The sequence below is a fragment of the Heloderma suspectum genome, chromosome 4 (assembly GCF_057233095.1).
Source record: "Heloderma suspectum isolate Gila_16-S chromosome 4, 16-S_ref, whole genome shotgun sequence".
Lineage (NCBI taxonomy): Eukaryota > Metazoa > Chordata > Lepidosauria > Squamata > Helodermatidae > Heloderma > Heloderma suspectum.
In genome coordinates this window covers 122373215-122445303 of record NC_139461.1, presented here as the reverse complement: position 1 = coordinate 122445303, position 72089 = coordinate 122373215, and the positions used below count along the sequence as shown (strand labels likewise).

The 72089-nt window shown below is 44.6% G+C and overlaps 1 protein-coding gene across 2 annotated transcripts; it reads right to left on the bottom strand.

Annotated features, from left to right (window-relative positions):
- Positions 1–44128: 44128 nt before the first annotated feature.
- On the bottom strand, positions 44129–60280 carry LOC146347378 (uncharacterized). Of its 2 annotated transcripts, XM_084848136.1 has the most exons (5): positions 60169–60280; positions 58310–58419; positions 48149–48290; positions 45053–45106; positions 44227–44472 (listed from the first exon to the last, which is right to left on the bottom strand). In XM_084848136.1, the coding sequence occupies exons 1-5, from the start codon at positions 60253–60255 to the stop codon at positions 44461–44463; spliced, it is 405 nt and encodes a 134-aa protein (XP_084704262.1). In that variant the 5' UTR covers positions 60256–60280; the 3' UTR covers positions 44227–44460. The 2 variants fall into 2 exon arrangements, with proteins under 2 accessions (XP_084704263.1, XP_084704262.1); XM_084848137.1 differs by lacking the exon at positions 45053–45106 and having other exon boundaries at positions 44129–44472.
- Positions 60281–72089: the final 11809 nt, after the last annotated feature.

The window sequence follows — 72089 nt, the reverse complement described above, 5'->3', positions numbered from 1 at the left end:
TGGCCGGTTCCGCTCCATGGAGAGTCCGCAGAGCTGCCAGCCAGGGCCGCCCACTCCGTCCGCTGCCGGGCTGCGGCCGAAAATGGCGGCTGCTGTAGCAGCCACCATTTGCATCCCTGCATTAGCCGTGATAGGCTACATATATATTTACATAGCCTATCATGAAAAAGAGCAGTGATGCAAATGGAGTAGCGGCTGCCATTTGCATCTCTGCTCTTTGCCATGATAGGCTATGTAAATACTTATGTAGCTATCAAGGCTAACACAGGGAGGGAAATGGCAGCCACAGACCGGGGCAGCCATCCATGGCCGCAAACCAGGGGCAGCGGAGGAACCAGACTGCAACGCCAGGTAAGATCTGTCCCGAGCAAGTTTTGTGGGGTGGCGGGGGGAGGAATTGCTCCATTCCACCACGGACTCCGGGCAGGGGCTGGATTCTTTAGAATCCGGCCTCACTGGAGTCCGTGGAAGAATTCTCTAACATCCCTAGTTAGGTGTCATTAGTATACCGGTGACACACTGCATCCAACATTGTCACATGATGAGAAGACATTTTATATGACTGGGGATGATCGAGTCCCATGATGGATCCTTTTCTCTTGCTTCTGTGCACATGGGGAAATTCGTGGCACCTTCTTCTACTGCATCCACTGTTGGCAGCCTTCCTGATTAATGGCATGTGTAGAGGTGAGACTAGATCACCTCCTTATTATTTAACCTTCTTTATTTCAATGTATAACCCATACTACTTCTTGGGGAATCATTTTCACTTGTGATGGTCAAAACTTTCTGAACTTGCCCTTGAACTCAGATCAACATTGGAGGCTCTCCAGCCTCTCCTTTGCTTTGTGACTTTTCAATATCCAATCCCTCTCTGTGTCCATAGTACTCTGTGTCCCTCTATATCCCTTGATACAGGTTGTCCTTGTTCATGGCACCTAAACTTTGAAGTCTGCTTCTCTTTCTCCCTGCTCAACTTTTGGCTGGCCACAATGATTTGGCTCTTTTAACAAGTTTTCAAGCTTTATTCTGGAAGCTGAACTCTTGGTAATTGTATGTGTTTAATCTGTATTTTTGTTGTTATTGTTGGCATGTGGCTTTTGCTTGATTTAGTTGATGTTGTGGTTTTTTCTGCTGTTAGCTGCCTTCAGAATCTATATGACTAAAAAGCAGAAGTATTTTTAGTGAGAAAAAACTATGATTATACCCAGGAATTATAGCACTGTGTGTTATATTTTGGAGCAATGATGGAGCAATTATTCTCCAATAATTTTAATGATGGCATTTGCAAAATCAGCCAAGCCTGCCTTCTTAAGAGTGCCCTCCATCCCTCAAATAACAATGAAGCCATGGAGAGGTACATTCTTGGAAGCTGTTACATAAGCATTCTTAAGTCCTGTGCATCTCTCCATAGTTGTAGCAATTCAGACAGACATATATCCTATGCCAATGGAGGAGTGATTCGGTAAAGATTCAACTGGATATCATTCACTTCCTACTCCTCTCAAATAATAAATAAACTTTATGGATTTCAGTTGAAACTCTTCTCACTCCATGCTATTCTAAGAGACTGTATAGACTATCTCAGTGTTAACAGATATTTTATCCATATTTTTAATCTTCTTATCAGCAGACACAGAGCCAGAGAGTCTTTCTGGAAAGCTTACACAAGCCTCCCAAAGAGATTCTCAGAAACACCTCTTCCCTATTTAGTCTGTTCTCTCTCTCATATATATATATATTCTCTCATATATATATATATATATATATATATAGAGAGAGAGAGAGAGAGAGAGAGAGAGAGAGAGAACATTTATTTATTTATTTATATAAAATCTCCCCCCCCCCCAGTACTTATCTATTTGATCTATTTGTGTGTGTGGAAATTAATAAATATCCATTACTAGCTTTACCTGCTGATAATAGTCTGGAACATTAATTAATCCCCCCCCCCCAACACTTGTTCATAGAGAAGTCAAGCCAGGATGAGTCTAAAATGCACCCTGTTTATATGTTCTTAGTAAAGGTGCTTGTTTATTTATTACATTGATGGAGGAAGCCCCCTCCGTTTCCATGAAGTTTGTGCTTCTGGAACATTTTTTCTGTTTTGGACTAGTTGTCGTATTAGCAACTCGGGAACCAGAATGCATAAGTTTGATTTGATTTAGAGTACTACTATGGCAATATTTCTTGTCAAGGTCAACGTGACAGAGAACTTTGCACCCGTTAGTTTCTGAGATCTATATTGGGATGAAATCCCCAGGGTTTTTTTTTTTTTTCTAAACCAAAATGACTTGAAAGGAAATGTACTATTTCCCTTCCTTTCTTGTTTGGTTCATTAATGCTTCCTTTAAAGATGGTAAGATGGTAATTAGTTATAAAATGTCTTTTTAGAAATATCTGTTGAAATGCCACTCATTCCTGGGCAGAGATCTGAAGGTTTTAAATACTGTCCAGGCTCCCCACCAAGATCCTGTGCTAAGCTGAAAAGGTAGACTGAATTTAATAAAAAAGAAAGTAAACAAAAGTTTCAGCCACTGTAAAAGATGCTTGAAGCTTGATAATAAAGACAGCAGGCTTATCTCTTGCCTTTTCTTCAGAAATGAAGTGTTGGACAGTTTCCCGTTGATTAATTCTCTAAATCTTTCACCGTCATGTTCAATCTTGCTGTAACCTTTGCTAGCATTTCCATCACTCTTTCAAGTGGGTAGCTCAGTTCCTGACAGCACTAATGTCATTTCCATTGTGAACACACATACACACACACACACAAGTTCTGGAAACCTTCTGGACACTCTAATGTGGAATTTTCATTGTTCAGTTCATGAGCCAAGTTCATCATCCCTTACAACTTTGTTAATATAAAGACTTCCAACAACACTAACACTGGTTCTACTGTGGACACACAAACAAAATGGGTGGGTTGAGGGTGGAAATCCTCCAGACACTCTAATGCAAAATTGTCATTTTCAGTTCATGAGGTCACATAATCTCTTCTAAATTTGTTAATATATCCTCCTTCCGTCTCGCTCTGTGTGTGTGTGTGTGTGTGTGTGTGTGTGTGTGAATATAAAGACTGCCTAGTTGATCTCTACTTCTGTTTTCCACCAACCAAGGAACCTGTCTGGTTCACACAGGATAGAAAAGGTTTTGAGTTAACAGCTGGATTTTATGTTTTAAAAAATGGAGGACCTACAATTCTCCACTCCTCTTCAGTGGTCCTAGGGGCACTAAAAGCATCACAACACCTCATGCAGTCCAACTTGAATGTCTGAAAACCCTCCTTCTCCATATCATCAAAACACTCTGACTGTGAAGACATCCACTCAGCCTTTCCCTCACTTCTTATTCCCTAACCCCCCACCAACCTGCTTTTTCTAAGATTTTGCCTGATCAAGAACTCTTGAGATCTCAAAAGTTTACACATTCTTTGTGATCTGTGAGTTGGTCTAAGAAAGATATTACATTATATAGATTTCAGAATTCTTGTCATTTTTCACCCCTGAGGGAACTATAATGACCTCTAGCTGATGCACTAAAAGGTGGTTGTTGTATTTTTTATGATGAGTTGTACTTATGACACATCTGTGTACAATATCATTACATTTCACATGCTGGATTGCTGTGTTGAAAAGAATGGTATGTTTTCTTCTTCTTCTTCTTCTTCTTCTTCTTCTTCTTCTTCTTCTTCTTCTTCTTCTTCTTCACTGTAGCACCATATTCTCATGTGGCTTCAGTGGGCATGTACAGACCAGAGACATACACTTCTGAATAACCCCTATGCTATGAATGTATCAATATATTTATTACATCAGTATCCCACCTTTCCCTCCAAGGTGCTCAAGCCAGCATAAGTAGTTCTTCTTCCCCCTTCCATTTCATTCTCACAACAACCCTGTGAGTTGGTGACTGGCCCAAGGTCACTCAATGAGCTTCACAAGTGAGGATTTGAACCTCAGTCTCCCTGCTGCACCATATTGTTCCTTATCTTATCTTATCTTATCTTATCTTATCTTATCTTATCTATTGATTTGCCACCCAACTGACTAATGCCCTTGGGGCTGTTTTAAATATCAGGGGAGGCTAGTGGCTCCAATTTTGGTGGGGCAGAGCTTCCCTTCTGGGTTTTACTTACAACCAGCCAAAAGTCTAAAGGTGCTATCCAAGGTGCTGAACCCATTTTGGGGGTAGAGTTCAGCACCAAGGATAGCTCCTTTAGACTTTTGCCTAGTTTTAACTAAAAGCCCCCCATCATGGATCACTGCCTTGTTGTGACGAAGGGGCTTGCATAACTCAGTGAAGCCATAAGCTATGCAGTGCAGGGCCACCCAAAATGGACAGGTCATGGTGGAGAGTTCTGCCAAAATGTGGTCCACTGGAGAAGGAAATGGCTACCCACTCCAGTATTCTTGCCAAGAAAACCCCATGGAACATATCACAAGGCTAAAAGATATGACACCCGAAGATAAGCCCCTCAGGTCAGAAGGTGTCCAATATACTCCTGTTGAAGAGCAGAGGGCATTTCCAAGTAGCACCAGAAAGAGTGAAGCAGCTGGGCCAAAGCCAAAAGGACACTCAGCTGTGGATGTGTCTGGTGGTGAAAAGAAAATCTGATGCTGTAAAGAACAATATTGTTTAGGAACATGGAATGTAAGATCAATGAATCAAGGTAAGCTGGAGGTGGTCAAACTCAAACATGAGATGGCAAGATTGAACATCGACATCTTGGGAATCAGTGAACTAAAATGGACAGGCATGGGCGAATTTAATTCAGGTGACCGTTATATCTACTACTGTGGGCAAGAATCCCTTAGACGAAATGGAGTAGCACTCATAGTTAAAGTCAATAAAAGGGTGGGAAAAGCAGTACTGGGGTACAATCTCAAAAATGATAGAATGATCTCAGTACAAATCCAAGGCAAACCATTCAACATCACAGTAATTCAAGTCTATGCCCCAACCACTGAGGCCGAAGAAGCTGACGTTGATTGGTTCTATGAAGACCAAGACCTGCAACACCTTCTAGAACTAACACCAAAAAAAGATGTCCTTTTCATCATAGGGGATTGGAATGCAAAAGTAGGAAGACCAGAAATCACCGGGATAACAGGCAAGCATGGTCTTGGTGTACAAAATGAAGCAGGACAAAAGCTAATAGAGTTTTGCCAAGAGAACACGCTAATCATAGCAAGCACTCTTTTCCAACAGCACAAGAGGCGACTGTACACATGGACATCACCAGATGGTCAATATCAAAATCAGATTGATTATGTCCTTTGCAGCCAAAGATGGAGAAGCTCTATACAGTCAGTAAAAACAAGACCTGGACCTGACTGTGGCTCAGATCACTTCTTCTTGCAAAATTTTGGCTTAAATTGAAGAACGTAGGGAAAACCACTAAACCATTCAGGTATGACCTCAATCATATCCCTTATGAATATACAGTGGAGGTGAGGAATAGATTTATGGGATTAGACCTGATAGACAGAGTGCCTGAGGAACTATGGACGGAGGTCCATAACATTGTTCAGGATGCAGCAAATCAATCCATCCCAAAGAAAACAAAATGCAAGAAAGCAAAGTGGCTGTCTGATGAGGCTTTACAAGTAGCTGAGGAAAGAAGGGAAGTGAAAAGCAAGGGGGAAAGGGGAAGATATATCCACCTGAAGGCAGAGTTCCAGAGAACAGCAAGGAGAGACAAGACGGCCCTCTTAAATGAACAATGCAAAGAAATCAAGGAAAACAACAGAATGGGAAAGACTAGAGATCTTTTTAAGAAAATTGGAGGTATCAAGGGAATGTTTTGTGCAAAGACGGGCATGATAAAGGACAAAGAAGGCAGGGACCTAAAAGAAGCAGATGAAATTAAGAAGAGGTGGCAAGAATACACAGAAGAACTATACAGGAAAGATCTGAATGTCCCTGATACCCATGACAGTGCGGTCACTGAACTTGAGCTGGACATCCTCGAGAGTGAAGTCAAGTGGGCCTTAGGAAGCATTACTAACAACAAAGCTGGTGGAGATGACAGTATAATTTCCAGCTGAGCTATTTAAAATCCTAAAAGATGATCCTGTTAAAGTGCTGCACTCAATATGCCAACAAATTTGGAACACTCAACAGTGGCCACAAGACTGGAAAAGGTCAGTTTACATTCCAATTCCAAAGAAGGGCAATGCCAAAGAGTGTTCAAACTACCGTACAGTTGCTCTCATTTCACATGCCAGCAAGGTTATGCTCAAAATCCCACCAGCTAGGCTTCAGCAGTATGTGAACTGAGAACTACCAGAAGTACAAGCTGGGTTTCAAGGAGGCAGAGGAACTAGAGATCAAATCACCAACATTCGCAGCATCATGGAGAAAGCAAGAGAATTCCAGAAAAAACATCTATTTCTGCTTCATTGACTACGCTAATGCCTTTGATTGTGTTGATCACAAAAAACTGTGGCAAATTCTTAAAGAGATGGGAGTACCAGACCACCTTACCTGTCTCCTGAGAAACCTGTACGATGGTCAAGAAGCAACAGTAAGAACCAGTAGGGATGGTGGAGAATTTCTCCCTGAAACTTCGGGGGGCTGAGCGCCAATGTCTTTGGCCCCCCGAACAAGTTTCGGGGAGAAATTCTCCGCACCCCCCTGCCCCCCACAGCCCCCCCCGGGACGGGACTTACCTTTGGCAAATGTCCCTCCCGGCGGCGGGTCCGGCCGGCGGTTCGTCGGGTCTTCGTCCGGGGCGGGAGCGAAGTCGAAAGACCGGCTGCCACCACTGACATTCCAATAAAAGAAAAAAAAAATGCCCCCGTGATAGGCTACGTGACGATTAATGTAGCCTATCACGGCTAGATTTGCAAAGTCAGCCATAATAGGCTACATAAATCGTCACGTAGCCTATCATGGGTGACTTAAAAAAAAAAAGCGCGTACGGATAATGGCGGCCCCCATAGGGAGCCACCATTCACGTTCCTTATTTGGTCGCTGTAGTCTACGTAAAGATTACGTAGACTACGGCGAAAATAAGGGCAACGCTATTTGCATTGCCCTTATTTTCGCCATAGTCTACGTAAAGATTTATGTAGACTACAGCGACCAAATAAGGAACGTGAATGGCGGCTCCCTATGGTGGCCGCCATTTGTGTACGCGCTTTTTTTTTTTTTAAAGTCACCCGTGATAGGCTACGTGACGATTTACGTAGCCTATCACGGCTGACTTTGCAGATCTAGCCATGATAGACTACGTTAATCATCACGTAGCCTATCACGGGTTTTTTTTTTTTTTACTTTTAATTTTAAAAATAAAACATTTACATAGCCTATCACGGTATTTTTTTTTAAATCTAGTTGTGATAGGCTACATAAATGTTTACATAGCCTATCACTTTTTTGTTTTGTTTTTTACAGGAAATAGCGGCAGTGGCAGCCAGTCGGCAGACCGGCCGCCGCCGCCGCACCGCCGCCGGAGCCGCTGCCACCAGGAGGATTCGCCCAAGGCACGGCCCGTCCTGGGGGGGCGGGGGGGCAGACCGTTTCGCCACCGATTTCGGGGGGGCCGAATGTGCTGGCATTCGGCCTCCCCGAGATTCGTGGCGAAATTCTCTGACATTCCTAGTTGATGTCAATAACACATCTCCCCCTTGATAATGGAGAAGGATGGTAACCTTTCTTGGAAAAATGTGGCATCTACCATTAACTGGAACAGCAGGGGTGCCAGGATAGTTTAGGAAATGTTCTATGACTTGGTATTTTCACACTTTTAAAGGTTTATTTTGGAAAGTTAATCTGCATAATTAGTCTTACTCCTTTTGCAGAGAAGCTTTTGTTTAAGTCATGTTAGCCACAGCATGACTGCTTACAATAAAATCAAAGTTTGAAACAAGATAAAGGTCCCCTTTCTTAAAGAAATATAGCCCTCAGACCCACACCATGAACACCAGAATTCATTTGTATATAACAAATAAAGTCGTAGTGGGAAATCTATTAAAATGTGTTTAATCATTCACGTCTTTGATTTAACATCTGTCTAAAACCTAACATCAAAATTGAATAATTTATCATGTAATTGCATAAAAGCCCAAGTAATGTATGACATTAATTAAAAATTAATATAAAATTCAAACGAATAAAGTTTTTAGCAGGCACTGTTTGATTACCCATTCATCAGGGTGGTTAAAGTTACTTTCAGACAAGGAACTTAGCACATGGAAAATAACTACTTGCTGATACATTGCCATACTTTATGTAGTCCTAATGGCTTCTTCAGATAGTTAGCCTCTTAATGCATCATGAGCACTTACCATGTAGTGTCATCACCTACCCAGTTCTTCTTGGCTATGTGGAGACAGGTCTTCATCATCATACGCACTATGGGTTCCCTGGTGGCCTGAGATCATAGTGAGGAGGAGGCTTTCCCAACCCTACATGGGGGCAACTGGGATTGAACCTGTAACTTCTGTATGTAAAGCATACACCCTGCCACTGAGGGTGTATCCCCCTTCTGTCCCCCTCAATAGGACAGAAGTTCTGACATGCTACATGCTACAGAAGAGAAGAACTCAGCACAGGGATATGATTTTGGAAACAGCACTGTGTGTTTTTGTAAAATGTAGTTCCACCCATAGTTCCACCTACAACATTCATGGCAAAGGGAAGGTTTGAATCAGGGTCTTCCTATCACAACTTCACAAATTTTGAAGAGTGTTTTCTCCAAAGCTTTCTACCAGGTAGGCATCAATCAGGCATTCAAAAGCATAGGTTTTCTGATCACATTCAGAGCAGAAAGGGAAGCAGGAAGAAAAAAAACAAGAGGAAACCCAAATGAAGCTGATGGGTACACACTAGTAAAACATAGGGATAACATCTAACTTCATACAAAGAAAAGAACAGCAAGTTATGTGCAGGGGAACATCAAATGAGTAGGCATAGTGGAGAATTCCGTCAAAGATTTCAGTGAGCCCAAATGAACTGGCATTCGGCCCCCCGAAACCCGTGGCAGAACGGCCTCCCACTCCCTGCCACCCCGCGGAATCCCCCCTGGGATGAAGCTTACCTGGGGCAGATGTTCTGGCGGTGGCAGCTCCGGTGGCAGCTCTGGCGACGGCAGCTAGTCTCTCGGCCGGCTGCTGCAGACGCAAATGGCAGCTGCCATAGCGACCGCCATTTGCATCCTGCCAGGCTGCCATGATAGGCTACGAAAGTATTTACGTAGCCTATCATGGCAAAAAGCAGGGGCGTAAATGGCAGCCACTACGCCATTTGCATGGCTGCCTTTGCTGTGATAGGCTACGTAAAATACTTGCGTAGCCTAGGGATGTATGAAAATCACTTACCTTTCGGGGATTATGCTGATGGTGGGGGGGGGAGGCGTTCCATCCCTCCCCCTGGAATCCTCGCCGGGGGGGAGGCGCTCCATTCCTCCCCCCCCCCGGAATCCTGGCCAGCCGGCTGTGCTCCGCAGCAATTCTGCAGAGCCGCCGGCCGGCTCCGCCAGCAGCCGGACATCCGGCCACTGGCTAGCAGGGACGCAAATGGCGGCGGACGTAGCCGCCGCAGTTTGCGTCCCTGCAGTCAGCCATGATAGGCTACGTAAATGTTTACGTAGCCTATCACGGCTGATTAAAAAAAAAAACACGCGCGTCCGCAAATGGTGGCGGCCATGGCCACCGCCATTTGTGTTCCTTATTTTGGCACCTCTTAGGCTATGTAAACATTTATGTAGACTAAGACGGCAAAAATAAGGGGAACGCAAATAGCATAGCGTCTACGTACGCGCATTGTTTTTTTTTAAGTCAGACGTGATAGGCTACGTAAACATTTACATAGCCTATCACAGTGTTTTTTTTTTTAAATCTAGCCATGATAGGCTACGTAAATCTTTATGTAGCCTATCAATTTTTTTGTTTTTTTTAAACCTGGAAATGGCAGTGGCAGCAGCCGGTTGGAAGACCGGCCACTGCAGCTGCCGCCGCCGAACTGCCACCAGAGCCGCCGCCGCCAGGAAGATCCGCCCAAGGTAAGTCCCATCCCAGGGGGTGGGGGGGGTGGCGGGCCGTTCTGCCACCGATTTCAGGGGGCCGAATGCGCTGGCATTAGGCCTTCCCGGGATCCGTGGCGGAACTTTCGTACATCCCTAGCGTAGCCTATCACGGAAAGAGCAGCGGCGCAAACGGCATAGCAGCCACCGTTTGCGCCCCTGGTCTTTGCCGTTATAGGCTATGCGAATACTTACGTAGCCTATCACGGCAGCCTGGCAGGACGCAAATGGCAGCCGCTATGGCGGCCGCCATTTGTGTCCGCAGCAGCCGGCCATGGCCGGAACTCCGGCTGCGGGTGGTCCTGGCCGGTGGCTCCGCAGAGCTGCCACAGAGCAGAGCCGGTACAGGGAGGATTCCGGGGGGAGGGACAAAGCGCCTCCACCCTACCGCAAATCCAAGCTGCGAAAAGGTAAGTGACTTTCATACATCCCTACAAATGAGATCACAATTTGGAAGATATAGAACAAGGCAAGCATGGAACTCTCTGTTGTAATGATCCTCGCTGTTGAAAACTAAAGGCCTTGACATTTCCTAGAGTCAACTTGGCTCTTGAAAAATTCCTAGCAAACATCACTGCAGTAGATGATAGACATGGCAATTTCTGCAGTCCACAAGGATAGTTGTATTTCTTTCTATATAAAATCAGGGCCAAGCTTCAGTTAAATACATAACATGCAGGTTTTTTTTCTGTTTATCTATTTTACTCAAAAGTAAGTGTATGGGGAATTATAGATCAGGACTGAAGTGCTCAGGGAGGGAAAGTTTCACCATAAGCAGCGCAAAATCACCACCTCATGGCAGTTATTAATAGGAAAAAGCTCTGATTGTGCCAATAGAAATGCTACTCCGTTACTACTTTTAGCGCACACACACACACTATGACTTTGGGCACATTCTACTTTTAAAATTCCTCTTAAAGGCAGGTAATTTCTCTTAAAGGCATATAATTTAAATTTGAATGCATATCCAGCCCAGACAGATTGTCTTAAAGAGATTTTAGTAGCTATGGAGAAGAAAAAGTACAAGACTCCCAGTTATAAACAACTGTGACTTTGCATCAGCAGAAAAGATAGGAAATAACTGCAATTAAAACCTCATGAAACAACTTCCAGTCAGAGCCATGTCACCCTGGCAAGCGTCCTGCAGAGGCTGCGGAGGTCGCCTCCTCAAATAGCTTTTAAAAGGTTTTAAAACCTTTTCATCTTCCACTGGAATTAAAAGAGGAAGTTAGAGTATCATCTGGATAAGATCTTGGAAGAACAACTCCTTTTGTGGAGCAGCAGAAGAGCTGGACTCTAAGGTCAGTCATCTACTCAAAGCTGTTTTGAAACTCCTATGTAATTAGGAGACTTCAGAGCTGATGAGCTCCAAAAGTATTTATGGATTAAAAATACCAACAATATCTGAGGACTTGCAAAATCTGTTGAAGTGACTGTTTGTAATTATACTTATTTGCTTTATTTACGGAAGAGGAGGATGGCAGCATCAAGGGGAAGGAAAAAAGCCGCGGGACCACCACCAACTCCCCCAACCCCTCCCTTGGCAAAGGTTTCTAGAGATGCCGGAGATGTACAGGAGTTGCTGGCTGTGATAAAAACTTTGTCTTCTCAATTAGCAGGACAGGCTAAGAGGCTGGATACAATCAAAGATTCTATTACTAACCTTCAAGGGGCGGTGGATCTAATTAATAGCCCTTTGCAAAAGATGGAATTGAAGGTTAATGCTCTCCAAGACCAGGTGTCAGTGCAAGAGACAGCTATGCATGCCTCTCATAATATCCTGTCTAGGGATGTACGAAAGTCACTTACCTTTTCGACAGGGTGATTCGTGGAGGCGCTCTGCACCTCCCCCCGAAATCCTAATCTGGCCGGCTCCACTCTGTGGAGATTCTGTAGAGCCCTCGGCCGGGGCCGCCCGCGGCCGTACATCCGGCCGCTGGGCAGCCTTCCAGGAAAAACAAACAAACCGTGTACACAAATGGTGGCGGCTACGGCAGCCGCCATTTGTGTTCCCTTTTTCCCCAGTGTTTTAGCCTCCATAAATATTTACATAAGCTATTACGGTGAAAAAAAGGGGAATGCAAATAGCGTAGTGGGCGCCATTTGCGTTCCTCCCCCTCCCTGCCGTTGTAGCCTACGTACGTATTTACATAAGCTATTATGGCAAAAAAAGGGGAACACAAATGGCGCCCACTACGCTATTTGTGAACCCCTTTTTTTCACCGTAATAGCGTACATAAATATTTACATAGGCTAAAATGGAGAAAAAAAGGGAACGCAAATGGCAGCCGCCATAGCCGCCGCCATTTGCGTACGCGGTTTATTTTTTTACTTGCCTTGATAGGCTATGTAAGTATTTACGTAGCCTATCATGGCAAAGGTAGCTACGCAAATGGAGTGGTGGCCGCCATTTGAGTCCGCAGCAGCCAGCCAAGAGACCAGCTGCTTTTGCTGCCGCCGCCGCCGGAACATCTGCCCCAGGTAAGCTTCGTCCCGGGGGAGATTCCACGGGGGGGCGGGGGGTGGGAGGCCGTTCCGCCATGGGTTTCGGTGGGCCGAATGCCAGTGCATTCGGCCTCACTGAAATCCGTGGCGGAATTCTCCACCATCCCTAATCCTGTCTGCGAGAATTTCCAAAATGGAGGCATGTACTTGTAGAGTGAACCTGAGTATCCTTTGTATCAAAGAAGTGCCTGCTGATATAAGTCTGTCTAAATTCTTGGATACATTTCTGCATGAGCTACTCACTCTGCCATCTGATTATTTACTCAATATCAAGCATGCATACCGTGTTCCAGGTCCACTTCGTGGCATCAAAGGGACTGCCTATACTGTTATGGTTCAATTTGGAAGAGTTTCTACAAAAAATCATATTTCGCGCTTGGCAAGAGAAGTGGGAGAATTCTTTGGGGGGCCAACATGAGACAAAGTTACGTTATTTCCAGATTACACTAAAGAAATCTCTGACAAAAGAAGGCAATGTGCCAAGGCGAGAAATCAGGCAGTACAAATGAATCTGAAATATCATATCAAATACTCTGCTATATTTTGCATTCTTTTTGAAGGCCAGATGAAAAAGTTTTTTAAATGATGAAATGGTGGAGGATTGGCTAGCTGGCATTCAAAGTAAAGCACGAGAGATATTTTCCCCAGCCTCATGAGCTGGGAACTTTTCAACTATTATTGTCTTTTGGATTTGTTTGGGTTATAAGGTCTGGGCAGTATGCCAGACCAGAGGACTGTTTACATACATCCCCCCTTTTTTCCCTCTCTCTTTTTCTTACTTCCTCTTTTTTATATGAGACAAGATATACTGTATAATAAAATTCCTGTTTGTGTGTGTATAGATATGTATACATTCATATATAGATTTAGAAATGACACTATCTAAAATATAGGTAGTATAAATATATATTTATACTATATTTATATTTATATTTTATAATATAATATATACTATATATATATATATATATATATATATATATATATTTATATTTACACCCTGGAGAAGATGCTGATGCTAGGGAAAGTGGAAGGCAAAAGGAAGAGGGGCTGACCAAGGGCAAGGTGGATGGATGATATTCTGGAGGTGACGGAGTCAACCTTGGGTGAGCTGGGGGTGGCGATGGCTGACAGGAAGCTCTGGTGTGGGCTGGTCCATGAAGTCACGAAGAGTCGGAAGCGACTGACCAAGTAAACAACAACAACATAAATATATATTAGTGATTTGTTATTATTGTTTATCCTTTTCAATTTCCTTCCTTTTTATTATTTTTATCATCATTATTATGAGACTTTGATTAGTAATATTTTTGGCTGGTTAAATTGTTAAGCTTTACTATTATATGTTAACTGAAGGGCAATATATGGTTATTGGAAATAAATTGTAGGCTTGTTGTTTTTGTTGTTGTTCAGTCGTTCAGTCGTGTCCGACTCTTCGTGACCCCATGGACCATAGCACGCCAGGCCTTCCTGTCGTGCGCTCTCTCCCGGAGCGTGCTCAAGTTCATATTCATTGCATCCGTGGTGCTATCTAGCCATCTCATCCTCTGCCGTCCCCTTCTCCTTTTGCCTTCAGTCTTTCCCAGCATCAGGGTCTTTTCCAGGGAGTTTTCTCTTCGCATTAGGTGGCTAAAATATTGGAGCTTCAGCTTCATTATCTGTCCTTCCAATGAGCACTCAGGGTTGATTTCCTTTAGGATGGACTGATTTGACCTCCTTGCAGTCCAGGGGACTCGTAGTTTGGCTCTCAAACAAGAAGTTTAATAAAACAGAGAAAATGTTTTGAAATGGCCACCAGTGTTTCTGTGTTCTTGGCATATTGTTGGAAATGCAAAGGAAATGCAAAACAACTAACAGAATGACATTTGTTACACAGAAGTAAGTTCCACTGAATTCAGCGGAGCTTTGTTGTTGTTGTTCAGTCTTTAAGTCGTGTCCGACTCCTCGTGACCCCATGGACCATTGCACGCCAGGCCTTCCTGTCCTCCTCTCTCTCCCGGAGTGTGCTCAAGTTCATATTCATCGCACCGGTGATGCTATCTAGCCATCTCATCCTTGGCCATCCCCTTCTCCTTTTGCCTTCAATCTTTCCCAGCATCAGGATTAGGAATGGCGGAGAATTTCTCCGCGAATCTTCGGGGGGCCAAGTGCCAACACATTCGGCCCCCCAAAATCGGCGGTGAAATTCTCCGCCACCCCCTGCCACCCCCCTGGGATGGGACTTACCTTTGGCGAATGTCCCTCCCGGCGGTGGGTCCCGGTGGCGGTTCGTCAGCCTTCCGTCAGGGGCTGACGAATTTGCATTCCTTATTTGGTCCTGGTAGTCTACATAAAGATTTACGTAGACTACGGCATAAGGTTTGCGTAGACTCCGTTCCTCCCCCCCGGAATCCTGGCCGGCCGGCTGGCTCTGCTCCGCAGGGATTCTGCGGAGCCGCTGGCCAGCTCCGCCAGCAGCCGGACATCTGGCCGCTGGCTAGCAGGGACGCAAATGGCGGCAGCCGTAGCTGCCGCCGTTTGCGTCCCTGCAGTCAGCCGTGATAGGCTATGTAAATGTTTACGTAGCCTATCACGGCTGATAAAAACAAAAACAAAAAAAATGCCCATACGCAAATGGTGGTGCCCATGGGCGCCGCCATTTGCATTCCTTATTTTGGCATGTCTTAGTCTACGTAAACATTTGCATAGACTAAGATGGTGAAAATAAGGGGAACGCAAATAGCGTAGACGCTACGCTATTTGCGTTCCCCTTATTTTCCCCGACTTAGTCTACATAAATGTTTACATAGACTAAGACGTGCCAAAATAACGAATGTAAATGGCGGTGCCCATGGGCACCACCATTTGCGTACGCGCATTGTTTTTTTTTTTAATCAGCTGTGATAGGCTACGTAAACATTTACGTAGCCTATCATGGTGTATTTTTAAATCTTTACATAGACTACCGGGACCAAATAAGGAACGCAAATGGCGGCGCCCATAGGGCGCCGCCATTTGCGTACGCGCTTTTTTTTTCCCAAGGTCACCCGTGATAGGCTACGTAATGATTTACGTAGCCTATCACGGCTGACTTTGGAAATCTAGCCACGATAGGCTACGTTAATCATTACGTAGCCTATCATGGGTTTTTTTTTTTTTTTTTTTTTACACTTTGTTTACGGCCAGGGAGACGGGGCGCTTCTCCCCGGCCTGAATTTCGGCCGGGCAATGCGGGAAGCCTCCCCCCCTGGCCTGAATTTCAGCTGGGTGAGGCGGGATGCCTCCCCCCCCTCACCTGAACTTCAGGTGGAGAAGCAAAGCGCCTCCCCCCCTCCACGAAGCACCCCTGCAAAAAGGTAAGTGACTTTCGTACATCCCTAATCAGGATCTTTTCCAGGGAGTTTTCTCTTCGAATTAGGTGGCCAAAATATTTGAGCTTCAGCTTAAGCATCTGTCCTTCTAATGAGCAGCAGTCAGGGTTGATTTCCTTTAGGATTGACTGATTTGACCTCCTTGCAGTCCAGGGGACTTGTAAGAGTCTTCTCCAGCACCACAGTTCGAAAGCATAAATTTTTCGGCACTCAGCCTCCCTTATAGTCCAGCTCTCACAGCCATATGTTGCTACTGGGCAGCGGAGCTTACATTCAGGTAATTATGCATCAGATTGTCCTGTTAAAAATATGTGGTGAGGAGTCAAAGTCTGAAGTCTGAAACAGTTGGACATTAGGACATATTATAACTGGAAGATATCAGATTTCCCTGCTGACTTTTACACTCAAATCTTTATTCAATAGTAAAAGTTTTTGCTATAACTTTTTGAGGACCATTCTGAGAGCCTTACATGAAAGACCTTCTATGCTAAAACATCTGGTTTCATGATGAATAAAAAATAAATCCCAGAGAATAGTTTTTCCAAACCTTATAGGCAGAGAGTTTCACTGATTTCACTTGAAAAGCTACATCTGAGAAGTGTACTTGAGCCTATGAAAATTCATGCTGCCAAACCTTGTTCATCTTTAAGGTGTCACAGGACTCATGCTTCCTGAAAAACCTCTCAATCTTTCTTGGCATATTTAAAAATCTTGGACATGAAATCAAAAGAGCTCTAAATCCACACTTTCTCCATATTTGGGGTCTTACACCAGAAATGTTGCATAAGATTGTATCCTTTAAGAAAAGTATATATTGGGGTGTGGGTGTGGGTGTGACAGGGATTAGCTGTAAACATTAGAAAGGGAAAAGCAACCAGCCAAAAGCCCTGAAATGAAGCAGATTAAAAGTTTTTAAAATAATAATTTCATATATTCCTTAAACTGCATCCACCCAAGTTATTCATGCATAACTTCATTCAGTCTGATGAAGCTTCTATCTTTCTTTTTTTACTTGTTTTCTTGCTTACTTACTACATTTATACTCTTGCTTTTCCATAACATATGATGCTCAAGGTGATGAATAGCAATAAAATCTACAATTTAAAGCAACATAGTCTGAAATCATCAAAACATCAAAATGGATATATTAGATATAATACTGTTATGGCATCATGATGGAATGGGACTTCATAGTTGGCTAGTAGAAAATAAGTATTGGCTACTGTGGCCTGACAGAATAAACAAACATAACATGTGGGAAAGATAGAATGGTGTTGTTGTTGTTGTTGTTGTTTTTAAGCATAAAAATGTTTTAAACACTTTAATATCTTTGGGTTCTATCCAATGGTGGCATGGTGGTGGTGGAAAGTGCTTTCGATCCAATGGGGTTTGGTTCCATGTCATATTATTATTTTTATTATTTATTTTAAAAAAATCTTGGCTGCCTTTCAGGGCAGAAGCCCTCCCAAGGTGGCTCACAGCAATAATTACATAAAAACAGTTTAATTATTAAAAGTGATAAAACATAAACACAATGAAATAGCAAGAAAAGCAACACTACAAGCTGACAATAAAACCAGCAGCAGCAACAAGAACAAAAGCAGCAGCAGCAGCAGTCATATCAAGAGAAGGCCACGGTAAAGGAGTATGTTTCAAGACCTTCTAAAAGACTGCAATGATGGAGCATGATGGCAACTTGTTCCAAGGGTGTGGGGCCACTGCAGAGAAGGCCCTCTCACATGTGGTTACCCACCTGATTGCTCACAGGTGGGCACATGAGAGGAGCATCTCTCTCTGATCTTAAGGTGCAGGCAGGCTGATATGGGCAAAGGTGGTCCTTCAAGGAACATGGTCCCAAACCGTTTATGGCTTTAGAGGCCAGCAATTCATCTCATGCAGTTCTGGAGGCCATCAGGAGTAGCTTTCAGAAGAAGGCCAATGGTGTAGAATGGGCAGGGAGATGGCCATAAATCAGGTGCACCACTTCACATACGTGGAAGTGCTTTCTGTAAGTGATTGGATACGGCCACTTTATTGTGAACTAAATTGCATTTTAATGATGAAATTTCAACATGAAACACAACCCAATGCAGAAAATACTTCTGACTGTTCAGTTACAATATTGTTCTGATGCTTAATAAATGTAAAGTAACAATTAATAAAAATTATGGCTGTAAATGGTAAGAAAGGGGAGCCTAATTATCCAATTATCTGATTTGCACAGAGATTCAGGTAATTAGACAGCTCAGTTGTAAAGTTTGCACCTGTAATTAATTACGTGTGTAAAAATGTTAATGGCTTAATGCAGTTTATGTAAAATTGTATTTATTTATTTATCATTAGTGCATGAATAATCTCAGTGAAGAAAACCTTCATATCTCCACTCTGTTTTATAGCCACATTATCTGAATTTATGTTATGTTCCTGCAGCAAGCCTTTCCTTCTGGTATGCTTCCTTGTTTAAAATGTAACATATCTGGTATTGCAATTGCTCATTAGCATTATGTTGATTGTTCTATATTGGTGGTATTTGCTCTATGAATATTAACTGCTGAACACTTTTTTTGACTGGAAAAGATCTTAGTATTTTTTTTGTTTACATCAGAAGGAATCTTGGATTTGTGACATGTGATAATCGATCAAGGATTTCAAGCAATCTTTTACCAAGCTCTTTTATTGGAGGCATATCCAGCAGCTAGCATTAAAAGCTTCCAGGGTTCCTGAATATGTTAGAAATGTATAAAACTTGACCTGACAAATCTGGCTAATCTTGTGGGAGCCAGTGTGGTGTAGTGGTGAGAGTGTTGGGAGCTAGGAGATCCGGGTTCTAGTCCCCACTCAGCCATGGAAGCTCACTGGATGACTTTGGGCCAGTCACGGACTCTCCACCCAGCCTACCTCACAGGGTTGTTGTTGTGAGGATAAAATGGAGAAGAGGAAGAGGATAATGTAAGCCACCTTGGGTTCCTTGCAAGAGGAAAAAAGGTGGGATATAAATGCAATACATACATACATACATATTTTATTAATTTTTTTAAATATCCATACAGATGTTTTCCCCGAGCAGCAGCCAGGGAAGCCTTCACATATAGAAGTCTACACACCGAGCTTTACCCACCTCAGACTTCCACTCTAATGTGTGGGTGATGGGTGCAGAGACAGGAGAAGCCATGACTTCTTCAGGGCGGGGAGCAGTGGAGACTGGTGGCTCTGATTTCGATGGGGCTGTAAATCTATCCTGGGTCTTAGTCAGAACCAGCAGCAATCTAAATGAGCTATTCAAAGTACTGAACCTTACCCCCGAGATGGGTTCAGCAACTTTAGATACCTCCTTTAAAGTTCTGTCGGGTTCTGACTAAAACCCAGAGTGGATTCACAGCTCCACCCAAATCAGAGTCACCAGCCTCGACTGGTGGGGAGGCTCCACTGCCCCTTTAATCATGTGATGACCCTTCACATAAGGCGTGAGTGAAGGGTGCTGCTGTCCCTAAGACGTTTGTAACAGAAACGCATCTATTCAAAATATGAACACTTCCATTGACAAAACCTCTAAATCTTCGGGCAATGATTGTGCTTCTGAGGGTGCCACACGCTCCTGAGGGTTGCCTCAGGAGCACGTGCAGTAGAGTATTTAGTGTTGCAGCGCCCACCCTCTGGAAAACGTCACCAACAGTCATCAGGCAGGCCCCCACAGTTCTGACATTTAGACATCTTCTAAAAAGTAAAAATCATCTTTTCACACTGCCTCTCCTTGAAGTGTGACCCAGCCAGTTATGGGTTCATGGCACACAGTACAGTGTGCGGTTTTACTGCTGATTAATTTTGTACGGTGTTGTTTTATTGTCATATTTATTGTTAATGCCATTGTATTTTATGTTCACTGCTTTGATACCTCTGTGGAAAACGGTATATGATTTTCAGTAATAAATTTATTACTGATTAATTTATTAATAATAAATACATAAATAAATAAGCTGCCTAATATATCTAGAATGTTTTGTGGATGTATGATTTTTTCCCCTTATCAGTAAGGGGAAACCACACTGCTCCAGGCAATAGAACCTCATGGCAGTCTATTTATCTATGTAAAGTAAATGTTTACGTAGACTAGACGTGCCAAAATAAGGAATGCAAATGGTGGCGCCCATGGGAGCCGCCATTTGCGTATGCGCGGTTTTTTTTTTTTTTTTACTTAGCTGTGATAGGCTATGTAAACATTTACGTAGCCTATCATGGCTGACTGCAGGGACGCAAACAGCAGCAGCTATGGCCGCCGTAATTTGCAGATCCGGCAGGCCAGGATTCACGGTGGGAGGGATGGGGCGCCTCCCCACCGGTCAGAATTTCAGGGGGGAGGGATGGGACGCCTCCCCCCCGGCCATAATTTTGGGGGGGAGGGATGGAGCGCCTCCCCCCTGGCCAGAATTTCAGGGGGAGGAATGGAGCGCCTACCCCCACCACGAATCAATTTCGTCATAAGGCAAGTGTCTTTCGTACATCCCTAGTCAGGGATGATTTCCTTTAGGATTGACTGATTTGACCTCCTTGCAGTCCAGGGGACTCGTAAGAGTCTTCTCCAGCACCACAGTTCGAAAGCATCGATTCTTCGGCGCTCAGCCTTCCTTATAGTCCAGCTCTCACAGCCATATGTTACTACTGGGAAAACCATAGGTTTGATTATACGGACCTTTGTCAGCAAGGTGATGACTTTGCTTCTTACTATGCTGTCTATGTGTGCCATAGCTTTCCTCCCAAGGAGCAAGCGTCTTTTAATTTCATGGCTACAGTCACCGTCTGCGGTGATCTTGGAGCCCAAGAAAATAAAATCTGTCACTGCTTCCATTTCTTCCCCTTCTATATGCCAGGGAGTGATGGGGCCAGATGCCATGATCTTAGTTTATTTAATGTTGAGTTTCAAACCAGCTTTGCACTCTCCACTTTCACCCTCAACAAGAGGCTCTTTAGATCCTCTTTGCTTTCTGCCATTAGGGTGGTATCGTCTGCGTATCTGAGGTTGTTGATAATTCTCCCAGCAATCTTAATTCTGACCTGTGATTCATCCAACCCAGCGTTTCCCATGATGTACTCTGCATATAAGTTAAATAAGCAGGCGACAATATGCAGCCTTGTCGTACTCCTTTCCCAATTTTGAACCAATCGGTTGTTCCATGCCTGGTACTTACTGTTGCTTCTTGGCCCTTGTACAGGTTTCTCAGGAGACAGGTAAGGTGGTCTGGTACTCCCATCTCTTTCAGAATTTGCCACAGTTTGTTGTGATCCACACAATCAAAGGCTTTAGCATAATCAATGAAGCAGAAATAGATGTTTTTCTGGAATTCTCTTGCTTTCCCCATGATCCAGCGAATGTTGGCGATTTGATCTCTAGTTCCTCTGCCTCTTCGAAACCTAGCTTGTACTTAGGGATGTACAAAAGGTACTTACCTTTGTGCAGATTATGCTGATGCTGGGAGGGAGACGTTCCGTCCCTCCCCCCGGAATCCTGTCCGGGGGGGGCGCTCCATTCCTCCCCCCCAGAATCCTGGCCGGCCGGCTTGGCTCCGCAGGGATTCTGCAGAGCCGCCAGCCAGCTCCGCCAGCAACCGGACATCCAGCCGCTGGCTAGCAGGGACGCAAATGGCGGCGGCCGTAGCCGCTGCCGTTTGCGTCCCTGCAGACAGCTGTGATAGGCTACGTAAATGTTTACGTAGGCTAGCACGGCTGATTAAAACAAAAACAAAAAAAAGCCCGTACGCACATGGCGGCGCCCATGGCCGCCGCCATTTGCGTTCCTTATTTTGGCACATCTTAGTCTACGTAAACATTTACACAGACTAAGATGGCGAAAATAAGGGGAATGCAAATAGCATAGACACTACGCTATTTGCATTCCCCTTATTTTCCCCGTCTTAGTCTACATAAATGTTTACGTAGGCTAAGACGTGCCAAAATAAGGAATGCAAATGGTGGCACCCATGGGTGCCGCCATTTGTGTACACGCGTGTTTTTTTTTTAATCAGCCGTGATAGGCGACGTAAACATTTATATAGCCTATCACGGTGTTTTTTTTAAATCTAGCCATGATGGGCTACGTAAATCTTTCGTAGCCTATCACGTTTTTGTTTTTGTTTTTTACCTGGAAATGGCGATGGCGGCAGCTGGTCGGAAGACCGGCTGCTGCAGCCACTGCTGCCGAACCACCACCGGAGCCGCCGCCGGAGCCGCCGCCACGTGGAAGATCTGCCTAAGGTAAGTCCCATCCCGGGGGGGGGGCAGGGGGCCGTTCCGCCACCAATTTCGGGGGGCTGAATGCGCTGGCATTCGGCCTCCCCGAGATCTGTGGCAGAACTTTCATACATCCCTATTTGTACTTCTGGTAGTTCTCGGTTCACATACTGCTGAAGCCTAGCTTGTAGGATTTTGAGCATAACCTTGCTGGCATTTGAAATGAGTGTAACTGTACAGTAGTTTGAACGCTCTTTGGCATTGCCCTTCTTTGGAATTGGAATGTAAACTGACCTTTTCCAGTCTTGTGGCCACTGTTGAGTGTTCCAAATTTGTTGGCATATTGAGTGCAGCACTGTAACATCATCATGTATTAGGATTTTAAATAGCTCAGCTGAAATACTGTCATCTTCGCTAGCTTTGTTGTTAGTAATGGTTCCTAAGGCCCACTTGACTTCACTCTCTAGGATGTCTGGCTCAGGTTCAGTGACCGCACTATCATGGCTATCAGGGACATTCAGATCTTTCCTTTAGAGTTCTTCTGTGTATTCTTTCCACCTCTTCTTAATCTCATCTGCTTCTGTTAGGTCCATGCCTTCTTTGTCCTTTATCATGCCTGTCTTTGCACAAAACGTTCCCTTGATAACTCCGATTTTCTTGAAAAGATCTCTAGTCTTTCCCATTCTGTTGTTTTCCTCGATTTCTTTGCATTGTTCATTTAAGAAGGAAATGAACAATGTCTCTCCTTGTCTCTTCTTGTCTCTCCTTGCTATTCTCTGAAACTCTGCATTCAGTTGGATATATCTTCCCCTTTCTCCCTTGCTTTTCGCTTCCCTTCTTTCCTCAGCTACTTGTAAAGCCTCATCAGACAGCCACTTTGCTTTCTTGCATTTCTTTTTCTTTGGGATGGATTGAGTTGCTGCCTCCAGAACAATGTTACGGACCTCTGTCCATAGTTCCTCAGCCACTCTGTCTATCAGGTCTAATCCCTTAAATCTATTCGTCACCTCCACTGTATATTCATAAGGGATATGATTGAGGTCATACCTGAATGGTTTAGTGGTTTTCCCTACGTTCTTCAATTTAAGCCAAAATTTTGCAAGAAGTAGCTCATAATCTGAAACACAGTCAGCTCCAGGTCTTGTTTTTACTGACTGTATAGAGCTTCTCCATCTTTGTAGGGATGGACAAAAGGGACTTACCTTGTCCCGCAGCTTGCTTCGCAGTGGGGGGGAGGCGTTTCGGTTCTCTCCCCGAAGTTCAGGCGAGGGGGGAGGCGCCCTGCCTCGCCCGGCCGAAATTCAGGCCGGGGGGGAGGCGCCCCATCCCTCGCTGGTGAAATTCAGGCTGGGGAGGAGCGCCCCGTCTCCCCGGCTGCTAAAAAAAAAGTAAACACACACACACACACCCGTGATAGGCTACGTAACGACTTGCGTAGCCTATCACGGGTAGATTTCCAAAGTCAGCCGTGACAGGCTACATAAATCGTTACGTAGCCTATCACGGGTGACTCTGGGGGAAAAAAAAAAGCGCGTACGCAAATGGCGGTGGCCCATGGGCACCGCCATTTGCACTCCTTATTTTGGCATGTCTAGTCTACGTAAAGATTTACGTAGACTACTGCGAAAATAAGGGCAATGCAAATAGCGTTCCCTTATTTTCGCCGTAGTCTACATAAATCTTTACGTAGACTAGACGTGCCAAAATAAGGAACGCAAATGGCGGCGCCCATGGGGCGCCGCCATTTGCGTATGTGCTTTCCCCCCCCCAAAGTCACCCGTGATAGGCTACATGACGATTTACATAGCCTATCACGGCTGACTTTGGAAATCTAGCTGTGATAGGCTATGTAAATCGTCACGTAGCCTATCACGGGGGTGTGTGTGTGTGTTTTTTACTGTCCTTTTTTATTTTGTAATGGCGGCGGCGGCAGCCGGTCGGGAGACCAGCCGCCGCCCCCACCTCCGCCGAAACGCCGCCGTAACGCCGCCGGGACCCGCCGCCGAGAGGGACATTCGCCGAAGGTAAGTCCCATCCCGGAGGGGGGGGCGGGGGGCCGGCGGAGAATTTCCCCAACACTTTTGGGAGGTCGAATGCGTCGGCACTCGGCCTCCCAAAGATTCGTGGAGAAATTATCCGCCATCACCACATCTTTGGCTGCAAAGGACATAATCAATCTGATTTCGATATTGACCATCTGGTGATGTCCATGTGTACAGTCGCCTCTTGTGCTGTTGGAAAAGCATGTTTGCTATGATCAGCGTGTTCTCTTGGCAAAACTCCTGCTTCATTTTGTACACCAGGGCCATGCTTGCCTGTTATCCTGGTTATTTCTTGACTTCCTACTTTAGCATTCCAATCCCCTATGATGAAGAGGTCATCTTTTTTGGTGTTAGTTCTAGAAGGTGTTGCAGGTCTTCATAGAACTGATCAACTTCTTCGGCCTCAGTGGTTGGGGCATAGACTTGAATTATTGTGATGCTGAATGGTTTGCCTTGGATTTGTCCTGAGATCATTCTATCGTTTTTGAGTTTGTACCCCAGTACTGCTTTTTCCACCCTTTTATTGACTATGAGTGCTACTCCATTTCTTTTAAGGGATTCTTGCCCACAGTAGTAGATATAATGGTCACCTGAATTAAATTCACCCATGCCTGTCCATTTTAGTTCGCTGATTCCCAAGATGTCGATGTTCAATCTTGCCATCTCATGTTTGACCACCTCCAGCACACCTTGATTCATTGATCTTACATTCCAGGTTCCTAAACAATATTGTTCTTTACAGCATCGGATTTTTTTTTCACCACCAGACACATCCACAGCTGAGTGTCCTTTTGGCTTTGGCCCAGCCGCTTCACTCTTTCTGGCACTACTTGGACATTCCCTCTGCTCTTCCCCAGTAGTATATTGGACACCTTCCGACCTGAGGGGCTCATCTTCCAGCGTCATACCTTTTAGCCTTGTGATACGTTCCATGGGGTTTTCTTGGCAAGAATCCTGTAGTGGGTTGCCAGTTCCTTCTCCAGTGGACCACATTTTGTCAGAACTCTCCGCCATGACCTGTCCATCTTGGGTGGCCCTGCACAGCATAGCTTATGGCTTCACTGAGTTACGCAAGCCCCTTCGCCACAACAAGGCAGTGATCCATGAAGGGGCAATCAGCTTGCTTTCCCCTTTTTCTGGTCTTCTAGATTTGGGGCTGGATCCAACCATCATGTGAACAGAAGTCTGCTCATGCCATGGAACTTCTGCTCCTGCAATGGGATTTCCCTCCACCATCTTGCAGTTGCGGAACCTCTGGAGCAGATTTGGGGAGCACATAGGGGCTGTATGGGGGGGAGGGGAAATCCATTCCCCAGTGGTTTCCCTTCCATTGGTGGAACGATACCATTGGATACAACCAATTAAAACATCACTTAGTGTTATGCTTCCCCCATGAACTTGATTCATTCCTCAATTTCCCATTAGTTCCCATTACTTCCTCCTCCCCTTTTATATTTGTAGTGAAGGTTGCGAGCCTGTGCACAGTCTTTTTTTAAAAAAAGCTGTGAGAAACAGTAGCCTGGGTGAGGAAGATCTGCCCTATGTGGGACGAACACCTGACTGCTCCACCAGACAAGAGATTAAGGAGTTGAGTGGCAGTTGGAACATCTGAGGACTGGAGGAAACGTGTATATGTTTACCCATTTGTAGAAATTCCTGTCTGTTTTATTGCATTTTAAAGCCGCTTTGAGAGCTTAGTTTAGTAGGTAGAGTACAAATTATCCAAATACATAAAGTTGTATGGTTCCAGCATATAATCTTTTCTTTTGCTGCCCCACAGTTGTGGAATGACCTGATGGTTGAAATGTGCCTGCTGAGACCTCTTTGAAGGTTTATAAGCAGGAGTTTGGGAGAAATCCTATGGGGATAGGCGGGCCACCTCCAAACTTGGAGGTGACTGCCTATCCAATGCAGGGCAGGGGAAGCACGGAGGGGATTGTTCGCTCCGCGTTTCTCCTGCCCTGCATTTTTGGCTAGACAGCCAATTTCGGCTGTCTAGCCATAGGAAGGTGGAGTGGGGGAGGAGGCTGCCGGAAGACACTAGGATGTGTCATACCGGCATTTCTGCCTTTCCCGCCCTGGAACACCCCTGGAATGCCCTGTTTTGGCTGCTTCACGCTCCTCTTCTGAGCGCAGAGTGTAGGGCTGTCCCGTGCTGCCTGCGAGGCAGCGCGGAAGCGAGGGAAGGTTGGTTCTCCAGGAACTGACCTTGGAGTGTGGGATCCGAGGTTGATTCCCAGAAAACCACATATCCTATGGCTGTCTAGCTGCTGACTAGCCGCCATAGGATTGCTCCCTTAAAGAATCTATTATTCTGGCAGGCCTTCCCTTTTTTTGTTCCTTGTGATGACTCATTTATATTGTTTTTAAGCTGTGTTGTTTTTTATTGTTGGACTGTTATTGTTGAACTGTTTTTTGTTCAAAGTCATTTTTAGTTATATGTTGTTTGTGTATATTGTCTGTGTGCATTTATGTAAATGGCTTTCAAACTTTGTATATTGTATTTTCATGTTTTAACTTGTGCAAACTGCCCAGAGAGCTTTGGCTATGGGGCAGTATAGAAATGTTAATCATAACAATCATTGTCATCATCATCCTAGTAGCACCTTCTTTTATGAAAATAAAGGAAGGTGATGATGTACAGCAGTGACGAGACAGACAGAGAGCAAGAGCAAGAGAGATTCTAATTGTCTGATTTTAGAAGCTACTGTGCTGAAACAGGAATTATCCCAGAGCTGGGGTAAAGGTCCCATTGACCGTTACATTCCAGCCCCACCTCTCAGCCACTGTCTTGGTACCTATGCCACACATTCACCATTATAGCTGAGCATGATATAACTGAGGTTGCCAGAACTGGGCCCCTCACCCTGCCTTGAAATGACATTCTATGTGTTGTTCATACCCCACTTCTTTGTAGCGCTTCTTCCCATTCCCTAGCATATTGCTTTGATAACTCCCCCCACTCCAAATGTATAAAATGGCTCTTGTCACAAATTTAACAGGCAATGATTGCACAGTCAAAATGTTGTATGCCTTCATTTTAAGTTTTGGACTGGTAAATTTCCTCCCTCTAGCACTGTCTGAAATAATTAGGAAGACAATGTGATGATCCAGTTGGGGCTATACAGACTTTTTGCCTGATGATTCGGCAGTCTCCCCCCCCCCCCCATGAGAACCCTGGCTAGCATCACTCCTGTAAGCATTCTTTCATCTCAGCATTATTGTGGCATATAAAGACCTCTAAGGCACTGGGTTACTGCTGAACAGAGATACCTTTGGTGATGATATGAACCAATTAGATATGATTACATTTAAAGCATATGTATATGGTGATTAAAAAGTCATCAGTAAAAATAAACATTCTCACTGTTGCATATGAAAAACATTTCATTTTTTTTTTTTATAAACATGTCCTTGTAACAACAGGGCTCTGAATTTTCAAAAACTGTTCAGCATATTGGAAATATGTCAGGTGCTGGAGGGCCATGGATAACTTCTTTTTAATAATATGTATTTCCAGAGTATCTGTTTATAAGGAATGGTTCAGGTAGCTGTGGAAATATCATCCATGGTACATGAAGTCTGAATGGAAGTATTTTGGAGCTGGAACATGCCCATCACTGTGCTAAAAATAATTGGATATAACATTTCTACTTGGGCTGAACAGTTCAGCAAAATGTTTGACCCTTTAACCCAGGGCTGGGCAACATTTGGAGGTCTAGGAGCCATTTTCACCTCCTGGACCTCCAGAGTGGGTCACAGTCTGTGGGGTGCCCCCACTAAAGCCAAAATCACTAGAAAACAACTCCATAGTGCTACAGAGCTCTACAGTGGTTAAATGTAGCTTGCAAACAAGCTAAAATTGGCCATTTGGGTGCTCTGTAGCTGCTACAGATGCCATTTTTCCTTTAATTTTTTTTTTTAAATGTGGGACAATGGGGACAGTGGGGTGGTGATGGCAGGGGCTGCAATGGGGGTAGTGGGGGGCATGTGTGCTCCACCCATGCTCTAAGCCAAACGATCCACCAATCAAGTATTGGGACTAGAGATTGGTGACTCATATTGGATTGGCTCAGAAATAAGATGCCAGCCCCTCGCCCCTCCCCCCTCCCAAATTTAGGGAGAATTCACATGCCTAGTACAGCCTCTATCCTCCTAGATCTAAATGGCTTTGAGTGACACCAAAAATAATTGTCCCATGCTTATGCACCACTTCAGTTGCCACCATGGCTATTTACATGAAATCACCTTGAGAGAATATAGCTCCTGGCACCATAGAACAAAGATTTTTCATGCTTGAGTACCATTACAAACATGGAATGGGACCTATGCCCTCTTCAAGAATTCACTGAAGAGGGCTTTACTATAACTGTGAGCCAGCCGCCTTGGGAGGGCTTCTTCCCTGAAAGGCAGCCAAGAATTTTTAAAAATAAAATAAATAAACAAACTGTGGAGAGAGCCAGGGATGTGTGCTCTGCATCTGCCCCCTCCACATCCAATCTGTTGATGGGGAAGGTCAGCAGAAGGCACTGTAATCACATTCAGCTAAATGCACAGAGCTCCACAAGATCAGGAACCCTGATAAGCCAGGATTCCTAGTTCAGTAAAGACTTATTGGAGAACACCTAAAGATGGGTTTAACATTGTGCCCCTTTGTGCTTTGTGTTCCATCTTACTGGAAATGTGAACTTAAATAAACATTTTCACTTCCCCCTCCCACCTCTCTTTGTTCCCACCACTAAATGTAGACTGCAAGCACAATTACAATTCCAGATTAATTTAAAGGAACATCTGCCTTTTTATTCTCTTCACATAAATTGTATAATGTTTTAAGTGTGTGTGTGTGTGTGTGTGTGGAGGGGGATGTTTTGCTATCCAATTAATCTTAGGTAAAAGCCAAACAGAACATTCCCTATTTGTATGTAATTTAAATCAATAAGACATGATTACCCTAAAGAGAGCAATATCTTCATTTACTGAAGGGACAGTGCTGGAGTTCATTAAATGAAGGATATCGTCCAAGCACCCGGAATAATCTGTCACAGACACAACGCACAATGTATCTCTCAGTTTACATGAAAAAACAGCCACTGGGATAATCTCTCAGCTCGGTTTATATTGGTGTAAATCCACTGTAACTCTAGTGAAGTGAATATGAAATCCATATGATCAAATTAATTAAACCTTGTTCCAGAGCTTAAATTCTAAAATGAGAGTTTCCACAGCTCAGGACTGCCTTGAAGTCATAGCATGTGACCTTAAAACGCATGTGACCTTAAAACCCATGTGACCTTAAAACCCATGTGACCTTAAAACCCAATGTCCTAAACCCCTGGTCTGATCCAGCACAGCTCTTCTTATGTTCTTACCTGGATCAGGACCATGAATATACAGATGAGAGATTGATACAGGCTTCCCATAGCAGGCAATGGCTGGGTTCACACGTGCCTGGCATTGCATACTCCTGCCCCAGGGCTGGCCAGTAAGATGGGTAGAGGCAAAAGGCTTTCTGTTGAGCTGCATGTGGATCCCCTCCAATGTCTGCCGCTCTTGGGATGGACAGATCACAGCCAAGGATTTAACAGAATATTATGTGAAAATCGACCAGTCAAAGGTTTTATTGCAAAAGCTCCAGTATGCGTTCAGTATGAAATATTTTGATATATATTTTGTGACCTAAGCTTTCAGCATCAAATTCTCAGCTTGGCTATACTAATCAAACTGTGCATAATAAACAGTATTACTTAAAAAAAACAAAACAAAACCCAGACAAATATGATTGCATTTTCATAGAATTACAAAATTAGTGATGATGGGAGAACATTATATGTAATATACATTTGCAATTAATTTGGTAAAGTAGTTGATACAGCATGCTATAAAAATCACGCATCCAGTATTAATTTAAATTGGTTTAGATATGAAAACTGTCATTTGGAATGAATGCTGGTGAAGGATTACAAACAAAAGGAAATTATGAGTGCTGAACTATTGAGCTAGCAGCAAGTCACTACAGCTTATTGCCAACATTGTTAGATCAAGTTCTGTGTAATTTCTCCATTAATGGCCAATATGGAGGAGTGAATATCACACTAATTACTTTTCCAGATTTTATTAAAATGGGAGGAATTAGGATTGCCAAGATTTATGTGAGAAAACCAGAAACACACCGGCAAAGTGGGACTTGCAGAAACTGTTGCTGTCTGGAGTGCTGTTCAAGATTTCAGCTACTTATTTATTTTATTTATTTATTATTAAATTTATTAATCGCCCATCTGGCTGGTCACCCAGCCACTCTGGGCGATGTACAACATACAATAAAACAGTTTAAAACAATACAATTCTACAATAAAAACATTTTCTAAAATACCCTAACCCACCCCAAATGCCTGCCTGAACAACCACGTTTTTAATGCATGACGGAAGCTCATTAAAGAGGGGGCATGGCGGAGTTCCCTAGGGAGGGAGTTCCACAGAGTGGGGGCCACCACAGAAAAGGCCCTCTCCCTCGTCCCCACCAGTCTAGCTGTCCTGGCTGATGGGACACAGAGAAGGCCATCCGAGGCTGATCTTGTTAAGCGGCCTGTCTGGTGCTGCTGGAGGCACTCCTTAAGATAGGCTGGGCCGGAACCATATAGGGTTTCAAAGGTCAAAACCAACACCTTGAATTTGGCCTGGAAAACAACTGGTAACTAGTGCAACTCCTTCAGCACTGGAGTGATGTGATCTCGCCGGCGGCTGCCTTTAATCAGGCGAGCCGCTGCGTTCTGTACCAGCTGCAGTTTCCAAACCGTCTTCAAGGGTAACCCCACATAGAGCGCATTACAGTAGTCTAAACGAGAGGAGACCAGGGCATGTACTACCGATGAGAGCAGATGGTTGGGAAGGAAGGGGCACAGCCGCCGTATCAGATGGAGTTGATACAGCGCTGTCCGGCTGACAGCTGACACCTGAGCCTCCATGGACAGCTGGGAGTCCAAAATGACCCCCAGGCTGCAGACCTGGTCTTTCAAGGGTAGCCGTACCCCATTCAACACCAGGTCAACATCCCCTAGCCTCCTCTTGTCTCCCACCAAAAGTACCTCGGTCTTGTCATTCAATTGACAATTCAATTCCCCCTCCCCTTCCCCCTCCCCTTCTCCCATCCAGTTTTCTGTTTTCCCCCTCAACAGTCAGTCAGCATTCCACTGAGGGTGCTCAGCCTTTATTGGGCTGTTTTGTGGTGTTTCCCCTTCATATATGGAGAGAGAGAGAGAGAGAGAGAGATTCTGACTGACTGACACTTTTGTAAACCTGAAGACTCACCCGAGACAGACACACACACACACACACACTGTAAACCTGAGGACTCACCCAAGACTGATGATACATCTCTCTTGTACATAAGTGGTGCCATTTTGGCTACATAAGCAACAGCACTCATAGCCTGAACATTGGAAATAGTGGGAAGAAGTGGGACCTGCAACAACAACAACAACAAAATGTTGTGTTTATGTGCCTCTGTAGAGAAGGGGGGGTCTTCAAAGCTCTTCTTTCTTGGGCAGGAGGCTGCCCAGAGCAAGTGGACAGGTTGGTACCAGCTGCTAAGGGAACAAGTGAATGGGAAAGCACTGGCTGGCCAAACAGCAAGTGAAGAGGCAGGCACCAGCTGGTGAGCGGGCGAGCGAGCGGAAGGGTGAGCAGCAGCTGGTGAGGCTGCCCTCTGCAAGTGAATACGAAGGCATCAGATGGCAAGTGAGCAAGTGGGTCCCTTTATATCTATGTGTCTCTCCATCCTCTTTTCCCTGTTGCTCTATTCAATTACCCCTTTCACCTGGTTTTCAGGGTTGTTTTTTTCTCTCCCTCTCAATAGACAGTCAAAATTCTGTTGGCACCAAACATGTTCAGTCCTCATTGGACTGTTTTCTGACCTTCCTCTTAGAGTTTTGTTTAAGCATACTTCTGTAAACCTTGTGACTACCCTGAGTCTTCTGATCCCTCCTTCTAATGTGTGGCCGTTGCTGTGGTTATATAACTGATGGCACTCAGAGAATTGTATCCGAAATATAGGATGATTTCTTCTTTGAAAGTCATTTTTGTAGGGATGGACGAAAGTCCCTTACCTGGTCCCACAGCTTGCTTCGCAGTGGGGGGGGAGGCGCTCCGTTCCTCCCCCTGAAATTCTGGGCATGGGGGGAGGTGCCCCATCCCTCCCCCCTGAAATTCTGGCCGGGGGGGAGGCGCCCTGTGCCTCCGGCCGTGAATCTTCTTCTCCTGCCAGGTCGCAAATGGCGGCTGCCGTAGCCGCTGCCGTTTGCATCCCTGCAGTCAGCCGTGATAGGCTACGTAAATGTTTACATAGCCTATCACGGCTGACTTTGGGGGAAAAAAAAAAGCGCGTACGCAAATGGCAGTGCCCATGGGCGCCGCCATTTGCATTCCTTATTTGGGCACGTGTAGTCTACGTAGACATTTACATAGACTACGGCAAAAATAAGGGCAACGCAAATAGCGTTGCCCTTATTTTCGCTGTAGTCTACATAAATGTTTACGTAGACTAGACGTGCCCAAATAAGGAATGCAAATGGCGGCGCCCATGGGCACCGCCATTTGCGTACGTGCTTCCCCCCCCCCAAAGTCAGCCGTGATAGGCTACGTAAACATTTACGTAGCCTATCACGGTGTTTTTTGAAAATCTAGCTGTGATAGGCTACGTAAATCTTTATGTAGCCTATCACATTTGTTGTTTGTTTTTTTACACTTGGAAATGGCAGCAGCGGCAGCCGGTCAGAAGGCCGGCCGCCGCCGCCGCACCACCGCCGAAACGCCACCGGGAGCTGCTGCCGCCAGGGACATTCGTCCAAGGTAAGTCCCATCCTGGGGTGGGGGGGCCGGACCGTTTCTCCACCAATTTCGGGGGGCCGAATGCGTTGGCATTCGGCCTCCCGGAGATTCATGGAGAAATTCTCTGACATCCCTACATTTTTGTCCCTGCTATGTTCATCTAGAATCCTCCTAGAACGTTACAGAAAGCTCACATTATGGCCTTGTTCTTATGAGGCTGAATACCAAAATACTTTGTTGTTGAATACCAAAGTCTTCCTTTGTCCATAATGCAATACTCTCTCCATGTTCTGGCTTACATTACTATTCATCACTATCAGCTGAACACAGGCTGTGGTTGTTGCTTTGGGATTGGTGTTTCTCTAGAAATTTGAATTCCCTTGTCGCAAATCTTACAGATGGCTGTCTTGTAGAATGCTGATCTTTGGTGGACCATCCACCATACATATCCTGGGAGAACCCATGCAGTTCTTTCCTCCCTAAATCAGCTGCATGCATCATAAATATTCTGATGGCAGGCAACCTCTTATACTAAGGAGAGTCTTATGTGAAGGGACCAAATGGAATCACAAGTTCAGCTTGTCCTTAAATATGGGTGCAAATAACTAGGAGTGCATGTCAGTGAATAGATGGATAATTTCTTAACAGTCCTGCAACAACTCTTAAGTATGAAGTGCTGGCTACTATTAAAAAGAGTAATATGATGGACCTTAGATCTGAGATAATGCAACAATTCTTAGCAGGACTTAACCAAACTTTCAAATTAGTCCATACAAGTTACAAGTCTGAAAATGTTTAGTAGTCCACCCCTGTCAAACATACATAACTGTAGGGGGTTTAGATGGCCATGTGAAGAAGATATGAAAGGACAGAGCTGCTCACAGTAGCCACACATCCCATCATCTGGACATTAAGTAGACATGGGAAGGGCCTCTACATGTGTACTGATCTACATACCTAGGGCTCTGCCCTCCCCTGCTAAATATTTCCCTCACTTTTTCCTCTGGTGAGATGAAGTTTTTCTGTTCTCTGTCAGTAGAACAAATTTGTGCTTCCTTGTTTTCATAATGGATAATTTACTCCACCCTGTGTACTCCACTCTTGAAACCTTAGGAGGATTAAAAAAAACAAAACAAAACAGTTTGTCATACAAGTCAGAGGCTTGCTGTTCAGAAAAAAAGGAAGTCAGAAAGTCCCACTGGGCACATGCAGGGCCCTGGGTGTGCTTAAAGTAGTTCTTTGGATCCCTGCTGCAAAACATGTACTTGGTCTGTTAAAGAAAGATCGCCTTCATTTGATTGCCCTTTATGCAGAAACAAAACATTAATCTGTGGTGCCTCCCAATGATGTTAGTGAACTTCGTGACGCTTGTATGAACATCGGAAGCTGCCTTATGCTGAATCAGACCATTGACCCATCTAGCCCAGTGCTGTCAACACTGACTGGCAGCAGCCCTACAGGGTCTCAGGCAAGAGCTTTCCCAGCCCTGCGTGGAAATGCCAGGGATGCATGGAAATGCCAGGGATAGAACCTGGGACCTTCCGGATGCAAAGCATGTGCTCCGCCACTGAGCTATCACCCCTTGCCTGGCGCTTCTCCTGTGCACTGAACATGCTCAGGTCTGGAAGTGGGGCTGGCAGAGAAAAGGGTGGGCATTTTCTCTGAGGCCTGTATTTTAGCTGGGAGAAAAAGATCTCTGCTCTCTTGCTTTAGGAGGGGAGGAGCTCTGATCACTTCTGATTTAACACTGGGTACACTTTAGGGAACTTGCCCATGCCTAGTTCCTTCTCCCTCCCCTAGTAAAAATCAAAGAATCACAAACATGAGATCAGTAGGGTTCAGTTGAATCCTCTCAGGCATTCCAAGAAGGTACGAGGGGTCACAGGTCCACATGAGCTAGCCCCCTGTTGCCACTACACCTAGCAGCCATGCTTCCTACCGCCCTCCTGTTTGGAGCACTGTTTGGTGAATAATCTCCTCACACATACAAAGTACATGCACAGAGCTCCTCCACACAAGGGGGAATCTTAAGAGGCCCAGGTTTCCATCCTGTGTGGAGGACCTCTAAATGCATACATCAGTACACACACAGACTCTCTTCTCAAACACTCCAGAGTCCAGACATATGGCTGATGGGGCCATGGCCTGTACACCCACTGGGGGTCCTGGCTATAGGGATGACCCTACCCCTTCAATGTGTATGAGGTGTTAATGCGAACACTCTACCATTTTGTGAGTTTTCCCATCCCAGAAGCAGCAGCCAATGAAGCGGACTGGAAAACTTGGATCATGATGGCACCTTGTCATGTGCTTTGTAGTACTAGATGTTATAGGGGAGAGAAGAGGACGAAAATGTAGGACATCGCTTTTGACACCAGCCACAGGTGTGCCTTAACATCTAGTTCTGTCTGTCATATATATGTAATTTTCAGTTCAATGTTTTCCAGTGTTTCTTGGGGTATTCACACCTTCCATCCGTGCATATGATGATGTGAAAAGTTATGTTGTTGTTTTAAAATACAAAGTTTAATTTAATTTTTCCCCATGTAGTTTTGTTTCCACCAACCCTTCCTCCCATGTCCCATTTTGAAATCTCCAGACAACACTTTTAGATGTTTACTGCTGCCTTAAAACACAGAGCACCTGGAGTGTCTTATTGCTGGAACAATTATTTTAACAAATGTTATAAAAAGAACAAAATTAACTAAGTCAACCTAACAAATGCTTCTCTGTTTTGTAATCTCACAGGTGGAATAATAATAATAATAATAATAATAATAATAATAAAAACATGTTATCTTCTGTGCTCTAAAAAATCCATGCAAAAGTAATTTACTAAATAAACTCCTCCAGTAATAAGGCATCAAAGTGCACAACATCAACTCTAAAAAGAACACTTTATAACTGGCCTCCCAAACACAGTTTACAGTCCTAACAACTACCTCTGTCTCTTTTCCTTGCTAATGTTCTTCCTACTGTCACTACTGCTTCCCTTTATTTAATCCTACTTGCATTTTTATTTTCCTTCTAGAAGCAAAGATCTCAAGCTGACTCTGTTATTTACCACAGTGGGATAGAATTATGTGGATATATATTTGAAATTAGGCAGTGCTTAATTCTACTTTCACTCTCTTTTTTATAAACTACTTTTCTGTAACTATCTGACAAATCCATGGGCATATAATCTGATTTCTTAGGTTTGCTCAAACGATTTATTATTAGTGCTTCTCAATTCAATCTTCAAACAAAATCTATGGATACTTAGAAAGGGAGAGCCGTGGAGTTCTTTGAGCAATAAATCCTGACCAAATAGCCTATGACAAACTGGAATCAGGCATCTGCTAGTTAAAGATCTATTTTGAATTCACTATAAGAATATATGACTTATGTATACTTCAGTGTCTTTGGAACATAGGAAGAGTCCTGCTGGACTCATGTCCTATTTAGTTCACCATCCTATTTCCTACAATGAACATTTCACTGTATTTCCTACAGTGAACAGTTCTATTTCAGAACATGAGGGCAATAGACCTCTCTTGCTGTTTGTTGTTGTTGTTCAGTCGTTAAGTCATGTCTGACTCTTCGTGACCCCATGGACCATAGCACGCCAGGCCTTCCTGTCCTCCGCTCTCTCCCAGAGTGTGTTCAAATTCATATTCATTGCATCAGTGATGCTATCTAGCCATCTGCTTACCTTGATTCATTGATCTTACATTTCAGGTTCCTAAACAATATTGTTCTTTACAGCATCGGGCTTTCTTTTCACCACCAGACACATCCACAGCTGAGCGTCCTTTCGGCTTTGGCCCAGCCGCTTCGCTCTTTCTGGCGCTACTTGGAAATTCTGTCTGCTCTTCCCCAGTAGTATATTCCGACCTCAGGGGCTAATTGTCCGGCGTCATATCTTTTAGCCTTGTGATACATTCCGTGGGGTTTTCTTGGCAAGAATATTGGAGTAGGTTGCCAGTTCCTTCTCCAGTGGACCACATATTGTCAGAACTCTCCACCATGACCTGTCCGTCTTGGGTGGCCCTGCACGGCATAGCTTATGGCTTCACTGAGTTACACAAGCCCCTTCACCACAACAAGGCAGTGATCCATGAAGGGGCTCTTGCTGTTGTTCCCTAGTAATTGGTACTCAGAGGCATGGTCCCTCTGATCCTGGATGTAATATATATAACCATCACGACTAGTAGCCATTGATAGTCTCATCCTTCTTGAATCCCCTTTTGAAGCCACCTAAGTTGGTGGCTGTCACCATACTATTTAATGATGTGTGAAGACTTGCTACCTCTTGCCTGTCCTGAATCTACCACCACTCATCCTGCCAGATTGCCCTGGATTTCTCCCCTTTATATTAGCACAGGACAATTTTATTCTGTTTGTGTTTATGTTGTCCTCCCCACCAGCCCTGACTCAGCTGCTCCTCAGGACTCTCGACTTTGTGCATCTCCTCTTGGTCTTTGTGTAAACCTCAGGTGTGACACGTCTCTCCATCTAAAACAGAACTTAACAACTTGTGAGCCACTAAACAGAATGCAGCCCACCAGGGGCTCAATTAAACTTTCAATTTTTGATTATTGGCAGAAGAGATATTATCCACGATCTTTCAATATCACTGTGTAACTATTTAGATCTATCTATGGAGAACTGTGTAACTATTCAGAACATTGTTGTTTAAAGTTGAACACTGTACAATAAGATTATAATCACCATGTGAAAGCCAGCAATCTGGTACCCACAGTCCATAGATCCATAGCGTACACTGTGACAACATCATATACGGGCCTAGCATCAGCACCTATCATGGTGGAGCAAATGCATGGAGTACTAACTGGGGCTGGTCGCCAGCAACCCTTTTCCTCTCTCCTGCTTCTTTTTAAAACAGTTTTACCAGGGTGGTGGTCCAGTAGTGCTCAGCCTGGTGCTGTGAAGAGAAGTGCTGCATACGCCGCCATCTTCAATTTCACAGCATAGGCTCAAAGGCATTCTGGTGAAATGAAAGTGGTGATGACTGCATCCTTACCCAGTATTTCTCTTGGCAGCACTGAGCTGAGTGTTGCTGGCTCATCACCCTATTAAAATGTTTTTTAAAGGAAATAAAGGGGAAAGTAAAAGGGATGTCTTTCCTTGCTGCTTCCTGTTACCACCTGTTAAGCTTAGGGTAGTGGGGGGGGGGAGAAGACACTTTTACCAGGCCCCCTCAAATCTGCCACTGGCTCTGATCATACAAAATTGAGGCCTAAATTCAGAGGAAGCCAGTCATACTTAAGTCCCACTGATTTTGGATTGAAGCATAACTAACATTCTCTGGATCAGGGACAGCATATTTTGACATACTCTTAAAATTGCATCTGGCAAAAGTGGGTTAAAAAAAATAGGGTGTGCACTGCTTTAGCCCGAGGCCCAACCCCCGAGTCGAAGTGGGCTGCTTCAGGCCACTTTGTGCCCATTCTGAGGTGAAGCAGAGGGGGCACGGAGTGGCCCGGAGTGTGTTGGGGGCTCACTGAAGTGTTCAGTGTGCTTCGGAGCTTCGGCCCCCGGCCCAGCCCTCCACCAGCCCAGCTCCCCCTGGTGCCTCCAGGTCCTTACCTGAGCTGCCTTCCCCACTGCCACTGCCATGCCACTGCCTTCTTTCCCTTCTCTGCTGCCGCACCGCAACTGCCGCTGCCTTCTCTGCCACCATGCCTTCTCTGCTGCCGTGCTGTCACCACGCCGTCTTCATCATCGCTGCCACCCGCCGCCACTGCCATCTCCTGAGGCCTGGATGTGCGGTGACTCATCTTCTTCCAGGGAGTTGCCATTTTAAAAATGGCTACTCCCTGCAAGAAGAGTCGCCGTGCGTCCAGGCCTCAGGAGCTGGCGATGGGCAGCAGCAGCAAAGAAGACAGCAGCGGCGCAATGGAGAAGGCGGTGGCACAGCGCAACAGAGAAGGTGATGGCGGCAGTGGCAGCAGAGGAGGAGGCGGCTCAGGTAAGGAGCTAGGGGTTTGTGTGGGTGTGGGGGACCCGAAGCGGGGTTCGGATGGTGAACCCCGCTTCAGGTTTGGGCCCGAGGTAGGTTGGGGCTGCCCCCCACGAATTTGCCTGAGCTGGATCAGGCCTGCCTCAGAGGCTGCAAAGTGGCTTCCGAGTCGGATCGGGGGGTCCCTGCACAGCCCTAAAAAAAAAATCAATAATCTTCCTGACAATTCTTTCTCCCCACCTGTGTAGGTTTCACATTTTAAAAGTGTAGATTCCATTTTATGCGTTCTGTACGACTGGATTATAATTTTTTCCACAGCATTAATTTTTACAGAGGAATGCAATATTAGTACATAACATTTGAACCTCTCTGCTAATGTCTTGTGCTGGCTAATTATTCAATTGTAGCATTAGTTAATTATGTATGCTGTCTGGCCCACTCTAAGAATAAAAAAATACTGTCATTATTGAGGCAATAGTGCAGTTTGGTTTTATTTAATTTTGTTTTTATTCTAGCTCGATCTTTCTCTAATGGCACAGAAACCTTTTCTTCTTCATCATCATGACTGTTCAATACGTTTATATCAGTTAGATTCACAGAATCCTGTGGACAGTATTAACCTCATGGGGCTTAACTGATTTATCTGATCCCTCAAATTTCTATTTCTAACAACTTTAATGGGAAATTCCTAGTTATAGGGTGTTTCTACATTAAGCAACCCCCCTGCAAACCCCCACATCCTTTCTGGCGCTTCCTGCTTTTGGTTTCTTTGCGGGATTAGGAAGGGCTCCCTTACATGGCAGCCACGTGGTTTGAACTGAGGGAGTGCCTCCCTCCCTCCCTGGTATATGTGCAAAGGGAGGGGGAGTCTTGTTTTCATAGCTTAACTTCTGCTGTATTGTTTTCTTGCAGCCCGCAGGAAACCTCTGACTTATTTCTGAGTAGAGATAATACCATGGTATAAATCTGCAATCCTGGTCACACCTACTTGGGAGTAAGCAGCATTGAACTCAATGGGACTTACTTCTGAGTAGACATAAGATCACTCTGTAAGTCTGCAACCCTCAGCACACTTACTTGGGAGTAAGCCCCATTGAACTTAATAGGGAGCTCTGAAACTACAGAGGATGTTGCTTAAGAGCTTGGTGGGGTAAGGGATCAGATGTGTCACCCTTCATTGCAGGAAGGCATTTTACCCTCTTCTCCCTCTGATTGAGAAATGCAGGGACAGGAGATGCAATTGGCAGGTGATTCTTGCCCTCATGCCTGTCAAATCTGTTCAGGTTTCCTTCCCTGCAACCCCACTCCCATCCTCAATGCCTTCGTCATCCTGATCACGCCTCCAGCAGCAACTAGGGATGGCGGAGAATTTCTCTCTGAAACTTCGGGGGGCCAAGCGCCAACGTGTTCGGCCCCCCGAACAAGTTTCGGGGAGAAATTCTCTGCACCCCCCCACCCCCGCACCCCCCCCAGGACGGGACTTACCTTTCACGAATGTCCCTCCCTGCGGCGGGTCCCGGCGGCGGTTCATCAGGTCTTCGTCAGGGGCGGGGGCGGCAGCTGGTCTTTTGACCAGCTGCTGCCGCCGCCATTCCAATAAAAGTAAAAAAAAAAAAAAAAAACGCCCCCGTGATAGGCTACGTGATGATTAACGTAGCCTATCACGGCTAGATTTGCAAAGTCAGCCGTGATAGGCTACGTAAATCGTCACGTAGCCTATCACGGGTGACTTTAAAAAAAAAAAGTGCATACGGCTAATGGTGGCCCCCATAGGGAGCCGCCATTCCCGTTCCTTATTTGGTCGCTGTAGTCTACGGCAAAAATAAGGGCAATGCTATTTGTGTTGCCCTTATTTTCGCCGTAGTCTACGTAAAGATTTACGTAGACTACAGCGACCAAATAAGGAACACAAATGGCGGCTCCCTATGGGGGCCGCCATTTGCGTACGCGCTTTTTTTTTTTTAAAGTCGCCCGTGATAGGCTACGTGACGATTTACGTAGCCTATCACGGCTGACTTTGCAGATCTAGCCATGATAGGCTACGTTAATCGTCACGTAGCCTATCACGGGGGCGTTTTTGTTTTTTTTACTTTTTATTTCGCGGCCGGGCGAGGCGAGGTGCCTCCTCCCCGGCCTGAATTTCGGCCGGGCGAGGCGGGAAGCCTCCCCCCCGGCCTGAATTTCAGCCAGACAAGGCGGGAAGCCTCCCCCCCCCGGCCTGAACTTCGGGGGGAGAGCAGCGAAGCGCCTCCCCCCCACCATGAAAAGCTGAGAGACCAGGTAAGTGGCTTTCGTGCACTCCTAGCAGCAACTGAAAACAAACACCCACAGCAGGGAGACAGAGTGGTTTCTTCCACTATTGGAAAATTTTATGGGGACGTCATGGCAATCCTGTTCCATGGGCTGGGAAAAATACTACTTTTTTTGTTTGGGGAAAACATGGGATAGGCTGGGGGAAATGGCAGGGGACACCCTGGAGGGTAACTGCATAATCTAAAGAGCCCACAAACTTCTGTGACAGAGCCATCTCAATAGCAGGATAAAAGCTCCATGTCATGAACCCCTGTCAGGGTGGACACTGAGCCCATAGAATCCCAGAGTAGTTCTGATTCTGAGGAAGAGCAGTCGCTCCTGGGAAGGGAGCGCGCTCCTCTTTCCCAGGGCCAACAGCTGACGGAGATTCCTCCCACCAACATTCCTAGCTTAGATAGCAGTCCAGGGAGTGACAGAGCGCGGATAGCAGACTTGGTGGACGCGCGACGCCGACGCAGAGAGCGGCGCCAGATGGAGGGCGCGGAAAGGAGGCGTAGTGCCCAGTTGGTGCACAAACAACGGCTGCGCCCAGAGGATCCAAGGGAAAAGGGGAAGGACTCTCCCTAGTCCTTAAGTTCAGGGGTCTGCCAGTAATTCCCTTTCAAACGGGGACCAACTGTTCCAACTTAGGGCATAGGTACTGTGCTGCTCAGATCTAGTTGCAAACGGTATAGTTGTTGTAAAAGAAGAATAAAGCTTTGAAAGGAATCCCTTTGTCTGTGTCTGGACTTGGCTACTGGATTAGACTGAGAGAGGCCTCCAAGGAGCCCTTGACAACCCCATAGACTAGGGACCATTTATTACTAGGCACATACCAGAGTAAACAAAGGGAGTGGGACTGTCACAATGAAAATGGAATGGACTGAAGTTTCCCAATCCTGTTATTTTTAGGGTTTAAATAAATTGTTCCAGTTGGGAGGTTTTCAGGGAGTCTCCTCTTTTTGGGGTGATGGGATGGGCAATCCTAAAATCTCAGCATTCAAAAGTAACATGGCAGAGTTAATCCAAAGTTGTCTGAAAGCCTCAAATGACTCAGTGCCCTCAATACAGGATTGGACCAAGACGAAACCTGCTCAAATACACCAGTGGTATAGTGGACAGAGTATCCACTAGACTTGGACTAAGGAGATGACAGTTCGAATCCCTAGTCAGCTCTGAAACTCACTGAATGACTTATTAGGACATGTTACTGAATCTCTGACAACTAGGGAAGGTGTGGGCGCCCTATCAGGTCTGGGAATTCAGGAATTGGGTCCAGGATGGTGGACCATCTGCCCACTGCTCTGAGCCATACCTGCTGAGCCCCAAGCCCTGCCCTGCACACTGAGCCACCCACGCTCACTCGTTTACAACTGTAACCTTGCTTATATTGGCCATTCTCAGTGCCATTTTGCAGAAGTGCAAATGTGCGCATATTCGCACCCATAATTTTTTTCCCAAAATGGCAGGTGCAGAGATCATTGGATGGGCCCGGGCTGAGTGCAGGCAGCTCGGTGAGTGTGTGTGGAGGCATGGGTCTGGGGGTGCATGAGCAGAGGCAGGGGCTTGGCAGGCACCCAGACAACACAGACAGGGTGGGACGCCCATCCATCCCTTCTGATATCCTCTTATCTATTGTGAGGAAAAGGTGGCATAAATCCAATATATGCCACCCTGAGGTCCTTGGAGGAATTTGCCAGATATTCTGGAAGCATTAAGTCAGGAGTCAAAGGCATTGCTAAGCAACACTTTTAGGTGCCTTGAGATGCACTCCCCACCATACCAAAAATATAGTTTCCAACAAGACTGGACTTTTAGCAATGTTAGCCAAAGAGAGGGCTGAAAGTTAATGGCAGTATTGATGGTCTCCTTTTACCCCTCTTTGTGTTTCTCTAGGAGCCCATAGGTTTTCTTATGCCTTCCCCCTTTTAGGGGAGGGGACATAGGCCCATAACTCAGTGGTAGAGCAGCTGCTTTGCATGTAGGAGGTCCCAGGTTCAACCTTTGACTTCTCTAGGTAGGGCTAGGAAAGAATCCTGCCTGAAACCCTGGAAGGCTGCTGGCAGTCAGAGTATTGTCAATACTAGGCTAGATGAACCAATGGTACAACTTAGTATAAGGCAGCTTCCTATGTTCCTTTGTCTTGGGAAACATTCCTGCTTTTCCTGAGCTCTGACTATCTTGACCTACTCTTGCTCTTTCAACAAAGGGCATTAATTCTGTCACCTGCTTTAATCCTCTATGTACCAGAAATAAATGTGTTTCTTAAATTCATTCATTTTTGTGCATGTGCATAAATTAAGTTTTTTTTTTATTTCTATGACAGCGACATTTATGAAATGTATCCTGAGCTCATCTAAGACTGGGATGGGGAATCTGCAGTTCAAGGGGTGCAGGTGCCTCTTGGCCCATTTCATGTAGCCTCAGTGCACTTTTACATGGCTCACTGGCGATTGCTTCCTCTTCTGCTTTGAATGTGTGTGCGCACACAGAGAGAGTTAGGGATGGGGTAGCACACAGAGGGAAAGAGCTGTGCAAGCCTATACTGGTACAAATTCCACCCACCATTGGATCTGGCCCTGCCCATTTGGCTCCCAATTGAAAATTACCATGGGTCAATGGATCTTCACCTCTGACCTAATAGCACAGTTTTCCCACTGTAAAGGATGACATCTATTTTATCAGCTTAATTATCCATCTATACTATTGCTTAACAGTCTTAAAAATAGTTTGGCTTAAAACACACACACACTCACAGACAGACAGAGTCAGAGAAATTGAATATATATATAAAAAAATGCCCCAATGCTTTAGCCTGTATATTGACCTTTGTGGGATTCCAGATCTAGTGAGAAATGATGATATTCAAATCTAAAGCCAAAATGTCATCCAGTATGTGGGTCAGGTCAACAGAATTTAATTTTTGAAGTTAGGCAGTTGGGGACTGAGGAGAAGGCCTTCTCAGTTGCTAGGGAAGCTCACTAACCATGATATCTTTTTGACACCACACAAAGATTTTATTTGTCAAGGTCTTTGAGCATCTCACGTGGTTGATTTTAACACTCTTGACAATAAACTGCCATTGCTGGCTATAATAGTTTGTAGTTTTTAACGTCTTTCTGCTGTTTTTGTTCTTTGCTATTTTAAGTATTGTTTTTTTAAGATGATGTCTCAAATCTGGTGTCTGATCCAGCCAGGACTCCTGCTAAACAGATTCAGAAGCACCAATATGACTCATGTCCACTTCTGTGAAAGAATTATACAGTTTATTGATGGGAAATGGATGCAGATAATAAAAGCAAAGAAAAACTTACATACAGCCCTCAACTTGACATTGAAGCTGCCCTGGTTCCCTTGAAGTAGCAGGCACTGTTCCAGTGCTGTTTTCCTGAGCAACTGGCATGTCTTCACCCTCTCAGGTGGGAACAGGTAGCAGGCCAATCTGGCCAGGATTTATAGGGCTTTTCTCACTGAGGTAAAGACTGTCACTGTACACCCACCCACCTCCCTCCCTTCATCAAGGAGGAAAAAGGGGGGATAGCTTTTTGGCAGGAAAGTTTCTCACAACAGAGTAAGAACATTCTTATCGGAAGGAAAATATGAAATGTAAAGGACAGCCTTATCTGTTCTTGTTTAGTGCAGCAAGAAGCACTGACCTTCACATAGCTGTATACAAAGAAGAAATCTACTTCTAGCATGGCCACAGTAAACCAACCAACATATAGCGTTATACACTACAAACAGCATATAGGACACTGTGCAAATTTACACCTGACTCCTCGCCATTCTTCTGAAACCAAATCCAATGCAGATGGTGTTATGTTACCTTGGAAGATGCAAACTGAAGGACAACTTCTGTAAACTGCCCAGAGTGCTTTGGCTGTGGGGCAGTATAAAATCATCATCATCTTCATCTCTTAAATATTTTAAATGCATAAAATGAATACAAATGATGACCCACTAAGATGAACATAGCAAACTTTATAAACTGCCCCATTTGGCTTCCTGACTGCCAAGACGGGGGTTATCAAGCATCTCTGGCAGGCCACATACATGACTGATTGGCCATAATGTGTGCAAGCCTGATGCAGGGCCTGAACAAGGTTTGGCATATATGGGGCAGAATCTAATATTGCTGCTTCTGTAGTTTGTGTTGCTCCAGCAGGACACTCTATTTGCTCAACAAGAATTAGTGCTTCCAACAGTAATTCTGGAAGTGCACAGAAATGCTCATTTCTGGAATAGGACAGGTCAGCAGAGCTCCCTTCTAAAAGCTCCACTGACCTGACTTGTTCTGGAAAGGAGTTTTCACTCATTTCTGATCACTGCAGGATCTACTAGCTTCCCATTACACTAGTGGTGGGTCCTGCTAGCACATGGAGAGTGTTGGATACAGCCCATACCCCACTACCACTTCTGTGTGGCACATGAAGAAAACAAAGAGCCCTGACTAGGGATGGGGGAAAATTTCATTCAGTTTGCATTTTTAATGCCATCTTACTTGATTTCACACTTTCGAACCACTACGTGAATCGAACCCCAGTTATCCTTTGAAATTCGCAATTCTCCGAATTTTACAATAGAGTTCTCCATTTTTTTTTAAAAAAAAAGTGTATAAAATTGTGTATATTAGGGAAAGGAATGCTAAAATGAGCTATATTAGGAAAATTGCTTGCAAAAACTGTGTATATTAGGCCCAAATGCATACAAAAATGCATGTATTAGGAGAAGCGTGCACAAAAATGCTGGTGAAGCTGCATGCAAACTTAAAAACAACAGCAACAATGGCAACTTTGTGAATATTAAAGGCTTTGGGGGCCCTTTTGGCCCTTTTGAGACATAACTGTGTCAAGCAAGAGCCATTGCAGCCAAATAACATGTTACCAACATGGAGCAGCAGTTATGTCAGGGTGCATATTTCTTAGTCAAAATCATGAGTTGGGGACCTGGTCCAGATTAGAACCCTAGCATGGGGGTAGGGGAAACATAAGCCTTTGCCCTCAGCTGTGGTCCCAATCCAGTTCACACACCCCTGTGCCTGCAATTTACATATGGTAGGGATGGCAGAGAATTCTGCCACGGACTCCAGTGAGGCTGGATTCTTTAGATTCTTTAGATTCACCTTCACGGCCTCCCCCCCCCCAACAGAATCCCCCCAGGATGGACTTACGTGGTGGCAGCGGCAGCTCCAGCCGCTGCCGGGCTGCTGCAGCTGCAAATGGCGGCTGTTATAGTGGCCGCCATTTGCGTCCCTACGCTAGCCCATGATAGGCTAGATATATATTTATGTAGGCTATCACGGCTAAAGCAGGGATGCAAATGACGTCCCCTACGCCATTTGCATCCCCGCTTTAGCCGTGATAGGCTACGTAAATATTTAAGTAGCCTATCACGGGCTACCATAGGGACGCAACGCCATTTGCATCCGCACCAGTCCGGCAGTGGCTGGAGGCTCCGCCGCGGATCAGCTTGGTTGGTGGCTCCGTGACAAGGCCGTGGAGTGGAGCTGGCCAGGCAGGATTCCGGGGGGAAGGACCAGATCACCTCCCCCCCATCGAGGATTCTGGGGGGAGGAACGGATCGCCTCCCCCCCCCAGTGGATGCCCCGACTGGAACCAGGTAAGGGATTCGTACATCCCTAACATAAGGAAACAATGCAAATGGGGCTGCATGCTACATATTAAAGGTAATGTGTAATCTGTAGGGATGGACGAAAGTCCCTTACCTGTCCTCGAAGCTTGCTTCACGGTGGGGGGGAGGTGCTTCGCTTCTCCCCCCGAAGTTCATGTGAGGGGGGGGAGGCGCCCCGCCTCGCCCAGCCGAAATTCAGGCCGGGCGGGAGGCGCCCCATTCCTCGCCGGCGAAATTCAGGACGGGTAGAAGCGCCCTGTCTACCCGGCCGCGAAAAACAAACAAAAAAACACCCCCGTGATAGGCTACGTAACGATTAACGTAGCCTATCACGGCTAGATTTCCAAAGTCAGCCGTGATAGGCTATGTAAATCGTCACGTAGCCTATCACAGGTGACTTTGGGGGAAAAAAAAAAAGCGCGTACGCAAATGGCGGCCCCCATAGGGAGCCGCCATTTGCGTTCCTTATTTGGTCCCTGTAGTCTACGTAAAGATTTACGTAGACTACGGCGAAAATAAGGGCAACGCAAGTAGCGTTGCCCTTATTTTCGCCGTAGTCTACGTAAATCTTTATGTAGACTACAGAGACCAAATAAGGAACGCAAATGGCGGCTCCCTATGGGGGCCGCCATTTGCGTACACGCTTTTTTTTTTTCAAAGTCACCCGTGATAGGCTACATGACGATTAACGTAGCCTATCACGGCTGACTTTGGAGATCTAGCCGTGATAGGCTACGTTAATTGTTACGTAGCCTATCACGGTTTGTTTGTTTGTTTGTTTGTTTACTGCACTTGTAATGGTGGCGGCGGCAGCCGGTCGAAAGACCGGCTGCCGCCCCCACCCCTGACGAAGACCCAACGAATTCCGGCGAATGACGAACCGACATTCGTGAAAGGTAAGTCCCATCCCAGGGGAGGCGGGGGGGGAGAATTTCACCGCTGATTTCGGGGGGCCGAATGTGTTGGCACTCGGCCCCCCGAAGTTTCGGGGAGAAATTCTCCCCCATCCCTAGTAATCTGTGGGCAGGGGTGTAAAGAAGAAACAGTGTCTTTTCTGCCTCAAGGTTGGCATCCTAGGGCCTCTCATAGTTCTTAGGACTGGCGCAAAGCTACTATTGCATTTCCAAATTAATTATAGTTTTTTTAAAAAAAAATCCTCTCTATGCATTTCAATAACTATTTAAATGTATACTTCCTTCAACATAGAATTTTAAATGTGTATGTACTGTATGTTATGCTGAAAAACATATTTAAATGTTTGTTTTGATATGTTTAAATTGCCGAGACACACCAGGTCCCTTCCACGCATCTTTTTGCCTTCATTCCCCTTCTTTGCTGCTTGGTGGTTGTAATGAGAGGAGCTTCTGCTACAACCACAGAACTGGTCTTTTAAAGGCACGACACCCTTCTTGAGACTGCAGCTTCTAAAAAAACTGAAACAAAAATAAAGCAGTGTGAATAACGATTTCCCAAGATGTGAAAGGGTGTGGGGCTCTTGTTAAGCCTTTATTCTTCTGCCTACATACATAATTTCTACAACCATTTCCACTGAGGGAATGTTGCTTACGGAGGGGTGGACATCGTTTTTGCCCCCCAGGGCCCAAGACAATATTGGGTCAGGGGCACTATGTCAGTAGTGAACATAGCTAAAACTGTGGGGGGGGGGACCTGGACTGGCATTGCATGGGCCAGAGCCAGTATCCCCCTCCTTCCCTCACTTATCTCTCCCTCACACATACATACAAACTCACAAACAGCCTTCTCCCTGCTCACTGTCATACACACACACACACACACACACACACACACACGCAGTCTCACCCCACTCACTCTCACATACATACAAACAGACATACCCTTCCCCACACACAGACATATGCACACAATCTGTCCCCCCATCTCAGCATGTGGCGATGGGGAGGTTTAAACCTCTCCTTTATGAACTCAAAGATCCCGTTGCAACCCCTCTGCCCACCAGCTCCACTGCCCAGCTGATTCGTGCTGGGATCAGCTGAGGAGCATGCCAATGTGCTGTTCGGTAGGGTGTTGGGAGCAGCTTTCTCTGGGAGGGTGATGCGTGCAAATGACTCTCTGCATGTGCCATCCCCCATCATTTTTTTAAAAAAATATTATTACATTTCTATCCCACCTTTCTTCCACCATGGATCTCAAGGTGTGGTTCCCAGGTGGTCTCCCCTCCAAGCACTGAGCAGACCAAAACCTGCTTAGGTTCAGCAAGGTGGCTGTCTCAAGTGCCTTCAGACTATGCCCTGGGACCCAGACTATGCCCTGGGGTCATAGTCATGAAGCCACCAGCCCACCAGGCAGCTGTGCTTGTGTGGGGTGGTGGTGGTAGGAGTGTGATTGACAGGGGAAGGGTGGACCATTGGAATGATCCTCCATGAATCCAATCCTCCCCAGGAAAATCATGCTCCCCCAACTTCCCAGATGAGCAGAGAGGTAGCAACATTTGGTGTCAGAGTGGAGGCTGGGCACCCATGGCACATCGCACTGAAGGCCTCCAAAGGCTGCAGGTGTCCTGAGGGTGAGGATTGCACAGATGGGGCTTAAAGTCTGAAGCCTTGTTGTTGCTTTTAAAAAAATACATTGGGGCATCCAACCACATTTAATGTGTTGTTATGTCCCTAAAAACTATTGGATTTCGAGATTGAAAAAAAACAGATCCCCAAAAAGCCAGCTCATGCATTTTAGAGTCAAAATGTCTCATATCTGAATTGAGTGGCAAAATGGGAAAATTCCATGATTTACAATTATTTGTGAATGAGCATGTGAAAATACAAAAAAAAAAAAAAAGAAAAGAAAAATTGACTCTCATTCAGCTAAGTTTATGCAGTTTAATTCCATCACTGAAATGCCAGAGAATTAAACATTTGCTTAACAATTCCATGGTTTTTTTTTTTTTTTTAAGATTACTTCTGGCTAGATCATGTCCCAAGATAATGATACCAGCACAGTGTATCTTATCTACTGCCTTCATTAGGGCTCCTTTCTCCATAGCATTGCCAACGGCTGACGATCAGGCTATGTATTAAATTTATGGAATTTTCTAAAGCAAAATAGCATTATGCTTCATTATCAGTTCTTAGTTTTATTCTTTTATTAGTTCCATCTAGTTTTATTATTTTTTCCTGATGAAATAACCTGGTGAGTTTGGGAAGTCTAATATGTTTAAGAAAAGAAAAGCCTGCTGAGCTAGTTAATCGGTTTTGTGAAAAGGGACCAGGGTGGTTTCTGAGAGATTGTTACACACCTGTCGCCTTGTCAGAGTTATGGAGAATCCATGAGACCTACCAACTGGTTACATGTCATTGGTGAGGAGAGGAACTGGGGTCTCTATTCACGAGAGTAGCCATTAGGGATTCTGAGAATGCCAAAAAGGCACGGAAGAGCGAAGCAATCAGAGTGTAACAGGTGCCATCACATTATATAGTTTGACAGGGTGACATTTGAATTGCACAATTACTTTTTGATATCTGACAGCATTGGTTTCAGGAAAGAAAAAGAGAACTGTTATGGAAAAAAGTCACCACAGAAGGACTGACTGGAATATAATCCTGGATCTGCACCAAAGGAAATTGTGTTTGCATATAATGCTGAGTCCATTTTTATTCTCTCTCTCTCTATTTTATTTTAGGGATGTATGGATTCCCCACTGTCTGCTCCAGTGAGGAATTCATGTGGGGGGGAGGCGATCCGTTCCTCCCACCCGTAATCCACACAGAGTGGTTCCACTCCACGAGGATTCTGCAGAGCCAAGGGCCGCCCTGTTCCGCCATCCGCATGCCCTGGATTCCCCCCTTTTTTTGGCTCTCTGAACTTACATAAATAATTCCATAAGTACCACTGAAAAATCCTTTCTGCATGCCCACTGTCAGTCTCTATAAGCCTCGGGTCATAGGGAAAACGCCTATTCATTTTCGTTAAAAAGGTAAAGCCCTTCGTGGGGATTCCCTAAGTAACTTCCAGTCACCTGACCTCACCTGACCTCACCAGACCTGTCCTGAGCTCACCTCACCTCACCGAACCTGACCTCACCTCCACAGACAATAAACAGAAAAGATGGAGGATTTCTGTGGACTTCAAGACTCAGCCCCAATGAAAGAAAGCCTCGGGTCACAGGGAAAATGCCTTGTAAAAAGGGTAAAGCTGGTCGCATTCTTCTTCCTCCATTTCTGATTTACTTACTTCATTTCATAATTATTTTCGTAAAATCTGCCATTCAGCGGACAAAAAAAAAGGGTCCGCGTGAGCTCCGGTCCGGGTCAACCGAGCCACTTCATTCCAAGGAGGATTCCGTGGACCGGATTTGTCAGAATTTGATCCCATTTAAAATTTGTGTGGAATTCTCTGACATCCCTATTTTATTTTAAAGACAAATGAAACATTGTTTGCTTCTTAACAGAGGCATTTTGAGGGGCAAACTGCACATTATGCGTACTGAGTGGGTTGCAGTTTCACCTTCTGGTTTTCTTTAATTTCTACAGGCACAGTGGGGAATTTTTTCAGGGAATCACAGTGTGCAGGGAGAGGAAGTTTGTCCCTTCCCTCACCAGCCATGACCACCTGAAAAATGTCCCCATCCCCATCCCCTTGCTATGAGCAATAGAAAAAAGTTCCTGTTGGAGCCAATGAGATATTTTCCCTGATTTTCATAGCCATGCAAGGAAGTCATTTGTGGAGAGGTCCTCCTCCCCGCACACTTCCCAGATGATCTCCCACCAAATCACCCCTCCCAACTGTAGAAATTAAAGACAATCAGAACATGAAGCTCCATGCTACACGGTGTGCATAACATGTAGTTTGGCCCTGACTTATCCTTGACCATATGATGGTCACTTATAGTTTGGTCATCTGTTATTAATGCATTTTATATATATTTGGAAGGGGGAACTTGAATTAGATTTGACACAAAAACAAACAAAAATCTTAAAATGGAACAAATAATTTAAAGCCATCATGTTGTGGTATCTGCTTTTAGTAAACTATTCCTCAGACCTAAGGACATCTATTTGGAAGTAGGTTCCAGTGTAATCAATGGATATTACTTTCCAGTGATGTGTTTAGCATCAAATCCTCTGGCTCACAGCTCAAATTTAAGACTTTCAGCTCCAACAGATATGTTGCATACGAGTTATCCCTACCATTGTACCAGCAAGTGTCTTAAACTATAATATGACCCTCGCAATCCCAGTATATTTACCAGGATAGGAGGAAGACATTCTGCTACAGGCAAAACCTCCAATAGCAGTTCCTTCCTTCTTTTTATGAGCCTCAGAGCAGTTCACGTGCAAGTCTCTGTAGTCTACTGGGCACTAAGGAGATCTGAACTCCCATAGCTTCCATAATACTACAGCTTTGGATACTCCAAAACCATTTGTGGAGCTTCCATAAAATAATTTGTTACATACAGGAAACAACTTATTCCACTTCCATACATGGATTTGTACTTTGGATTGAAAATCATGAAGATATCCACCATGCCAAAAAACAACATGAGGCCTAGGTCTGGTTACAAATGATGCAACCTACAGATGTGGAGTAGCTGGACTCACATGGAGGCACTTTTTATATGAAGTGGCATGCCCACGTGGTTATATACATTTGTCACAATTGCAGCGATTGATGTGGAACTTTTCTGAGCTGCTATCCTTCTGGGAATCAGGGATAACTTGCATACGTCACCACCAACATGGAGGCTCTGGTTTACACAAAACTAGTCCAGCTGAAGCCCTGGTGTGTCAGCTCTGGGGACATGTGAAATGATGGTATGGGGATTTGCTCATGTGTGACCTGTCCCCGGATCCTCAATTATTTGGAGTATTTTGTTTAAAAATCAGGGATGGCGGAGAATTTCTCCCTGAAACTTCGGGGGGCCGAGCGCCAACGTGTTCGGCCCCCCAAACAAGTTTCGGGGAGAAATCCTCCGCACCCCCCCGCCCCCGCCCCCCCCCCCGGGATGGGACTTACCTTCCCTGAATGTCCCTCCCGGCAGCGGGTCCGGCTGGCGGTTCGTCTGGTGTTCGAGCGGGGCGGGAGCGGCAGCCGGTCTTTCGACCGGCTGCCGCCCCCGCCATTGCAATGAAAGAGAAAAAAAAAACACGTCCCCTGATAGGCTACGTGACGATTCACGTAGCCTATCACGGCTAGATTTGCCAAGTCAGCCGTGATAGGCTACGTGAATCGTCACGTAGCCTATCACGGGTGACTTTAAAAAAAAAAAAAAAAGTGTGTACGGATAATGGCGGCCCCCATAGGGAGCCGCCATTCGCGTTCCTTATTTAGTTGCTGTAGTCTACGTCAATGTTTACGTAGACTACGGGGAAAATAAGGGCAACGCTATTTGCGTTGCCCTTATTTTCCCCGTAGTCTACGTAAACATTGACGTAGACTACAGCAACTAAATAAGGAACGCGAATGGCGGCTCCCTATGGGGGCCGCCATTCGCGTACGCGCTTTTTTTTTTTTTAAGTCACCCGTGATAGACTACGTGACGATTCACGTAGCCTATCATGGCTGACTTTCCAGATCTAGCCGTGATAGGCTACGTGAATCGTCACGTAGCCTATCAGGGGACTTTTTTTTTTTTTTTTGTTACTTTCGTGTTCGCGGCCGGGCGAGGCGGGAAGCCCCCTCCCCGGCCTGAATTTCGGCCGGGCGAGGCGGGAAGCCTCCCCCCCCGGCCTGAATTTCGGCCGAGCGAGGCGGGAAGCCTCCCCCCCCCCCGGCCTGAACTTCACGGGGGGAGCAGCGAAGCGCTCCCCCCCACCGCGAAAAAGCTGCGAGAAAAGGTAAGTGACTTTCGTTCACCCCTATTAAAAATTAAGTTTTGTTAGAGCTAGCTGCCAGCACAAAACTAGCATGTGTGCTGGCAGACATCAGCTAGATTTTTAAGGGAGACAATGAGCTGGTAGACTCTGGCCTTGGTGATCTTTAATAAATACCTATGACTGTTTGTCAGTTCTGTAAATTGAACAAGACTGACAAGAGATGGAATGTTTGAAGAAGTGTAGTTTGAAATGCGAATGCCCTTTGAAAATGAAGAGGAGATAGTGCTACCGTAAAGGTGTCTAACTTATACTTCCTGAGCCATGAGCAAAAAAATCTGATGGGACTGAAGGAAAGCTAATAAAGATGAAAAATATCAGTTTGGTATAATCTGTTGACAGTTTTGAGTTCTACAAGTGTTATAAAAATGTGTGGATTAAACTACTGATGTGCCAGAAATTTCAATTCTTCCATTTTCGGCATTTTGTGGCAGGATGGAGGCAAAACAGAAACTCTGGCGAAAGAGGATGAGAGAGCTGAGAATTTTGGAGAATTCTCTCAAGGGGGACAGGGCAGAGTTTCCACATACCTTTTTAAGCGTAGACAATTCTTGAAGGGTCTTCTTTCTATTTTTTGTATTTATTTATTTAAAAAAAGCCCTGCTCTTGCAGGAGCCCAGGACTCTTTTCCAGCCTGGCAGTTCTTTGTGAACTCCCAGGAGACCATGACCTCGACCTGTCCAACAGGCATTCAGGAAGAACTCCCAAGTATGTGGAGACCCTGTCCCCCTCCCCAAGGAGAAAATTATCCCCCTTCCTGCAAAAGAGGCAGAAAAAAAAGCCTCTTTTGCAGGGAGAGAAAAAGTTCCCAAAAATAGGGGGCAGGATTCGACTAAGGATGGGGGAGAATTTCTCCCCGAAACTTCGGGGGGCCGAGCGCCAACGCATTTGGTCCTCTGAAGGTTGTTCGGGGAGAAATTCTCCACCCCCCCCGGGATGGGACTTACCTTTCACGAATGTCCCCTCCCGGCGGTGGGTCCTGGCGGCGGTTCGGCAGGTCTTCGTCAGGGGTGGGGGCGGCAGCTGGTCTTTCGACCGGCTGCCGCCGCCGCCATTACAAGCAAAGTAAAAAAAAAAACAACACGCCCCTGTGATAGGCTACATAATGATTAACGTAGCCTATCATGGCTAGATTTGCAAATTCAGCCGTGATAGGCTACGTTAATCGTCACGTAGCCTATCACGGGTGACTTAAAAAAAAAAAAAAAGCATGTACGGATAATGGCGGCCCCCATAGGGAGCCACCATTCGCGTTCCTTATTTGGTCCCTGTAGTCTACGTAAAGATTTACGTAGACTACAGGGACCAAATAAGGAACGCAAATGGCGGCTCCCTATGGGGGCCGCCATTTGCGTACGCGCTTTTTTTTTTTTTTCAAAGTCACCCGTGATAGGCTACATGATGATTAACGTAGCCTATCACGGCTGACTTTGAATATCTAGCCATGATAGGCTACGCTAATCGTTACATAGCCTATCACAGGGGCATTCTTTTTTTTCTTTTGAAGTTCACGGCCGGGGAGACGGGGCGCTTTTCCCCAGCCTGAATTTCGGCTGGGCGAGGCGGGAAGCCTCCCCCCTGGCCTGAATTTCATCCGGGCGAGGAGGGAAGCCTCCCCCCCTGGCCTGAACTTCGGGGGGAGCAGCGAAGCGCCTCCCCCCCACCGCGAAGCAAGCTGCGAGACCAGGTAAGTGACTTTCGTGCACCCCTAGATTCGACACAGCACTAGTTTAAACTGGCCTGAAATGAATAGATAAATGTAAAACCAGCTCATGACCTACACAGAGAAAAGAATTGCCAAATAAATAAATAAATAATAAAAGTTATTCATGGACTCAATAGGAGGAGAAACAGCCTTTAATCTAATCCTCCTACCCACTACCTAAGATCTAGAATGAAATTTGAGTCAAACCACTTGAAAACAGTGACCACAACACTATCCCTAGTTAGGTGTTCACTTGAACACATAAGGGATAAAAGTGAGTAGGAATTGGAACATACATGCACTGCCCCCACATCTTCAAATGGACCTTTGCATATTGATTGGACCTCTTTAGACCTTTGAACATTGAGCTCAAAGGTCTGAAGATGGTTTCTAAACACATCTGTCTGAACACGTTTAGAAGCCTCCTAGTGGTCAGGGTTCCTACCATAGCAGGTTCCCAGTTGTGACATCCTCTTCAGTCATCCACATGGAATATGAGAAAGTTTGAAGAGGAGCTTGAACACAGTGACAATGGGGGTGGGGCCTGCATGAACATCCTGCCCCTACTTGCCTTTAGTCTTGCTTGTTCAGGCCAATACCAGAGCAGGGTTAAAGATGTGAGTGGACAGGTGCCCCCAAAGCCCAATACACTCACATGCACAATATGATCCTAAGCATTTATAATCATCCCACAGAATTCACTTAAGCCTGCTTCAGGCATTCTAACAGCACGTAGACCCGCAGGGAGCCTCCTTTATCCACGGAGGCTCTCTGTGTGATTTAGGATGGGCAAACAAGTGATGTTTGAGATACCAGAATTCTCTGAAAATCATTTTGCCGCTTGTCTCATGGCCAATTCCCATTCATGTTTGCAACGGCTGCTCATTCTGCATGAACAGGAACCTTGCATGTATCGAGCAATGATCGAAAGGGAAATTTCCGCAAGTTTCTCCAAATTTGCACAACTTTCCCAAAATTTGCACAATTTTCCTCCATAGACTAAAGTGGGGCTGATTCAGTCGACAGAGGAAAGCTGTGCAAATTAGGAAATTCAGTCTACAGAGGAAAGTTGTGCAAATTAAGAAATCCAGTCTACATTGGAAAGTTGCGCAAATTTCTATTTTGCACAAAGCAAACTGGGACATGGAAACGAGATGAATGTGAGCGTGTGCTTAACAATTCACAAATATTTTTGGTGGACATGAACTTGTTCTTGTGTACAGGGCTTTGAAAGGGGCATCCTTGCATGTTTTGCAAGCAAAAACAATATTTTCATACATCTCTAGTGTGACTTTAGAACTCTGATTTCCCAGGTTTCTAAATCAAAAAGAGACCATCCATAGATTCAGAAGCTCCCTGATGCAGAGTGTTTCCTCCACATGGAGGGTGATTAGCAAGGAGGCAGAAGGAACAGAGGCAGCATACTTACTCATGCCCTCTTTGTTCACATCCAGAAACCACACCCTGTTCAAATGCACAGAAAAAGCTCCCTAATATTCTTACTTAGGATAGCAGCCCCTGAATTCCTCAACAGGGCTTGTTCTATATTTTTGACATGTCCAGGTTTTGACATGTCCAGGTCCATTTCCATCAGTTTGCATGGGACAAAAGGTTAAATTGTCAGTTTTGTAATTTCCTGAGTATCACTGGAAATCTCTCTCTCTCCCCCCCTCCCCCCTTGTTATACTGGCTACCAATAATGAAGCTGAATTTAGAATATATAATATAAAAGGTAAAGGTGTCCCCAACCAGTCGTGTCCGACTCTAGGGTGTGGTGCTCATCTCCATTTCTAAGCCGAAGTGCCAGCGCTGTCCGAAGACGCTTCTGTGGTCATGTGGCCGGCATGACTGAACACCGAGGTACATGGAACGCTGTTACCTTTCTTTACTCAGAAGTTCCATATATTTTAGTTCTTTAAGAATGCTCCAACAAATGTCATTCAACTCTCCGATTGGTTACTTCTTAGTTTGTAATTTAGTTCTAAATCTTCAGCCTTTGCCTCCTCATGTCAAAGGCTTCATGCACACTTCCCCCAACCAATGCTTCAGATGTGGGCATCTCTCCAGTACTTTCTGCAGTGAGGACTGGTGCCTAAGAATCCATTTAACTGCTCTTATTTCCGTGGTTATTTACACAACTCAGGAACATGCGAAGTAATACTAATAGTAAAAAAAATAAAGGGGTGTCTCTTAGCATATGCAGAGTACACAGGGTTAATTTCAACCAGGTCTACCTAGGACTTATACATGGAATTTGTTTCTATGTTTGTCTCAGCCCTAGAGCATGTGAAGTGACAATAGTGACAGCATTGCCTCTGTGTATGTGCAGCACAGGCACTTTTCACTTGTTACGGGATGTACACACAGGGACAAAAAGTATCTCGACTTTTAATAATATCCATGCAGCAAGGCTGCATAGCTGAAAAGTGAACAGCTCCTTTTTACAATTATGTGATTGGCAAATTCTGCGGGAAGTGTCAGCAAGCTGAAGTCTTAGAGAAATGATAAAGCTAAGCCCAAAATGTAATATGTCTCTCAACATATGTCATGAGGTTCCCCTCCCCCACCTCAGCATGTGCCTGTGTATCTGTTAAAGCACAACAATTAGAAATATACAGTCAGAAACAATGAGCAGGAAGAAACAAACAGCTCTCTCCCCCTCTTTCCTAGGAAGATTACTGACCCACTTGGATGCCTGAACAGTGTGATCTGCATCATGATAGAAAAACAATCCTTATTTCAAGTGGCTGCAAAGCTGAAGGCCACTCATCATTTTAGATGGCAACTTCTAACAAAATAAAGGCCAAGACCACAGCAACTCTTTCCTCATTAACTGCAGTCAATTTCGTGAAACTTCTCATAGCTGTAAAGCCCTTATCTACAATAAGGGTTAGAGACTCACCTGACAATGGCTTCTACGAGCCATTCCACGGCTGAGAAACGCAATTCAAATTCCCACAGCAATTTAAAGATTTCCTTGCTCCCAACTTCCTTATGACAAAGACACAGCCACTGTAAATAAAAAAATGGATGTTGCACTGTCCTCTAATGAATACCCCCCCACACCAAAAAAAAAGACTTTAGACAATTAGGATTCTAGCCAGGTTCATAGATTTATGCCTTTTCAACCTGCAGGCCTCTCAAAATCAGGGAAATTGCACCTTGAAAGCAGAGATGTAATGAGAGATGTAGTGTTGTATTTTAATGTGCTGTCTTTTTGATAGGACTGTACTATATATATTGTACAATGGAACTCACCATTAACCTTAAAAATACAGGTTCTTGAATCACACTATTGGATTAGGAAGATCCATTGGCCTAGTTCACAGAAGTGTAAAAGTCACCTGATTTTCTCTAGTGAACTATTGGATTAGGAAGATCCATTGGCCTAGTTCACAGAAGTGTAAAAGTCACCTGATTTTCTCTAGTTAACTACCAGAAGGAACAATAAATAATTTATTTACGACTAGTGAAATTTCCAAAGAATGTTTTGCAGATACTTACACAAAAGCAATTCTCCATGTGCCAAATTACACAAGATCTATTCAACCTGCATTCTCAAGACGTCAATTTGAATGGGAATTGACCCCTCATCAAAACCTGTTCCTCAGAAAGTTTAACAACATCCCTGGATATTATATCTAAAACATACTTCTTCTGAATTACCTTAATAAAAATGAAAACACAGGCAGTATTTCATTGTATGGCTAAAAGAAAAAACTACTAATGAACTACATCATTATTTTTTTTTAAAAAATGAGTTTTTATTTTTGTCATAATTCTAGCAGATTTTTCTTCCTAATTCCTGCCAATCGTGAGTATACTAAAAATAAATAGAATACTGGAAGTTATTTCTAAATGAACTACTCATGCTAACACTGAGGCAGATGCATTTCTAATTAATCAGCTTTCCACCTACCCATCCCAAAAAGCACTTTAAACAAGCAAGTTAAATCACAATTAGGCCATCTGAAGACACTGACTATAAATAATTCCTCCCAATTAATCTCCCTTTAAAATGTAACACAATGTGGTGTAAGTAAAAACAGTTTGATGAGCTTACAAGGAGCAGCCATTTCTCAGTCTCTGGCATTTTAATAGACTCACTTCATTATGAATAAATCAAATGCAAAGTTTTTTCAGAGCAGGTTCCAAAAGATAGTTGTAATAAACATAGCAGTCTTGGATGTGGGCTCTGAAACACGGCAACAGACAAAGCAGCTGATATCCAAAAATACTACTTTGGCAAAGCTTACATTCTGGAAAATCTGTACTGCCAAATTTGATTAAATCCCATCCACCCTTTCCTGTTTCTAAAGAATATCTAAATAGCTGCCATTTTATGTAGACAACATACAAGTACATGGATAAAACTATACATGATGATGGATTTCTGTGTTTAGAACTTCTTTGTATTTTGTATTTTACAAAAGTAGTCAGGGGACAATTTTCAAGGAGGATTCTACATGCTACAACACCCCACTTCCCCATGGCAATTAAGCTCAGGGAAAAAAAAATTCCATTGGTGTCAATGGGAGGGTCCCCCCCCAGCTTAATTGCCATTAAGGAGGGGGATTTCCGGGGGGGGGGTGCAGTTAAATAAGGAAGGTTAACCTTCCCCTCCTCGAGTCCCCCCTCTACAGGACAATTAAGCTTTGAGGAGGAAAAAGTCACAAGTCCCACCCACATGGAGAGACAACCCCAGTAATTATAGAGCACAAAAATGGAGACAAGACAGCCATCCTTCTACCTCATCCTCACCTCTACTGCTGCTTCTCCTGTCTCTTTCCAGGCTTCCTCCATGCTGCCCAGTCCTAGCTCCACCCTTCCCTTCCCTTGGATCTCCATCTCCAGACCTCCCTCCCACTCCTAACCCCTCCTTGACACCCCTCCCATTCTTTCCTAATTTTTATCCTTGCTCACTTTCCTCTACCTCTTTCCTGTCCCACTCTCCAGCCTCGAAATGTACCTCACCCACATTTTGAACCCACCTGCTGCCACCAGGACTCTGCACCATTTTTCTTTATTCTGAATTTAATTTATGGAGGTAAGGGTGATTAATGCATTGGGTAATTAATCAAAAGGGAACTGATTTTGGAGCAGGAACTTAGTGGGAATTGGAAAATTAATTGGAGGTGACCCCCTTGGCTTGCTTTTGAATGAGCACTCTTGTATCTCCATTTTGGTGCAAAAGTTTTCATGTGTGTAAGTGTGTGTGTGTGTGTGTGCGCGCGCGTGTGTGCACACGCGCGCTCATGTACATGTGAAAGGGGGAAGGAAGGCTCATGAAATAAACCTTCTATCCACTCTAATTTCTTGTGATCTTTTTTTCACAACATTGCAAATTAATTGTAATAGAACAGGAACTATTGATTTGGGATGGGGTGCAAATTAATGGAAGAAGTTTTGGATGATTGGAATCATCCAGTTCACATCAATTCAGTTGATGTGAATTGGATGAGAAATTAATTCGTTGGCATTGCCTCCTGCGAAATTTAAATAAATAACTGTTTTGATATTTCTGCTTTTATTGTATTTTTTTGTAGCATTTTCATCGGTTGCACACCACTTCCATATCTCTTGGTGTGATGTGGTTTATCACTTCCACAATAAATAATAAATAAATCCTAGCAATTATTTCCAAATTTGCTTATATAGATGTAAATTAGCATATGCAATTATTATGCAGATTTGCATCCTATAGGCCATGACTCCAAATCTTTTAAGTGCCTAGCAATTGTCCTGGGCCGCAATTTGAAGTGGGCACTGTTCCCCTTGGGCTTGTGCCTCAGCCTTAACCTCTTTGCAATTCCCCTTCCCCCTTCCCCAAGGGGAAAAGACTTTGGGTAAGGGAAAGAAGCAGCAGCAGCAGCAGCAGCTTGGGCCCTGGGAGAAGGCACAATGGGCCTTTCTGCTGCAGGAAAACAATGCTTTTCCCAGCAGGGATAATCAGGTTTGACTACATGCCTCAGGAAGGATCCCTGGCAATCATGAAGATCTGCACTAAATTATTTGCCACCAAGGAGGGGGCCCCAAAGGGATGGGGAAAATCCCTTCAGATATTTTGAGCTTTTGTCAAGAAGGCATGAAGGGCCTACTTGAATTTCAGCACAAGCATTTTGTGTTCAAAAAATCCTAGTACAAAATTGCAACATAGGGGCAAAGTCGTTTATTGAGTGGACTTACTGTATTCTATCAATCTATATAAAATAATGTTAATTTCTCCTCCCCCCTGTCTTTCCCATCCTTCTCCTCCTCCTGGTTTTGTTTTGTTTTGTTGCTTTTTGTTCTTGCTATGGTGGTTTTGCTATGGTGACATTATGTATGTCACTTTGAGGACTGACATTTGAGGAACCTGCCCTTTGAACTTGTCTAATTCAAAATACTTACATTTTGGCAGGGATTTTGGTTCGCTCTTAAGATGTCTATAGAACCATCTTCCATCTATGTGTAATTGTCAGGCAGGTGTGGGCAACGTCTGAGGGTCCGGGGGCCAATTTCTGCTCCCTGGAACACACCAGGGACTGTAAATGCCCCCCCTCCCACCACTAAAATCACTGTGATACCAAATTGCTATTCAATTTTGGTGACATGGCGGTGGTGGTGGTGGGGCACCATTTCCATTTAAAACAAGGTGCATATGGACTGCAGACTTTGTTTTAATGCAAAAATCACATTCCCAGAAGCCCAGGGGGAGCATAATTTTGCATTAATATGAAATGCACACTCCATGCACACTATGTTTTAAATGGAAAATGCAGGGCGTTTCCTGCTCCTGAAAACTGGTGGCAATTAAGTGGTTTGGAGGCAATTTCAGCGGCACAGCGACAAGAAAGGACCATGGCCCACATGCAATCCATAGGTCATGTGCTGTCCATCCTGTTGTAATATGGTGCTAAACATGAATAAGACATTGGCTATTCCTTTCTCTCCTGGATTGGCTTATATTCCAGCAGCTCTTTCTGAGGAGGCAAAGGGTCATTACTCTCAGAAGATGAGAGCTCTATCACTTTTAATGGTTCAATCAGAAATCCAGCTGTAGCTGGTGCTTATTAGCATGATGGTCTTGTGGTTGAGAAACATCTTTTTCATCTAGTTTCTTCTCTCATGCAGTTCAGAACTAACTAATATTTCAAGGGGAGTTGGGAAGACAAAGCATGTGCCATTTTATTATTTCTTCTACCCATTCAAGTGCAAAACACCCATCTTTTCATGGAATGCTTTGAATAAAGGGATGGAGTAGGGCCCTCTTCATGCATAGTTACCCCCCCCCCCATACACAATTTAGGAAAAAAAAAACTGAAGCAGAAGCTCCATTTGTTAATTTTCCATTTTGATTTAAAGAATTCAGAATTAGTCCTAAAAAGTCAACTTTTAGGCTTTTGGCTTCCTGGCTATCTCGTATATTTGTTTTCTGGTTTGTTTGTTTGTTTGTTTGTTTTGATGTGAGGTGGAAATGTTTCCATAGAAAGTTTCCCAGAACTGAAACTTTTCCTGAAATGTGTCCAGTGCTTTATTTTCTGTGGATGATTTTCTGTTTCACAAGTTCATTCATAAAAATGAATGAATGCCAACTGCAAATGCCACATTAGGCAAGTTTGGCAGTTTCAAAGTTTTAATCAATGTTTTTCAGGAGATTACTCTTAGTGGGAATACATATATGCCACTGAAATACATATAAGTCTCAGAATGACATGGAACTAATAAATAGTGACAGTGAAAGTGAAGGTGCCCCGACAACCTTAGTAGAAAAGAATTGAACTCTGTTCAAATAGATGAGTGGTTATCAGCATATCACACACATTGCTTTGGGTTTGTAAATTAATTAGTGCATCAACAGCTTTCAGTACCTTTCCCCCCACCCCTTAAATTAAATAATGTACGGGAAGTACATGCTATTGCCTTTAAACTTTACAAGTATTCAAATTAAAAATTCTGCATAATATAACTTTCAAATCACATTACATGTGTCTTCATTTTCCCATTCATTTTCATTACATGTGTCTTCATATTTCAGGTCAAATACTTGTGGTGTATTGAGACAAAAAAAATAAAAAATAAATAGGGTACTTTTTAGCATTTCTTACTAAATGCAAATAAAATAAATGTACTAAATTAGATCTCTCAAGGACAGGAGTGGGCAACTTGTAGCCTTCCAGATGTTTTGGGCTACAGCTTCCATTAGATCTAGCCAGTGTAGCCAGTGGTGAGGGATTATGGGAGTTGTAGGCCAAAACTTCTGGAGCACCACAAGTTGTCCACCACTGCTCTAGGGCATCAGAACATTTCCCAATGCAAACTGAATTTTTCCTATGCAAATGAACCTAATTTGCATTGGAAAATTTTTCAGTTTTAAATTTTCCAGAAAACCCAAATCACTGGTTTTGTCATGTTTGAATAACTTCCTGCCATTCGCTGTCATATGCTGTCAACTATTAAATTTATTTATTTGATTCATTAGTTGACCATGTGGTCAGCTACCCGGCCACTCTAGGTGGCGTACAATACTAATATCAAATTTACATTATCAACTGGACAAAAACAAAACAACACTGCTCTAAAAAACCCTAACCCACCCCAAATGCCTGCCTGAATAGCCAGGTTTTTGAAGCCCGGCGGAAGCTCATCAAAGAAATATCACCCCATGTCAAATACTGTCAAAAGTCAAAGTTACATGTCTGGTATGACATGCTATATTTGCATGTCTACTATGAATTTACAGTATTTGACTGTAAAGAGGACTACATTTACACTTTACAGTGTTGCTTTTGAATATGTTTTTTTTTCCTTGAGTACATTGGTTGGGAAATCAATGGCCATGGATTCTTGTGGTAAAATAAACACTTCTGCTACATGTTATGGTAGCCTTGTACTGCTGAATCAGAATTATTTACCTTGTTTCTTGATTGTAAGTATCAAAAACAAATCCCATTTACAAATAGTTTTGATACTTCTACATACCTAGGGAGTCCTCCAATTATATAGAAACCACTACCTTGTTTTGGGATGGTGGTTTGCTTCCAAATGGATAGGAACTCAGCCACCTGATTTTGTTAGTCGTAAATACAAGTTGAACCTGCAACAAAATGTTGCAGTGTCTCACCACTAGCCCGAGTGATCCTGTTCAGGGGTCCAGCTAGCCTGGAACAGGAACCTTGTATTGCTAGCCAGATCCCTTGGGGGAGTTTAAGGAGGAGAGGGTTGGGAAAAAGGACACTTTTTTTCTTTCCTGGCTCTGTGAGGCTTTCCCCTGATAAGCTATAGAGCCTAGAGCAGTGGTGTGAAACCTGTGGTCTCCAAATGTTGTCCAATCACTTAGGAGTTTTATAATATTAAGCAGTATATTAGTACTACTCATAAATAAACTAATAAATAAACAAGTAACTCCCACCATCCCTGACCATTGACCATGCTGCCTGGGGCTCATGGGAGTTGGAGTCAAGCAACATCTGGATAGCCACAGGTTCCCCACCGCTGGCCTAGAGGCACAGATTTGAAGTGGCTGTCTGTCCTGAAACCTGAGCATTTTATTGCTATATACAGTATTATAGTTGTAGTGAAGCATGGGAAAGAGGTGTCTTCTTCCTTCTGAAACACCCCTGTATAACGTAGGCAGGGCTGTGTTGTTCTAACATCATAGTATGCATTTTCCCTCTCCATGCAACACTAATACTTAGAGTAGGCAGCCCTAATACAGTAAGTACTCCAGAATACTTATTGTAAGCAATTTGGAGCATGAACAACTCAATTCCCTTTCTCCTACTGCCTTCCATTTCCCTTTCTTAAAAAAAATAAAAAAATAAAAATCAACTGATACCCTAAGATTCCATGTCACAACCATGGCCTTAATTCAGCATTACCCAACCTGGTGCCCTCCATCATTCCCATAATTCTGGCCATTGGCCAGCCCAACACATCTGGAGGGTTGGGGAAGGCTACCTGAATTGATAAAGTCATCCAACCCACCAGGCTTCAGGTTCTTTTAGACTCCCCCCCCCCCAAACACACACACAAACACACCCTTTCCATCCATGGTAGAGGTGAGAGTTGCCAGAGAACACCATGGAGAAAAATAGCAGCATAGACAGGAAACCATTATTTTATTTTTTGATTGTCCTGTTTTGCTTGCATTTTGATAGGCACTCTACACTCAAGTTCACACCATTAAAGGGGAGATGTTGATGATGATGATGATTTGATGCTACAGTCTACCAAATGTTTTGGGTTATTGTTTTTCCTCCATTGGACCAATATCTGTGTAGCCAAAACATCCCAGGAGAAGCAATGCACAGGAAGAAGGAAATTTAAACCCTGTGACATCACAGTAACGCAGTGCAGTTTAAAGACAAAGACAAATAGAATCCCTAAAAATTACAGTAACTGGGTTATAGACAGCATGGTACTATGATAGCTTAGAAATGATGCTTTTGGAACATAGCAGTTATTTTTGTTGCTCTATGTTGGCAGGAACAAATGTAATTAGTTGTCAAGAAATAGCTGTCATTTTGCTTCCACAGTGGCATGCTTGAAGACTTCTGCAGTCTGGAGCTGAGAAAGGGGATCTTTTGGATAAGTTATTCAGCTTATCTGTCACAATTAGATCTCTTGAAAGCTAAAACCAAAAACACAGAGCCTTAGAAAGGACGTTTCATATACCCTTGCTCAGACTGCAAAACAGACTGCTGTAGATTCAGTGAAATGAAACAATGTACTTAAAACTGGAGACATAATGAACTTCTCTAAGACAAGAGTAGAAGGTTGTGATACAAGGGCGTTGATTCTTCTTCTTGCCTCTTGGGCCAGTGAAAATGGACAAGAAAGGGCACTGTGGTCTTGGACGTTTTGAATTTCTCTAGAGAGGAATACCAAAGTAGCTAGGGATGGCGAAGAATTCTGCCACAGACTCCAATAAGACTGGATTCTACAGAATCCGCCCCCGCAGAGTCCGTGGTGAAACGGAACACTTACCTCTGTGTCCCTGGGGAATCCTCTTCAGCTGGATCCTCTGGCTCCGGATTGCCAGTGATACGGCCGCCATGCTGTATTGCTGGCTGAAGGGGATTGACTGAGGATGTAAATGGCATCCAGGACACCATTTATGGCCGTAAAGGTCTTAGTTTAAAGTAAATGCAGCCGTAAATGGCATCCCTGCTTTTCATTCATGTGATAGGCTACACAAATATTTGCATAGCCTGTCACGTAAAACAGGGATGCAAATGGTGTCCTGGATGCCATTTGCAGCCCTGTTTTTTCACTCGATAGGCTATGCAAATATTTGCATAACCTATCGTGTGAAAAAAGAAGAAGAAGCAGGGATGCAAATGGCGTCCAAGATGCCATTTGCGGCCATAAAAGTCTTAGTTTAACCTAAATGCAGCCATTTATGGCTGCATTTACCTTAAACTAAGACCTTTACAACCACAAACAGTGTCCTGGACGCCATTTGCGTTCTCAGTCAATACCCCTCAGCCAGCGATACAGCATGGTGGCCGTATCGCTGGCGCTTCAGAGCTAGCCAGTGGCTCCGTGGAATTGCCACGGAGCGGAGCCAGGCAAGAGGATTCCGGGTGGAGCAACGGATCACCTCCCCCCCACGGGCAGATTCCCCACAGACTGGCAGGTAGGGAATCTGCCCATCCCTAAAAGTAGCACAACACTTGCGATGCCTCGTTGACTTTCTACTAGTGATTACCAATCCAGACGATGGCAGTTTCTCTATAGCATTTATTTAGAGTTTTGTGAGAAGTAGGGATGGCGGAGAATTTCTCCCCGAAACTTTGGGGGGCCAAGCGCCAACGTGTTTGGCCCCCCGAACAAGTTTCAGGGAGAAATTCTCCGCACCCCCCCTGCCTCCCGCACCCCCCCCGGGACGGGACTTACCTCTCCCGAATGTCCCTCCCGGCGGTGGGTCCGGCCGGTGGTTCGGCGGGTGTTCGTCCTGGGCGGGGGCGGCAGCCGACCTTTTGACCGGCTGCCGCCGCCGCCATTTCAATAAAAGAAAAAAAAAACGCCCCTGTGATAGGCTACGTGACGATTAACGTAGCCTATCACGGCTAGATTTGCAAAGTCAGCCGTGATAGGCTACGTCAATCATCACGTAGCCTATCACGGGTGACTTTAAAAAAAAAAGCGCGTACGGATAATGGCGGCCCCCATAGGGAGCCGCCATTCGCGTTCCTTATTTGGTTGCTGTAGTCTACGTAAAGATTTACGTAGACTACAGCAACCAAATAAGGAACGCGAATGGCGGCTCCCTATGGGGGCCGCCATTAGCGTACGCGCTTTTTTTTTTTTTTTTAAGTCACCCGTGGTATGCTACATGACGATTGACGTAGCCTATCACGGCTACTTTGCAGATCTAGCTGTGATAGGCTACGTTAATCGTCACGTAGCCTATCACGGGGGCGTTTTTTTTTTTTTAAACTTTCGAGTTCGCGGCCGGGCGAGGCAGGAAGCCTCCTCCCCGGCCTGAATTTCAGCCGGGCAAGGCGGGAAGCCTCCCCCCCGGCCTGAACTTCGCGGGGGGAGCAGCGAAGCGCCTCCCCCCCACCGCGAACAAGCTTGGAGGACAGGTAAGTCACTTTCATCCACCCCTAGTGAGAAGACGTCGATAGCCTTGGAACTGGTGCACATGATCACCCAGCTAGGAAACATAGTAACAAAAATGGTATGATGGATCTGAACAACGTCTACATATATGAGCATTCTGGATTAGATCAGATTTAAACATCAGCAACTGGGCTGGTGGAAGTGGACATCCATGCCTCTTATTTGCCATGGCAGCCCTTCCAGCCCCCTAAAAATGCTACTCAGAGAGTCAGGGGACCCTGATGAATCAGGTGAGCTGTGATGTAGGGGTGATCCCCCAACATTGGGTGGAGGGACCTTTTGTGAGTGGATCTGTTGTGTAATGCAATCGTGGATCCAACTCAAAGATTCCAGTAGCAACTGGCCTGCTACCTCGGAGAAATTCACAAGCAGGCCATGATGAAGTCAACAGCCCACCGAGGTTCTTTGTTCCCAGCATCTGGGATTCAGAAGTATACTGCGACAGTTGCGATACTGTCAATACTGGAAAGCAGTATTGGGACACATCCAGTATTATAAAAGGGAAAATAACAATTGAAGAGACTCTCAGAGAGTAATAGAAACCAAAGATATTCTAGAATTCCATTATGGAGTTGGTCTTTGATTATCATGTATGCTGGAGGACACTGTGCTTCAAGTTAGTGGTTTTGGGTTGTATCAGGCCACTGATGCCCTTGTGTAATTATGGATCAGTGCAGTGATATTGGCTATCATTACACCCAAGCATCTTTGCTTCTGTTTGGAACATATACCTGACATCTAATCAAGACAGAGTTTACCAGGTTCAGGAAGCTAGCTAGCTTTTGATAAGGGGCTTATCAAAAACAGTTTTTTTCTCAAAATATAACTGCTATGTCAACAATGGTATTATAGTTACTATTTCAGGGATTAAAGATGGAGGGGGAGAAAGAGAATGCTGGAGGCAAAATTGTGATATTCTTGGGAAAGATGATTATTTATTTGCTATTAAATCTAAAAGATGTCAGCTTGATCCTTTTTCTAGGAAAAGGAATAAATGCACACTCTTCCATTCTCTCTTTTTTTGACACAGAGAGAGAGCGCACACAAAAATATAATAATACACTAAGGGGGAAAAAATGCTATTTGACAGTCACTTTGGCCTTTGATCTATTATTCTTTTTACAGTGGATCAGCACAAACCTACTTAGTGCAGGTTGTCCTGTAAATTGCATACTCTAGGAGAATGTACTGTGTTCACAATAAAACAAGGAATCTTCCCAAAATATGTATTTTGGTTATATCCATATGGGAATAAAGGTGCAATCCTATGCATTTTTAGACAGAAAAAAATCCTGCAACTCCCAGCACTCCCCAAACCAGCAGGGATTGTACCATATTGGATTCTCTTTCTCTCTTTCTTTACTAGAACATCGAGGATAGGGATCTGCAAACCCTCTAGAGCAGCTTTCCCCAACTTGGGTTCCTCCAGATGTTTGGGGCAACAATTCCTATCAGTCCCAGCCAACATGGCCAATGCTTATGGATTATAGGAGCTGTAGTGTAGTCCAAAATCTCTGGAGGGAGACAGGTTGAGGAAGGCTTCTTTAGAAAACTATTGTTAGTCTTACTAAAAGTCTTTGGGTTTCTCTTGAAATTCCTCAGAGATTTCATCTGAGTAGAAACATCCAGTTTCACTTCAAAGTTTAATTTATTTAAAATGGCAACAATTTAAGACCGTGGAGAAGACACAAAAAAAGAAATTTGTCTAGTCTTATCAAAACTTTTTTTTTCCTCTGACTTTCTCAAACATTTTGCCAGAGTTTGTTTCCAGTGTTGGTTTAGGCAAATTTCCTAAAAGTCATGTATGAATTGCCTGGTGGGTGGGAATGTGCGAATCAGCAAAACCTGAGCTCACCAAAATTCTCTGATTTCCATTTCAAAGCTTGTTCTGACTTGAGTCAATATCAGATTGCGAGCTTTGTTTTTGATTTTAGTTTTTGCATAAGAATCCGTATGAATTTTTGTGTTTAGTTTTCCAAATGTACTTATCAATTGTGGACATTTTTTCAATTGTACATATTCTTCTCCCATTAATTGAAATGAATTTGAGTGCATTTTTCATAAGTACATATTTCTTCATGCACATTTTTCAAATGTACCCATGTTGTTGAATGGATTTCTTTTGGGTTGCAAATCACTTTGCAAGCTCAGAAATGTACAGACTTCAGCTGCAGATTGTGTCCAAGTCCTTGTTTGGTCCAGAAGGTACAAACTGGGTAAAATCCTGATAAAAAAATGAACTGAAATGAATTTCTATTACATCCCCACTGGTGTGTTCCACAGAGAGTTCCCCAGAGCGAAACACACCACAGAGAGAGTCCTGCTGTTTGTACTTAGCAGCCTTCCTTCTGAAAGGTGGAGAACTCATTTATGGGCCTCAAACGATGACATTTACTAGGGATGGACGAAAGGGACTTACCTGGTCCCACAGCTTGCTTCGCGGTGGGGGGGAGGTGCTTCGGTTCTCCCCCCGAAGTTCAGGCGAGGGGGAGGGAGGCGCCCCGCCTCACCTGGCCGAAATTCAGGCCAGGGGGGAGGCGCCCCATCCCTCGCCGCCGAAATTCAGGCCGGGGAGGAGCACCCCGTCTACCCGGCTGTGAAAAAAAAAAGTAAAGTAAAAACAAACAAACACACACCCGTGATAGGCTACGTAATGATTTACGTAGCCTATCACGGCTAGATTTCCAAAGTCAGCCGTGATAGGCTATGTAAATCGTCACGTAGCCTACCACGGGTGACTTTGAAAAAAAAAAAAGGCGTATGCAAATGGCGGCGCCCTATGGGCGCCGCCATTTGCGTTCCTTAGTTTGGCACATCTAGTCTATGTAAAGATTTACTACGGTGAAAATAAGGGAACGCTATTTGCGTTGCCCTTATTTTCACCGTAGTCTACGTAAATCTTTATGTAGACTAGATGTGCCAAACTAAGGAAAACAAATCCATTTGCGTACGCACTTTTTTTTTTTTCCTAAGTCACCTGTGATAGGCTACGTGACGATTTACGTAGCCTATCATGGCTGACTTTGGAAATCTAGCCGTGATAGGCTACGTAAATCGTTACGTAGCCTATCATGGGTGTGTGTGTGTGTTTTTTACTTTCCTTTTTTATTTTGCAATGGCAGCGGCGGCAGCCGGTCAGAAGACCGGCCGCCACCCCCGCCAAAATGCCGCCAAACTGCCGCTGGGACCCACCGCCGAGAGGGACATTCGCACAAGGTAAGTCCCATCCCGGGGGGGGGCAGGGGGCCGGTGGAGAATTTCCCCAACACTTTCGGGGGGGCCGAATGTGTTGGCATTCAGCCTCACCGAGATTCGTGGAGAAATTCTCCACCATCCCTAACATTTACACGTTGGGGGATATACATGTGGAACCTAGACCATGTACGTCTTTACAGGTCACCACCAATACTTTGAATAAGTACCATAGACTAGTGAGAAGGAGGTCGGTGGGGCTTCTTCAAAACTGGTGCTGTACTCTCTTGGTAAATGGTACTTGTTAGCAACTGGGCTCCTGAATTAGCCTTCTGAATACTTTTCAAAGGCAGCCCCACATAGAGCAACCATTACAGTAGCCCAGAGCAAATTTTTCCAAAATATGTACAAGAGTGCCCAGGTTATCATCCTTCAACAGGGGGTGCAACTGGCAAACTAGCTTGTGAAAGATCCTCCTGACAACAGAACGTATGTATCTGAAAAGAGATGAATTAAAACACAAGAACTCCTTACCTGTACCTTGCGTATGCATACATACAGCCAGATCCTAAAATAATACTGGTTTCTTTCCACATCCAGTGTTTGTTGCAGCACTGACCTGGGTGGTCACAAATCACTGCTGGGTAAAACAAAATTGATAGACCAGGTCAACAGGCCACAAAATAAAGTCAAAGCTTTAGGCTGTTCATTTCATAAGGGACATTTTTACAAAACATTCTTACTCACTGCAAGCATTGTTGGTGAAGATATACAGAAGCTATCAAGATATATAACCCTCCTGAAAGGAGCAATATATTTGTGCCTGCTAACCTTGCTATTTCAATCATATTCTTGGGTCGGAGGAGCTCAGTTCTAAAGTA

Excerpts from the sequence above, each read along its gene's own strand:
- LOC146347378 (XM_084848136.1), bottom strand. The coding sequence starts at position 60,255 with ATGGAGATCCAAGGGAAGGGAAGGGTGGAGCTAGGACTGGGCAGCATG. Across the intron at positions 58,420-60,168 it reads CAGGAGAAGCAGCAGTAGAG|TGGCTGTGTCTTTGTCATAA; the intron begins GTGAGGATGAGG and ends TTTTATTTACAG. Across the intron at positions 45,107-48,148 it reads AGATGCGTGGAAGGGACCTG|CCAAAGCACTCTGGGCAGTT; the intron begins GTGTGTCTCGGC and ends ACTGCCCCACAG.